Source organism: Balearica regulorum, chromosome 2, assembly GCF_011004875.1.
Source record: "Balearica regulorum gibbericeps isolate bBalReg1 chromosome 2, bBalReg1.pri, whole genome shotgun sequence".
NCBI classification, from domain to species: Eukaryota; Metazoa; Chordata; class Aves; order Gruiformes; family Gruidae; genus Balearica; species Balearica regulorum.
In genome coordinates, this window is record NC_046185.1 from 44,098,506 (window position 1) to 44,170,594 (window position 72,089).

The window sequence follows — 72,089 nt, forward strand, 5'->3', positions numbered from 1 at the left end:
ACTTGTTTTCTTTGTCTCTTCTGTTTCACATTCTATCCTTTCTTTTCAATTCTCTTCTCCTTTTGAAAGGAGTGAAAGAATGAAATGGTGTTGGTCTTAGTTTCTCTGAGCTCGGGAGACTCTATGAATAACTTTTAAGTTTTTGTGTATTTTATCGTGTGTTATTTATGCGAACATAAATTTAATTTACTTTTTCCTTTCTGAGATGACAGTATCAGAATACATACAGGGTGTAAGTAAACCAAAGATTTGTAGGTGGCAGAATGGTAATTTCTGCTCTATAGATTTCTTCTCTATTCTTTTCCTACATTTTTCTAACAATTGGTTTGGGTTTTCTCTGACTGCTTCTGTGCTCTGAATTGCAGTTTCATGAAGCCACTATTCACAGCTCCAGCATCTTACTCCTGAGTGCTAATTGTCAGCTTAGAGCTCAATTTTATCAGCTAGAATTATTTTTCCCCAGGCAAGTCATCATCCATTTTTTTACATTGAACTTCATCTGCTATTTTGTCATCCAGTCACGTGGCCCTTCTGCAGTTCTTCACAGTTAGCCCTCATCTTTGCCATCTTAGATAACTTGGTATCAGTTCACGAGATTTCCAGCTCACTTAAAACAGAAGTAATAACGTTGCTTCTCTTTCTAAGAAGAAATGCGAATGTGGTGATAATGGGGGCAGAAGCAATGTTAAAGTTTCCCACACAACACACATGCCAGTTGACCAACACTAGCTGTGTTCTACATATTCACAGCAGCTGCCATTTGCAGGCTGCCTTGGGGCTCTAACCTCACTCAGCCATACTTCACGGTAAGTGGGCATCTTCTGTGGTGTTGTCTTTAAGGTGGTGATGTGGGACTTTGGAGACCTTGGATCAGTTTCTATTGCTCCTAGGGGCATAAGTGAACAAGACATTTCATCTTTTTGTACCTCAGTGTCTCATCTGTAAAGCAGAGATTGCAAAACTTCCACCTTTTTTGTCTGTCTTGTCAATTTATATAGAGAATCCCTTTGGGCGAGATTTTGTTACCTACGAAAGTGTCTAGTACAAAAGAGCTCCAGCCTCACATAGGGAGTTCTTAATGCTACTAGAAAAAAAATATTAATCCTTACTGGAAAACACAGTTTTCTTGTATATGAATGCATTCACTGAATCAGGGAAAGTGCGAACATTCAAACCTTTCAACAAAAACGAACCAGGCATATTTTGCTTTCTATAATATCTTTGGCTTCCAGATGACCATGTGAGTGCAAATGCTGAAATAGCAGGAGCAGGTGTTTTGGTGATATTTCTGATCTGAATAAAAACCCCACTCTATCAGCTGATGCATTACTGAGCCACATAGAGAAAATTGCCATCCAAGTGTTGGTAATAATGCAGTAGCAGCTTGGTAGGCGAGAAACGCCCATTCATCCCTACTGTGAGCTGTCTTAAAACCCGAACATGTTCCCATCCTAAGACACTGTAACCAAAATCATTAAATAGTTGCCCTCACATATTTACTCGTCCATGTTAATCAGTGCACTGCAGCTGAGATGTGGACAGTCTAGTCCTTTTGCAACTAGGGAAAATGTCCCTAAATCGAATTCAGTCAGTTGTACTAGAAATGAAGTGGAAATTCAAGTTGGTACTTGCAGTACTATAGGGAGACATCCTTTTTGTGTTTCCATAAGGCTCTGAAATGGATCTGCAGCCATCACTTGTTCCTCTAGGAAGTTAGGAGCTTAGTTCAAGGCTGGAAAGAGGATATTTCTTTCTTATCCTGTTCATACCTATGGCTGTAGTTAGGAAAACCTTCATGCAACCCAAATGATGGTGGGAGAGAAGAGAGGGAATGAAAGGAGAAAATTACTTAATGGCTTAGGAAGTTTTTAGGAAAAGGGAGGAGCAGACTCAGCTTCTGTTCCTGTGAATTTTCAGCTATACAGATTGGAGCAGCTGGAAAATTTCAAAACTTTTTACAGCCTGGAGTTAGGGCATTCTCTTCAGAGGTGTGATCTGAACAGTTCTCAAGTAGAAAATGGAGTTAGCCTTGATTTTCTCCAATCCAGGTAAATTTGTAGCCATTGTACTAATGAGTAAAAAATGTGCTGCTACTGTCGCTTCACTTTTGGGGTGTGCGTGTGTGCAGATACTGTTCTGCGAGTTGCCTCAGCAAGGGAAGTCTTCATTTGTTAATCTTGCTGGAGCTTTGGTACAGTGCTGATGCCTGGCTGATCATCAAATATTTAGAAGACTCTATGGAAACAGAAGTGCCTTCAGACTACAGATGGAACCATGATTAGGTGACAGATAAGTGTGGTATTTTGAGGATCTACAGTTTGGACTTAGGTATTTAAGGCAGAAGTTAAATGTCTAAGTCCTTTAATGGATCTATTTGTCAATTCAAAGACTCCTGAAGACTTGAGAAATGGTGGTTTGGAAGGGTCCATTTTCCTTTAAAACAGTGAAAAGTAAATAACTGACAGTGGCCATGGAAGGCACAGCTGTCAGCGTTTAGATTTGAGCTGAAGTCACCTTGTGTCTCAGCAAGCTGTGCAAGCGCTGGCAGAGAAAATTTTGAATGTGTTGCATATTTCACCATTTGCATATTCAGACCCTTCAAGGAGCTGGCTGATCTTTGTGAGGAGTGAACACGAATGTTTGCGTGTTCTGAGTCACTCAAGAAAATACATCCACACTGCTGAAAGCTGTGGAGGAGTCAAGGCCAGTAAGTAGCATCTGGATCAGAAGAAGACTAACAGCAACTTGGTAAAGATTGGCTTTTCTCTTCTGTTGCTTTCATGCTGATGGCACAGCACTCCCAGATGATTTCTCTTTTTCTCACAGGAAGTGAAAGGAGAAATTTTGAATCTGTCTCATATACCAGCTGAGGAGATTCTTTGCATCACCAGTGACACAAAACCATTTATCAGGCAATTTGCTATTCTCATCCCTCAAAGCTTATTGTCCATCAAGTCTGCTTTTGAGTGTACCTTTCCAAAGAGAGCGGTGGCTGCCTGCTGAGTCACCCTTGGTAGCTGCCCATTAAGCATGAAAGACACGTCGGAAAGCAGAAAGGGAAGGCTGGAGAGGAGAGATGCCTCCAAATCATGTAATATATGATAGCAAAGGAAGTACACCCATCCGCTTGCCTCCTGGGGAGGGATGAATATCTTACTGGGAAGGCTTCAGTCCAGTAGGCTGATACCAGGACATGGAACTGGTTTCAAAGTAGGCATCAAAAGAGGTTTCCTTAATCCAAGGACTACCTGATACTAGAACATACGAAAGTATGGTAATTTTCTGGTTAAAAGCACAAGAATAATAACAATAACTACAGGATTTACAGAAGGATCTGCCTGAATACCTATCCATCTCCTGACACCTGACTTTTGTTCCACAATTTTTACTCCTGCAGGAAACTGAGTGATCACTGCCATCTATTGGCAACAAATAAGCTAACATTACTGTCCCACTAAGATAATGCACTAAAAATTACATAATTTACCTGACATTGAACATGCTACACTGTTAAAGATGATGATATATGTTCTCAGCCTACTGAGTCTCATGATGGTTGGGGGGTTTTTTTGTTTTGTTTTGTTTTGTTTTTAAATGAAAATATTACACCACATGAAATGTGCACCATTTGCTGTAGCTTTTCTTTATATTACTTAAATGTTTTTGTCTGTTAAAACACAGCTCTTCATTTGTATGATTCATATGAGACTGCGCTCATGTTTTCAACAGAAAACACCTGGCTCGGAGAGCTCCAGGGGATTAACAAATTGGAATTCCCAAGTATGAGATAGCTTGGTTGCTTGAGGGAGAAATTCCTTGCTCACGGCACAAATCTTGTGAGAAGAAGTACCGTGAGATCTTCTCAATGAAAGGCACTGATTGCCACATTTTTGTTTATCATTATCACATTGGCCTTGATAGAAAAAAAAAGGAAACACTTGCTGCATGAGAGTTTTACCCACTTAAACATGTAAAGGAGAATTGTCCATACCAGCACGTATGAAGTTAATCAAAGGGAAAGCAAAACAAGTGACTAACCTCTTATTAATATCTAAAACATTTGCCTCCAATGTCTGAATAGCTTTTAATGAGGGTACTAAGTGTAAAGAACTAACAAATGCAATAATGAACTAAGTGGTTTTCTTCAACATCTTTATTTTGATTGTTCAGCGTTCAGAAGATCTGCATATCTACAAATAAATAATTCAAAACTAATTTCAAGCACATCTTCAATGGCTCAATGTCACTAACTTTATTAGAAGTTGTAGCTATTTATGCTAGAATGATGATAGCATAAATTTACCATGAGTGATGCCATAATTGCAGCTGTGTTATAACTAACACAAAAATAAAGTTTTTTGCTGTGTGCAGGTTTATACTTCAATTACATTATTTGGACTCTAGATTAGGGAATTAGGCATAATAAATTTGGAAGAAATAATTTATCTTTTTTTTTCATTTGTTTAGTAAATGGCTTAGAAACCTTCCTAAACGTGTTGAGAGAAGTTAGGTCTTCTTACAAATCAACTGATGTATTTTTTTCAGAAGCCTCAAATTTCATCCATGATATTTGTGTTGCCAATTATAGATTGGGATTTGAATTACTTCAACTGAAATGTTTTTTCTATAAATAATCACTGTATAATCTAGATTCACCAAGCTCCTGCTCCAACCCTGGGAACCACGGTCAGCCTGGGGATGGGACCAGGACCACTTGTTAGAGCTACAGGCTGAGTGGGGCTTGCGCATCCACAGTGGCAAAACAAGTGCAGGAGGTGATGTCAGGTTCGCAGTTAAACAGAGGAAAAGATTTTGGCATCATCTCACAACTGGCTTCAATGTTCCCCGGGAACTGCTACTTACTCGCATCAGGAAACCCCTCGGCACAGATCAAGGATTTCAGTTGTGCGCTGTGGAAGTACAAGGCAAGCAAAGCTGCCTGACAAGCTTTATGAATGTTTGTTTGAGTTTTGTAAGAGAATATTTTCATAAAGTTGTAATCCTTTTATCTCAAAATGATTGCTGCTTAAATTACTGTTAACAAAATCAAGAGTGGGAGGCAACAGAAGCCTGCCAGTATTAAGAAGATCAAAGCATGCTGGCATGTATAGCTGTATTTATGTTGCAGGTTTACAGTATTAATTATTTATGTACTTTAGAAGACAAGAAACATTTCACTATCAATACAAGAAATATTACATTGCTAACTTTAGTTTAAAATTATTTCTGTTTTTCAGGAGAGTGTCTTTAATTTGCCATTATCTAATAAATAAGATTTGAAAAATTATTTCTTTAAAAGAAAACAAAATACTATGTTTTTCTGTACTTGTTTAAGGCGTAGGGGAATGAGTGGTTTCCACATCCAAGACAACCAAACCTTAAAATGAGGAGGCTTCCTGCTCCTTTTGTACTTCACTTCTTTCTTGTTATAATTTCTCCTTGTCATACATCCAAGAGGAAGAAACCGGTTTTTACAAAGTGTTAACTGTGGCTGTGTATTGCTTGTCCTTCTGGTCATTCAGCTGTGCTTTCAAGACACCCACCTGTGTGTCTCTGTTTCAGCCTTCCCTCTCTCCCCTACTCAGTACATTGGCCAGACAAAATGAGAAGGTTGGTCCAGCCAGCCAGGACTGCATCCCTCAAAACACTACTAGAGCTTTTGACCAGCTGAAAGCAACATCCTCAGCAGATTCATGTGGCTCCATCAACCACCTCTTTCCGCAGCTGCCAAGACAGAGTTTGCTCCTCTCTAAAGCAGTGATGCCCATACTAGACACAGACCACAGTGTTTCCTGCCTTTGCTAGTCTTTTCTTTAATCTTTCTCTTCATTTGCCCTTTGGTTTAAAGACCAAGGATCAGAAAGTTCTCAGAAAGAGCACAAGATCATGTTTTATCTTTTTTCTGAAGACTACCAAACTGAGGATTTTTTTTTTTTTCTTACAAAGAATAAGAGCAGGAGAAATGTGAGAACAAACGTTGCTGACACAGAAGCTCTACTTCACATACCTATATATTTCTAAATACAAATATATTGCTCATATTTATTTCCTCTTGCCTTCCTATTTTCTTCATATTTAATGAAGCTTTAAAAAACATTTAGTGATGATTGTTTAATGCAGGACTAAAAAAGCTACACTCTCTCAGTTTAACCTCATCCCCAGGCTCATATTTGATTGTAACAATGTGCAGTGACAATGTCGTAGCATTTCCTTTAATCAGCTGGGCTTCCTGAAATTAGCTTCCCTAATTTTGGCCTCTAGTTGCCTATTACAAACTTCATAGCAGGGGATAGAAACAATTCATTACAGCCAGCTGGAAGAAGGATTTTGTTTCTCACAAGAAATATAATTTTAAAATAGGTGTAGATATACATATGCATACATATATATTAGCTATTTTTTTACATATACATAGACACAAGCACGTGTGCCTATCTTTCCTCCTGGATCAGGATGAAAAGTCAGAAACTTGACAATTTTCATAGGAATGAGATTCCTCTAATGTCTCTTGATTTGCCAGCTGCCAAACTCCTTTGCTTCCCACCTCTCTGATTGCTTTCCTGGATGCTCAGCTGCCCAGCTGCCGTGCTGGCTTGTTGGCTGCCCGAGCAGCCAGCTGCTTTGTCAGGCAAGTGGAGGACCCCGGGCAGCCGGCAACCTGCCCACCCTGCTGCCAGCCAACTGGCTAGTGTCTTGTCAAGGCAGGCTGCCTGGAAACCTGTATTATTTCTGTTGAAAATTTTGATGGACTCCTGCAGGATCCATATGTCCTGTTTAATCAGTACTCTCTGATGGAGCAGTATTCCTTCAGGGACAAAAACTAACGACCTTCAGTGTTTCTGTGGTATGTAGAAGTGCTCTTCTCAAATGTATCCTTTAGATATGACTGCACTAATGCACGCTCAACACACTTTCAAGATGTACATATGTATCAGAGCAGCATTCAAATAGGGCTCAAGAAAAATTAAGAGAGAACCACGGAGATACTGGAATATGATGTCGGTGAAAGGCACTCAAGTATTACAAAAAAGGAGCAAGCAGGGCATTTCAGAAGGATAGCAATGATCTAAGAGAATGGGGGGAATTTTTTAGGAATTCTGATGAGCCAATGTCTTTAGCTTTTAGACATTAGAAAGCTATGAATGTGTCATGCTCCAGAAATGCCCAGAGTCAATTTATAAAAGCTCAGGATTGTTGCATGAGTAGATAATAGCTAAAGAACATCATCTGTGGTTATGCAACAGCATAGCCAAGTTCACCGTCTTTCACGTATCTCAGTAGCAAGCCAAATGCCAATACAACGCCCTATGCCAGAGAAAATATTTTGCTTTGGGATTTTTTCAGCTAGTAAATAGTATAAAATCCAAGTAATATACCAAACAAAATCTATTTAAGACAATTCATGTTTGAGAAGAGTGTATGAAATGTATCTGACTTATCTGTATGTGTTGCAGGTAGGTATTTGGTGATATTTGGATGATGGTCTTTCTCCATAAATTATTATATTTAAAGCAGTATTTCTCTTGTGCATGACCCTCCCTCAGTTTATAAGTTTGGGGATTTTTTTTACTTCCCTTTTCTGTTGTTCAACTCCAACTTAACTCTTCCTGTGGAAAGACCTCTTCATTTTCTAGGAAAATAAGGTGAATATAATATTTAGACCAATACCTATATCCCCCAGCTTCTTCCCCTCCATATATCAAGCATATTTTTTACTTTTTCTAATTTCCTCTGCTACACCAGCTCACTATCCGTTTCTTCTTTTCCACTTAGCCTATTCCAATTCTTTAATTTCTTGTCAATTTGCTTCAGTTTCTTCCCATTATAGAAACGGTGTGGAGTACAACTTCCTTCCTTCAGCCTATTCAGGATTTTCTTTATCTTTCTATTTCTTTCTCCTTGCCCTTCTGATTTCACTGTAACAAAATTCTTCCTTCCTTTTAACATTCAACTTTTTGATTTCTTCTTAATCACCTCCTCCTACTCTGCATTGACTCACACTTTCTTTTCCTCCTCTCTTAACCCTTCCGTGCCTTCCATCTTTCCTCCTCCCTGCATCACTGCTTCTGCACTCACTCAACAGTCCTTTCAGCAATTTTTCTACCTCCTCCACTCAGCTTGTTATCTTTCCTACTTAAATTTTCTTCTTGACTCATTTGGTGATATTATTGTGAATAATAATAGTAGAAAAGAAGCTTTCCACAAAGAGCAAAAGAGAAAGTCTCTGCCAATGATGAACTTGACAATATAAAAAGAGATTATAGAGACAAAGGCGAGGTGAATAGGACTGAAAAAGGCAATGGCACCTAATGGGACAATGAAGTCCTTGTTGTTTAGTTCTCCATCATTTTGTTGTTTAAGTAATCTGCTACTAGAGGAAAACTGAGCTAGGGATTAAAGTACCTGTGAAGCTCATTTTAGATAGGCAGCTGCTTCAGATAACTGAGTGGGAGTGCTTCGACTGTGTCACTGGAGCCATTTGTCAGAGACATTTATATTCTTTGTTCTTTTCCAGCATTGTCTGCAGTATTTATTCTTCTGCCCTACAGAGCTGACACTGTGTCATACAGAAGAAAAAGGGAAGGGGAGTGTGTGGGTTATTTTGTTTGTTTGTTTTTAATCTGAATTACTCTCCAAATATTTAGTAGGGCTTACATCCAAATAAGTTAAACCTGCTCAAGTCAGATTTAGTAAAGGTCCATATGTTGCAGGCAGGCAGTGTGAGAGGCTATCCCTACTCTTAGTATTCCTTCTCAAACAGCTAAAGGTTTTTGTCTGGGCCAAGACGATCTGCTTATCTTAGATCCACTAGCTTTAGTAATGCATTTCTCCACAGTGTTTTATAGACCTTCTAAAGCATCATGTCTGGCAGCTGAAATTTATTTTATAGTCTTTTCTTTAGAAGGAGAGGGAAGAAAGGGCTTGGGAAATATAGCCTTTGCCTAGCCTTCAGTTAGGTTTTGCATGACTGTGGTCTTGGTGCTACCTAACAGGTGAGTGGTAGCACACCTGTTGCAGGAGCCTTGTGCAGTTTTCTCAGCAACATATTCAAATTCCTGAGATGAAAATGAAATGAGAATTGTGGAGGAGAGAAAACAGGTGATGAGACAGGAGATATGGAGGAGTAATGAACACAGCAATGGGCTCACCTACTGCTAAGTCAATTCTCTCTTGACTTCCTGGGAAGGATAGAAGAGCAGGGCATCCCTCATAAAGATTTTTAGTTACTTTCACACTCCACGCACTAATGAATTGCTCCTTCTGCTTTTGGCTTTTATGTTCATAGAAATATGAGGGTATCTTTATCTATTATTACCCCTCTGTCAACATGGTTGAAATGGCCAGTGCACTCAAAGGCTGTTAGGATGGGCAGAGGGCATCACCGTCTTGTCTGCAGCCACAGATTTGTGCACACCGTGAATCCGCGTTGCTTCTGGAAGAGGCAGTTCCTGCCTCTCCCTTGCTACCAGCTCTTCATTGATACCTCCATGGTATCTGCTTTTTCACATCTACAAGAGGAGATGTGAGCTATATATTGGGCTGCATGAGGAAACTAGATATTGGGAAACAATTTTAGCTTGAATAAGTACCCTGACCCAGCTCAGCAACCAAATACCTGAACTGTTGTGCCAGCATAAAGGAGGCAGCAGCTCAAGGGCAGAAATTTGGTGGCCAGAGGCATGCAGCGTATAGCATTGATCTTTTTGGCAGCCATTCCAGATTATATTGGTTTAAATTGTGCATGAAGCTACAGACAAATAGTGTAATTGGGTGAGAATTCACTGCCTCAGGAAAACCAGCCAAACAAAGAAAGATTTTAACAAGGTATAATAAATGTTCGTGTTACTTTCCAGTTATGAAGAGTGGAATAGTGTCGAGAGGCAAAACTGAGCAGTGGGTAAATCACTGCAGGTGCACTTTGTAGGCTGTCCTCTCTTGTCCTTCAGGTCAGGCACATAACTGCCATGGACATTCTGGTAAAAAAAACTCTCCACATATAGGCATTTATGATCCAAAAAGCAGTCAACAACCAAAACCAATAAATACCCTTCCTCAATGCCTGGAGATGTTCCCTTAGACAGGGCAAGCCTCCCCTATCTATGTGCCTTTGATTCATCATCTGGGAATCAGATGCCCTGGCCACTTGCCAGCGCCCGCATTTTGCCGTCTGTCAGAGCAGAGTCAGCAGCTTCCCCGGGTCTGGGAAGGGGCCCTGCGCAGGTCACGCTGCTTCTGAGCAGCCAAGCAAGCACCTTCACAGCTGTCTTAATCTCTAACGCAGCATCGTGGTGTGCCTCATCTTAATCCTGCCAGTGATTGGGAAGAGTTGATACATCTTTGGGTTTTTTTCTGCTCCGTTTGGCCCTTTCTGCACCAGCAGAATTCCCTTTTTGTTACAGGATCCCCAGTTTTAAAAGAGAGATGACACTGATGTAAAGCGGGTTATCTGAATTGAGCAACCTCTTCAGTGGTACACAGATCCAGTGGAAGCTACTAGATATAGGCAAAACTTAGCTCCCATGGAGTCATGCCACTGGGATTTGTGGTAAACGATGCAATAATTCAGAACAAGGAACGTACAACCTCAGCACAACTTCCAGATTTAATACTGGTTTCAACTAAATTGAAAATAATCTCCAACAACAATACACCATGTAATTAACACAGCTTGATTTTCTGTCAGTCAGTCTTTATTCCCTTAAAAATGTCCAAGTCAATTTTGAAAAAGAACCCTGCAGAAAAAAGAAAAAACATCACCACCAAAATTAATTAATTAATTAATTAATTAAAATTAAAACAATAAAAATATAAAAAGTGTTTCTTATCTTGTTTATTAAATTATCATAGTTCAGGTACCAAGAAACAAATGTTTAGCAGAAATTTTGTGTGTGTGTTTAGTATGGTTTCTTCTTCTTTCTCTTGGTAACAAAGAACTTAGTAAATGGCTTTCTGTTTGTTAAAAATACAAGGGATGAGTAAAAAACTGCATGAATGAACACATTTAATATTTCAGCTGTAGTGTCGTGTGTCATTTTAAACGAAAAGAAAAAGAACAGCGTGGGGGATGGATGGCTGAAAAGAGGAAGGCAGGATCAACCAGTGTCTACCAAGGAGAAACTGAGGCAGTTGAAGGAATAGGTAAGGTGAATATTTCAGACGTAGAAATACCATGACAGAAAGGGATTTAGAAAAGAGGATAAAAAGAGATACAATTGCAAAGAGTTAGGAAGATCTAGGTCTTTTTTTTTTTTTTATTTGATTTTGGAGCTGGGTTCTGCAATGATCCAATCACGCAATACAAGAGAAGGGAAAACAAAATTAAATGCTTGTTCTTTTCAAACTTATCAGAAAAAGGAAATGGTTACATAATGAGTAATTTATTAGTGCCACTCATGATCATCAAAAGTTTCAGTTGGGACCAAGATTACAGCAAGGTCTTTAAAAGGATTTCAAACCTGATATTAACAAATTAAACAGTTTTTTTCTTTTGTTTGTAAGACCCAAAGACATCGATACAATTTGTTATAATGTGATTTTCCCTGTCATTGGCTATAGACTTCTACAAATTAACTTTTATTAAAGGATGGACATCTTAAAAATAGACAAAATATACTATCAAATATTCCTCCAAACTGTCATTTAATTTTGGAGAACTAATAAGAAAGCTGTGGGAGGGGTGTATGTGAAGATAAAGCCAATGGTCCCATTGCCTGTATTAACAGAACCATGCTGCACCAAGAAGTAGTCTGTTAAAAATAGCCAGCGGCTATATCTAAGTGAATTTGGAAATTATAGGATCACTTCTCACCTATTCCCTTTCCATTGCTTTAACCTCATGTTTTCACTAGCCACCTGATGAAAATAGATACTATTCCTTAGGCATCCCTTCGATGCCTCGTTTGCTTCAGGAGGGGGAGAGGAGGAAAGCATTGGTGTTTTTCCTTTCCTTTGAGTCACTGGAGACTTTCACAGATGGAGACAGTATGTCAAAAAGAGCCATTGGTAATTCATTAAATTCTCAGCTGCTTGGCTAGTGTATCATAATCACAGGCTCAGATACAAATCAGTCACCAGGGCTGGAGTCATCATGAATTTTTTCCTCTAGGTCAGATAGGCAGAAGCATTCTGACATTCATAGCAAGGGGATGACCTGCTTCCTTGGGTCGGTTTATTTAAAAAATTCCCCATTGCAAGGCCTTAAGGCTTTGGCATTGTTCTTGATTTTTTCCCTTATGTTCCTTCAGACATTATAGATTTGTCTTTTGGCCTGTTACAGGCATTTTAAATTTGCTCTAGACTATTTAAAAATATTGTGTCATCTGAAGTCTGTGAGGGCATGTGGAGTGCATGTTCTATACTCTGTTTGAAGTAGGTCTCTATTGCACTCTTACTGGTAATTTCAGGTTTATAGACTGCATGATCATGATGGTCTTTTCCAAATTCATGTTCCTAAATTAAAGAGTTCCCTAACTCTAAATCAAATTTCTGTTTTCTGAGTAGATATTTTTAAGCTAAGCTCAAGGTTCTCTCTGACAAGCTTGAGTCTTTTTCTTTAACTTTTTTTTTCCAAACTTAAAAGCATATTCCTTATTGGTCTCCAGTTTTCATTATTTTTTCTGCAGTGTGAATTGGTGATTCAAATACAAGATTTGAGCAGCAGTCTCATCAGTAAGAAACAAATTAGTTGAGATTCTTTTTTCTTGACATCAAGAGCAACTGTTTTTCAGGTAGGAATTCACATTCAGATGGCTTCACTCCTTACATCTGGCTGTGTCCTGTTTGATTGTGCCTTTTTGGTCCCAGCACCCATATTGGCCTGCAACAGTGACCAGGTTTTTTTATCACTTGCCAGTCTAAAAATTGATCCCTTCTGAAGATCTCTTCCCAATCAACATTAATGTGCCTGATATTCAACTAAATAAGGATACCCCGCTAACATTTTTATTACCAAGCTTCTCAGTGAACCAGTTGTTAATCCACTGAATTCAGGCCATGTTAACTTCTGAAGTTCTTGATTAAACTGTCATGTGATGCAAAGTCAAAAGCTTTTTAGAAATCTCTTGCATTGACACCATCAGTGTGCAGCAGATCTAGAAACTTTGCCAGAGTACTGAGAAATCAGAGATCATCGACAAGAAACCATTGTGGAAATCTATCCTTGATGCAATACATCATCAGAAAACATCTTCGCTGTAGGGAGTGAAATCAAATGTCTAAACTTCTGCTCTGGAGGTGGCATGAACCTGAGCTGGCTTTCTCATTTGGAGTGGTCCTTACAGTTCATTTTTTCTAAAACTTTTCAACACTGACAGAACATTTCCATCAAAATTTTCTTTCTTTTAAAGATGATTACCTCAGCAGAGGGGGTCAGTGAGCTCTAGACTCAGGCCACTCTGATGCAGCACACCTGCAATGACTCTCCACCTGTGGTGAAAGCTGCCATTGAACCTTTCCCTCCAAAAATCCCTAGGTCTGGGTTCCCTTGATTGAAGGCTCTCATTGTGAGAGGAAATTAAACATATTTTTCTGAATCAAAGACTCACATATTTCAATGTTAGGTCTTGTGCTTGCTATTGCCCTATCTGCCAAGCCCTGAGAATGCCACTCAGTTTTTGGTTTTGTTGAAAGGTCCTCATGCTGGCCAGACAGAGCTCTTCAAGGAATCCATGTCACGCGCACAGTTATTCTGGTCACCAGTCAGCTTTTTGGTGGTGTCAGTAAGTTTCTGTCTTCTGGCATGAAAGGGACATGGTGAAGATGTCTTCCGTGTCAGGCAAGACGTTTATTTTTGACTCACTGCATCTGTAAATTACTTTTAACAGATATAATGACAGGTACAATTACCTTAGAAACAGGACTTTGTGTTCCGTGGTACATCCGGCACAGCTGACTCCAGGATTGGGTTCAAAAGAGAAAAACTCAAACCAGTGGGAAGATTTGGTAACTAATTTTGATTTGATGATGAGGTAAGACAACAGCAGGTGCCTGCTGCAGGACTCTAGGGGAGGTCTGCTACTTCCTTCCTAAAGGTAATTCTGGCCAAAATCAGAAGCTGACAGTAAACTAAGCAACTATTGGAGATTTTCTAAGATAAACTGTCCATCTTCAGAGTCATGGTAATCCAAATAATTGCTTTCTAATCATCCATGTCACAATGTTTGTGAAGGGCTGCAAGCAGTGCAAAAGTGTCCTTTGGTCAGACTGGTTATTGTGTGGTCCTGAGGATCTGTTCTCCTCGGTACATCACTCTTGGGTCATGCAAAATCTGTCAGGGTTTTAAAGTCTTTCCATTTTTCTTTGGAAAGTTTGCAGAACATCTTGTCCAGGGAAAAATTTAAAAAGCAAGCAATGTTCATTTCTTGCTATTAAGTTCTGAATATCAATTGGCCTAAGAGAGAAACTATTTGGATTATATCCTTGTGAAATAACATCTATAGACCCAGACTACTTTTGAATGAGATAGTTTCTCCTATCTGCCTTCTTCAGCTGAATAGTCCCAGCTGCAGATAGTCAGTGAGATGGTGCAGGAACAAAAACTTCACAACTGAAACTGTTTCAGGAAAAATAAAAGGAGGAAGAAGGACTTATTTCACAATTATTTCTCCTGCTGAACAACTTGCAGGTTGGGGTTTCTTTTTGTTTTTGTTGAAATATCTCAATCAGAATGTGCTTCATGTTTCCAGCTGACCCTTCCAAAGCACAAGAGCCTCCAAAAATTAGAATCATAAATCATAGAATCATAGAATGTTTTGAGTTGGAAGCAACCTCAAAGATCATCTAGTTCCAACCCCCCTGCTGCAGGCAGGGACACCCTCCACTAGACCACGTTGCCCAAAGCCCCATCCAACCTGGCCTTGAACACTTCCAGGGAGGGGGCATCCACAGCTTCTCTGGGCAACCTGTTCCAGTACCTCATCACTCTCACAGTAAAGAATTTCTTTCTAACATCTAATCTAAATTGACCCTCCTTCAGCTTAAACCCATTACCCCTTGTCCTGTCACTACACTCCCTGATAAACAGTCCCCCACCATCTTTCCTGTAGGCCCCTTCAGAAACTGGTAAGCCGCAATTAGATCTCCCTGGAGCCACCCTTTTCTCCAGGCTGAACATTCCCAACTCTCTCAGTCTGATTACTCGTTATGTCTTAGTTGCAGCTGCAAAATGCCTCCAGAACCCAAATGGGGGTCACTTCAGGGTAGAATTTCTGAATTATAAAGCCAGTAAAGGTCATTATATCTCTGTAGTAAAAAATATTTAGATATGTTACAAAGGCAAGTGTAGGGTCCTGCACCTAGGGGGGAATAACCCCAAGCACCAGTACAGGTTAGGGGTTGACCTGCTCGGAAGCAGCTCTGCAGAGAAGGACCTGGGAGTCCTGGTGGACAACAATTTACCCATGAGCCAACAATGTGCCCTCATGGCCAAGAAGGCCAATGGTATCCTGGGGTGCATTCAGAAGAGTGTGGCCAGCAGATCGAGGAAGGTTATCCTCCCCCTCTACTCTGCTCTGGTGAGGCCACATCTGGAGTTCTGTGTCCAGTTCTGGGCTCCCCAGGTCAAGACAGACAGGGAACTACTGGAGAGAGTCCAGTGGAGGGCTGCGATGACGATGAGAGGATTGGAGCATCTCTTGTATGAGGACAGGCTGAGACAACTGGATCTGTTTAGCCTGGAGAAGAGAAGACTGAGAGGGGATCTCATCAATGCTTATAAATATGTAAAGGGTGGATGTCAAGAGGAGGGGGCCAGACTCTTCTCAGTGGTGCCCAGTAACAAGGGGCAACAGGCATGAACTGGAACACAGGAAATTCCATCTGAACATGAGGAAAAACTTCTTCACTTTGAGGGTGACCGACCACTGGCACAGGCTGCCCAGAGAGGTTGTGGACTCTCCTTCTCTGGAGATATTTGAAACCTGCCTGGACGTGATCCTGTGCAACCTGCTCTGGGTGATCCTGCTTGAGCAGGGGGTTGGACTAGACGATCTCCAGAGGTCCCTTGCAACCCCTACCATTCTGTGATTCTGTGATTCTGTGATATGCTTGTAATCATAAAACTAATCTGCTATATCTTAATTGGAAAGATGATGATCTTTATTTTATGGAATAAATATTTGAAGCTGCTACCGAAAATTCAGTTAAGAACACCCCACAATTCTCTGCTGTGCTATTTCTACAAAAAAAAATGCTGAAAAAATAACATTGAGTTATGAGATGCAGTAAGTTTTAAGTCATGATATACATATGGTACACGGATTGTCACATCTCTTTAAGTAACACTGTTTTAAGACTGTACAGCCTTCCACTGTCAGTCAGTTCATTAGTGTGTCTTGTGCCTTAAAATGTGCTTGCAAAAAAATCTATAGATTCATAGAAAGAAAGGACTGCAAAAGGTATTCAGGAGATCATCTGATCAAGTCCTCTGCACTGAGGCAGGATCCAGCCTCAACAGGAATATATACATATATGGTTGCTCAAAAACTGATTTAAAGAGAATAGTGTGGTCTGAAAACCAGCTGGAATCCTCTATTACTTATCAGAAATTACATCAACCATCTATAAATTACTGCCTTGGCTAATACATTTATATTTTTGAGGTCATTTTTCATTTCCTCACCCCTTCTTTAGTAACAACCCTGCATTAAATCCCCGCTCGACAAAGTCAACAGGAAAATTCCCATGGACTTCAACAGAACCAGTTTTTCCCTCTGTTTTTCTTCTTGATTTAGCTGAGTGGCCATGGGAATCTTTGGCTGACAGATTTATTTAGAAACAGTGAGACATCTAAATTTTAAATCTTTGCTTTAGCCTGTCTGTTATTTGAGTGTGTGCTTTGGGAATACATTTAGATAATTTTTATATTTCAGTGTAAATCCCAAGGTAAAATGTCACTACTAAACCAACATTTACCAACTGTTCACTTAATGGATTTGGATTGAGGTGTTGAGCTTGACGGGAAAAAATAAAAGTTAGGTTTCTTACTGAGCCCTGATCACAGAGGTACAGTTGGCTCTGCCTTGGGCAATGGAAAGCATTAGATCATCCCTCCAAGTCCCTGTCAGCCCTGTGATACTTTGATTTAACTAGTTTGGTTTTAACTTCAATCAAACATAGACTTGTGGCTAAGACAGATCAGAAAATAAAAAGAACATGCCACAGGAAAAAAATGTGATGTACTTGTTTAAATCCATTGGCTACAAGAAGCAAATAACCAGACTTATTTAGGCTCACTATGAACAGGGTTTCCATTCCTGAATAAGATACTGAGTGCAGTCTTAAGATGCTCTCTTTGATGTAAATCTCCTGCTGAGGTTCTTTCTCCATATAATGGTGAGGAGGCACACTATACCTACTAACAAAAGGGCCAATGTGACTGTGACCTGAGAATGGGTTTTCAACCTGCCAGAATTGCCTGGGATTAGTAAAGCAGTCATCTTCCTCTGGTTGCTCTCTGGTTGTCATTCCTTCAACCGCTCTCTGAAGAATTCAATTATCAAAACAATTTAAAAAGAGACAAGGCTTTGTGCAATAATAGAAAACAAATCTTTTTTGTGTTTTGTTTTGTTTTTAAATAAGTCTTTAAAGCTCTTGGGCATAGAAAGAACATGAAAAAGCTACTTAAAGCTTGTGATTTAGATGTGCTGTGGCTCTAATTGGTTCTTTTAATTTTAGGGCTTGCTCCAGCTCCCACAGCAATGAATGGGAATCATTGCAGTAACATCAGGGCCTGATAGATCTGCCTCTCAAGCTACTCTGCAGGGACACCCACTCTTATTTCCTTGATTTCTTGTTTATTCTTTTGAGAATATAGAAAGGATAACATTAAAAAAAAAAAAAAAAGAAAGAAAAAAAATCCAGGTAACAAATGAAGCCACCAACCTCTCAATTTGGTTTAATTCAAAACAGTAATTAAAAAACAGTTTACTGCCCTCTGGATGGGTATAATGTGAATCCAAGGAAAGAAGGATGCTGCTCTTCTGAAGGAGCGAAGCAAGTGAGACCGGAAATAAAGAAGGGTACAACTGGTTGGACCACAATGGTAAAGGGCCTAGCTGGGTTCTGATACAGACCTAAATCCCTAAATCCTCAACATGTAAGTTAAAGAACAAAATATAGTGGCCTTACACTAACTATATTTGTATCTTAGAAACCCACTGAATGTGGGTAAAATATTTGACAATCTTTGCTCAAGGAGTCATCAACATCCCCAAACTAGCGGCTCCAGGATTTTGTCCATAGTCAGCTATAGCAGTTTGCAGACCTCTTAGAACTTTTTTGGGGTTGTGCAGGAGACAAGAGGGGCTATTTGCTTGCCTTTTGCAATATTGCTTTTAATTATTATGAGTATTCTGCTACCTGTCTTGAACAGACATCCAATAAAGACTTTGATATTTTTATGAGCAGAAAAATTCTTCTGTCTTAACAGTGCCACATAGATTTCCTTCCTGTGTGACCTGGTCCCAGGGCTAGAAGATGTAAACCTAATCCATGACTAGTTATGGAGATGGGCAGAAGAGATCGAGCCAAGGCAACAGTTTGGTCATTTCTAAAGGAGAATTCAGTCCCATTCTGGGGTGGCAATATGTGTCTCTGAGGACAAAATAAAGTGAACAAAAAGCAAATGGAGAGAAACCTTGAGATTTATTTTGGAGCTGGTAGTTTAACATGCTGCTTTATTTCTCAGCTTATCACTGCTCTCCCTTTTCCTCTTTGCTCAACCTAACCATCGGCTTGACCAAGGAAAACTCCTTATATGCCCCCAATAAAGAGGGAGAAACTGGAAATCATGTAGTGAGAAAGACATGGACACTTCCCTTCTGTTACCCTGGGAATCCACAGGTCACACCAGTTTATCTGGTGCTAGTACACTGACTCTAAAAAAATTTGTGTGATAAACCCCTTTGGAATGTTTCATTAATTAAATTTGGATTGATCCTCGATCTCTGTGGCATCACCCCCCCCCCCCAAAGGTGAGTGAGGATGGCAGAAGAGTAGGAGGATGTGGGGAAGAAGCTGGCTTCCCATCACCAGTGATGACATAGAGCCCTGAGTGTGCTCTGCCTGAGACAGCCAGAGAAGGGTACGAATGACAGAGTTTTGAGAAAGAGAGAGAGTTTGTAGGGAAATGTCATATGTCAGACAGATGCAGAATAGTTTAAATCTGTTTCAAATCTAAATTCCCCATTTTCATATTTTCAAGGATATCTCAAATCCTTTTTCTTTTTCTCCCACTTTTATTAAGTATCTCAGTGGTGCCTTCTGACAAAGAGTTATACTAGCAAATTCTGCCTTAATGTGAAATATTGTCTAGTATAATTTTAAAAAATTGTATTGCTTTTCATTCTACACCCAGATCACTTGTATGCACTGCTCCCTGAAAGTTGAGGTCTCATTCACTCATTATTTGCTTACACATTTACGGCTCTTGGAGGCCAGTTTTTTAACCTGTGGGTTTAATGGTTTCATTAGGTCAGTACCTTTTTTTGCTACCTTTTCATTAAGTTTCATTGTCAAAAATTAAAAAAGCTGTTTTGGAGAAACAAACTTTTACAAGGTCCTAGTTTGTGAATTCACCTGCCGAAGACAGTCTACCACTTTGCCATCAAACAAATTTATACGCACTTCAGAGTTCGCTCATGGCTTCTTTGTTCGATAAGAAAAGGAGGGGGAAATCGTTCTTTTGCTGTATTCCCAAGGGAATCCCGCTAAGTTAAAGCACATTTTAATCTCTTGAGCCGGCAGCTTTATTAGTAAGCGTTTCCCAATCTTCAGGGAAATCTAATTTCACAAATAGATCAGAGCCACTTCAAACGCAGCTTTCAGTTGCCATCCACCGGGGGACAAACGGGGAGGAGGAAGTTTGTCAGAAAAGACCTCTGAGCCCAAGAGTGATTACCAGAGGTGTCTCCATCGACTGCCACCCACCTAAAGTCGATAGTACTCAAATGAGTACGCCGGTGCGGACTATATAAGAGAAGCGCATGGCTCTGGAGGGCGCATCCCCCCTCTCCGGGCACAGCACCGACCGCCCCGCTCCGCGCCCGGCGGAGCCTCCGCGGGGACACGGGCTCTCCGGCGACGGCAGAGGACGGCTCTCCCCCGCCAGCACGCCCTCAGCGAGACTTGCCTCCGCTTGAAGGTAAGCAGTCGCCCGCCGGCTCTCCGGAGGGGGCTTTTGGCACGGAGCGAGGTGGGGGGGGGGGGTCGCTGCCCGTGCAGCGAAGCCCGGGTCGTTCCCCGGTTACTCCCCGCGTTTGCCGTGCGCCCTGGCGGCGGCGGCGGACGGAGGGAGAGCCCGGAGCCGTCGGGGAGAGCCGGCTGCCTAGCGGCTCTGATTAACTCTTTCGCCCAAGAGGATTTGCAAGGGAGGCCAAGTATAAAACAGTTTGTAAATAACAGAATTCCCCCCCCTCCCCCTTAATCCTAACCCTTTGCTATAATTAGAATAGCTTACTTAGGGGCATTAAGCACTGCTCTCGAAGCTTCAGCCTGTTGTAATTGTTTTTGCCCTTTACACCCTGATTTGCAGCAGTTCCCTATGTAACCCCTAACTGAACTCCGTCCAGTTGCCCGTCCGTACGCTCTCGCCCAAAAACCGCCGTGCGGCAGTGCCCGGGCGGATGGCGGGCGGGCGGGCTGACCCGCGGGGGCTCCCCCGCCGCCCCGCTCCGCCGGCCGAGGGAGGCAGCAACCGCAAGCGCGGGAACGCCGGGGGCAAAGGGAGCCGAGCGAATCCCCCGCAAAGCCCTAGACCGCAAATACGTGCGGCGGGGTTAATACCCTTCTCCTAATTCCTGTCTATCAATGCACCCTCCGGGGCTGCTCGGGGGCTGGCGGGGAGGCGCGGCGGGGCCAGCCGGTGGCGGCCCGTCGGGTCTGCGCACTGCGCCGCCTTCGCCTGCTCTTCGCGGGGTTGCGCCCGGCCCGGCCGTGCGGGAGCGGCGTGCGGGAGCGCACCGCCTCCGCGCCCGCGGGGGTGCCCCCGGGCCATGGGGGGCGGGCGGGCGGGGTGCGGGCCGGGCCCGGCGCTGACCGTCTTCGCTCTCTGCCTCCTCCCAGCGCCGCAGAGATGCGAGGGGCGAAGAAACGCCAGGCGCTGCCCGCCATCGTGCTCCTGCTGCTGGCCTCGGCCCCGCCGCCGCCGGGCGCCGAGGGCAGGGACGTGCCCGCCACCGGATCCGAGCGGGGGGCGCTCCTCGACCTCCTCCTCCAAGCCCTGGGAGACGGCGGCCGCCCGCTGCCGCCGCGCCCGCCGCGGCGGGACCGGGTGATCTCCCGGCGGTACAGCGGCGGCGGTCCCCCGCCGCCCGACCCCCGCGCCATCGCCTCCGCCGCCGCCCCCCGGCCGCCCCCGGCCATCGCCGCCGCCCCGCCGCCGCCCCGGCTCTTCGCCGCTGCCCGCCACGGAGGTAAGAGCCACCGCGCTGTCCCGCGCAGGGAGCCCGGGGACGGAGCCCTCTCCGGGTCCCGTCCCTGCCGCCTCCTCCGGCGAACAAGCCCGACGGCGCATCCGCCGGGGCAGCCTGCTGCAGGCCGGAGGGGGCGAAGGGAAAGCGGAGCGCGGGGTGCTCTCCCCACCTCCGAGGCGACAGCCCCCGGGGAGGTTTCTGCCTTTGCTTGGGTCGAGCCCCGCTGAGGGCAGCGCAGCCTATCCCCGCTCCCGTGTGGGACCCAGCATCACGGGGGACGTGGAGGGGGAGCAGCGCGATGCCCCGGCCCTGCTCTCCGGCAGGAGTTCGGCCATGGGAGGTATCCGGGACGGAAGGGAGGAGAGGGTCACTCGGGCTTCAGCACCTTCTGCTGGGAGGTCAGTCATGGCCGCAGTTGATCGACAGCCCCTCTGAGCAAGCCTCCCAACTTCCCTGTGTTACAGTGCAACCAGCTCTGAGGAAGCCCCATTTCCCCCCAGACTTAGGGCTGCTCCTCTGATTTGCACAAGGAGGAGAAATGACTGATCTGAGAGACATATGTCTGGACTTACTCCCATAAACTTTCTCTTCAACTTGACTCGTTGCTGTTTGATGCATTTTTCCAGGTTTGCAGGGGCAGGTGCGGGAGATCCAGCCTGTGCTGGGCATGGGGGCTTGTTTCACATTCTGGAGGGTGCTCGGGCTGGGGCAGGGAGCCATCTCTCTGGCTCTGGCACAGGTCAGGCATGGTCGTGACAAACAGGGGCAGTTCAGGATCAAGCACAGCTGCCTGGTGATGTTCACAGACTGTGCTTGACCAGGAGACCGATCAGTGGGTCACCTCTGCTGCAGCTAGTTTTGATGCAGAGCCATGCAAAACATTTCCTGCTGGAGTGGAGCTGCCAGACGTGTTTGTGTGAGTTAGGATGGTGCAGTTCAGCAAGAAAGAGATTATAGTGACTATCTCTTGGCTGTAGCCCACTAACCTTTTTCTCCTATTGCCTGCCAGAGACCCTACTGGAGAGAAACCAAGGTGAGGGAAACTAGGGAAGTTTGGTTTCTTAGGGATTGGTGTCCCTGGAGAGCGCCCTTGTGGCTGATGGCTGGTAATAGGTGAAAGCGCGATGCAGCCCTCCCCAAGTCGCACTGGAAAGGTTGCTCTTCTCTGTCCATTGGTCTGTTTTAAAGGAAATTAAACCACATTTCAGAAAAACTTGGACTTAGATGACAAATTCAGAAGTTAATAGAAGTTAATAGGTGAGTAACAGATTGGTAGGACAGGAACTTGCACAGTGAGATCGCTGCACAGTCTAAGGAAACTAGACTGAAAAAAAAAGACAAATCAAGCAAAGAGTAGTTAATGTTCTGGCCTTGGAAGCTTCTGCTGAGTGTGATCTGCCCCAAGTACTGAATATCATCAGTAAGAGGTTGTAGTGTCCCAGTGAACTTCCAGCTATTCTTGCTTTTTCAGAGCATTAAGTCTCTGGTAGTTAAGGGGAAGCCAGCCCAAACCAGATTGCCACAGTTTTGTTTGCTGACAGGAAAAGATGCTGCTGGTTATCAACATGACTGGTCACGAATGATTATTTACTGTGGCTTGAATTCTTTATGTGCTGTAAGCAAACCCTCAGTGTGCACTTTTCCAGGAAAAAAATGTAAAAGGGTCTTTTTAAGGCAGAATAAAGAAAATTGAGCAGCCCGATTGATTCTTTTATTTGAAACAAAAACCATCTAGAACAGTTCCAGATACAGAACAGAGCATGCAAGAAGCATAATTTCTGTGTTTTTTCTCTTTTTTTGTTTTCTTTTCTGAGGATGCTACTTTGTGTTATCAATGAGCTGACTAGCAGGAGGGCTGAAATGTGCTTCCCTTCCTGCTCCTCTCTCTTTCCCTCACTCTCAGGACTGGTTCCAGCCGTAGTCTAACCACATGATGAGCTAATTCAACTCACTGAGCAGCACCTCCACACACCATTTTATTTTATTTTAATTTATTTTATTTTATTTGGTGGCCTAGTTAGCTGTTTGCGTAGTGAGGAGAGCTGGCCTGGAGTGCCACTGGTTGAATTTTAGGAGCAGCATAAGGCAAGTGGCTGGAGCACATGACCAGGGGTGAGGTTTGAGAGGGCGTGGGGCCTCCTCCTTACTGCGATGGAGACCTGCTCATTTAGCTCAGGCCATAACAGAAAAGCGCAGCATCATAGTGTTTCTTCAATGAGGCTGAAAAAAGAAAGGTGAGATACTAACTGTCAGACATCCTCCATGTACCACTCAGTTATAGATATGTAAATAAGATGTGAAAGCAAGAATGGTTGGTCTGTGATGCCCCTCTGAATGTGGCTTGCAGGAGATTCAAGGGCAGGTCCTGGGCTAGAGCTATGTCATGGGAATAACAGCTGTGCTCTACTTCACGCGGGGTCGTTGGGGGCAAAGGGGCACAACAGCACTGAAGTAGGATGGACACTCAAACCTCCTCTGCCGTGTTGGGGCAGTGAGCTGCTGTGACCTGCCTGGAAATGACTCTTTAGGGGTTTTTTCCCCTTAATAATCATCAGGGATATATCCTGTGGCGTGTGCTTTTTGGTCATATGAAGATTTGTATCACATATTTTGTAGGACCCAGAAGAACACCCACATATACAATAAAGATACCAGTTTGACCATCATTTTAGCTGTCTTAACTTCTTATCTCTTTTATCTCTACATGGTCAAAAGTCTTGTCTTACACAGATCTGTCCCTGTTTTTCTTGGTGACCTGATTAATGAGAGTAAGCGTTTACTCTGAAGAGTATATTCAGAAGAAATAATGTATTCCAACTAACCAAAAAGCAATCTTCATCTTTTGCTAGGATTTCTGGTAGGATGTCACTAAAAATACAAGTTGTTCCTTTGAATTATTATATCTAGTGGGATTAAATTTTCTGTCACAACATCCTTTACTTGCCTCTTTTCCATGAAGTTCTATGGTTGAGTATGGGGTTTTAAAGTTTTTAAGCTTAGTTGTGAAAGCTCCTCAATGGGCAATCTTTTTCATAACCATCCTATTTCTGATGTGTAGCTGGTCTTTTTTTTTTTTTTTTTTTTTTTTTTTATGAAGAACCCAAATATGTATTTTCACAAAGAGAAGATTCAGCATAAGGTTATTTTTGAATGTCACATTGGGGGAACTAGAATAGTCATCATTCTTCTCAGATTTTCTTTGTTACTTTTATCCAAACACTTTCTGCGGAACTGAAATAGCTTCCATGTAATTAGATTTAAAGAAGTCCTGGGAAATAAAGAAGTCTGCATTAACTGTTCTTTCCTTACGTATTCCCCAAGACAGTGGAGAAATGAGTTCTCTCAACTTACAAGGGGTAGAGGGCTGAAATTTGTCTTTGTGCTGGGAGACCAGCAAGACATTTTAAACCATTTTGATTAGTTATTTTTCAGGCATGAAGGAATGAAGATAAATATTGCTCTCAATTTACCAGTATGTTCAAATTAGCCTCCTGAGCATATCTACTTCAGATTTAGAATAACATATCAGAGAAGAGAATTTGGCCCTCAAACTATTTAAACTTTGTGGTTAAACTTAAGAGTTCAGTTTTATGCCAAAATTTCTTACACATCAGCAGAAGAAAACTGCAAGTTGTCCCATGACATGGTGCTAATTTAACCATTATTCATAATGAGTTAGATTTGAAAGATATATTTGAGGTTTGTTTTAGTTTATGGTTGAATCAAAACCATGTAACTTTATGTAAAGCATAAGAAAAGTTTTTGTTCTTTTTACTAATCTCCCGTACGTGTAGTGATAGAAGTCACTAATTCTGCAAGACCTGCTGTGCCTAATACAAAACTACTTCAGTGAATGTAATTACAGATCTGGAACAAAAAAATAAGAGACCACTGAGGAAGGTAAACCTCGTCTCTAGGAAATTAAAATGTATGGTATGCATATGATGGAGTTCTTTGTAATGGAGTTCTTTGTCTTGTCCAATTATTATTTCTATTAATAACATAGCTTCTTTTTATTTTTTTAATTTTAAAATTTTTTTTAGTATATTGTATTAATAGGAATTGTTGGGCATTCAGGAGGCTTAAAAGAAGATGAGAGTTAATAAAAATGACATTCTCCAAAATCATATGTTTACCAAAACACACATTACCTCAGAAATTAGCAAAATAGTGGATGAAATTGATTTAAAAGAAGAATAACTGTTACATTAAAAAATCAAAATAAATTTTGTTGGCTTACAGTAATTATTCCTGATTCCACATCCAAATTTTTTGAATGAATTAATTTTAAAGTGAAGTTGGTGGGTAGGCTTTTCTGGAACAGAACCAGGCAAATATATTCTGCTTTCAGAGGCTTAATATAATCCGTATTCCAAATGGTTAAGGGACTTATTTTTCTTTATAACTCTGCATATTCAAGATTAAAATGTATTCTCATAAATTAACAAGCTTAATGAATCATAAGATATTATTCCTCTCAGCAGAACATCTACATGGCAGTCTCTATGGGAGAATGCAACTGGCTTGGGTACTGGGAGCAGTAAAGATGCCATAGGACAATACGGTGCCCAGGCCAATGGTTACTGAGGCAGGATCGGAGGGGCTGCGAGGATCTCATCACACCATGATTCAGAAATATGTACAGTCCCAATGAGTTCAGTGGAAATAACTATTATTTCTGCTTGTACCAAGACTAGGTGTCAGTTCTACCCCAAAAGTACAAGTAGGCAAGGTAGGTTTTTGTTGCATGGTGTTTCATTTGGGTGAGGAGAAAGAATTACTTTTCATTAAATATATTGATAGTATTTTGATCTCAAAGCCATCCTCAAATTTTCCTTGATAAATTCTCCTAAACAAGTTGATATTGGCCACTTTTAAATGAGCTATTACTTACTGTTTCCTGTAGTAAATACATAGTTCCACACACCGATAGGTTTAATTCTGACAAGTGCATATTTGCATCTGTATTTGTATTAATAAGCATACTTTACTTTTTCCACCATTTTTGCTATTTTTAATGGAATGAGCCTTGATTTTACTGCCTTTTATTGAGGTCAGCTGTTATTTATCACCAGCATTTCCTTCCAGAAAGTGTTACCTTTGTACTGGTTCCCTAAACTGCAAGATGTCTGTGATCTCAATGCCTCTAGTTTCCGTGCTATCTTTCTTAGTTTCTAATTTAAGTAAGCCCCAAATGCTGCAGAGAGTGTATATTCCTTCAGCCTTCAGTTCTGCTCGAGTGCTTGGATCTATTGTTGTGTCCATCCAGCTCCTTCATGGTTATGATGCCTGTACGACCTGTAGCCCTGCTGCTACATTTCTTGCCTTGACTGCTTGGGTTTTTAGGTGTATTGTGCAATATTTCTTGTAATAGCAATATTGTGTGTTTGGCAAACGCGACTGCCAGGCAGGAGAGCTAGGCCACTGAACAGAAGGCATCTGAAATCTAGGATAAGCCAGAAATTTTCCATGTCATGGTGGCGAATGTCAAGCCCATGAACCAACCTTGACAGCTGATCAGAGTGTGAGCAAAGACAAAACAGAGTCGTTACGTACATTGAGATTTAAAATATAATGGAGTCTATCAAAGTAGTCCTTCAAATGAAATGATGACACTGGTTCTCCAAGGGGCTCTGCTCTGACTTCCATTAATCACAGTGCAAACCAAGGGTGCTCGATACCTTGCGCTGTTGACCTGACCTTGCACGCTCTCCTGGCACGTGAACGGAGAAACCTTGTGGAACTGCAGTACGCCAGGCAGCAAACATTTCAGATGGCAGTATACCGTGCCAGGAGCAAGATAGGATGTCAGCATATGGAAAAGCTTTTTTTGTTGAGCTAATGCATACAAAAAGTCAGCGACTTTTTCTTTATTTAAGATGAGGAGATCTGGGTTTTGTTTTAGTTCTATTTCATATTTTTATAAAAATTTTATTTAGCATGACAGGAGATACAATTACTAATGTGTAAAGTTCTAGCCCCAGAAAAGTGAATGTGAGAATTTTCAGTGAATTAACCAGGACTGGGCCTGAAGTACCCCAGGGAATATGCAGGGAAGGGAATAACAAAACAGAAGCTTCACTTCAAAGTAGATCCGAGTGCATAACTGTAACTCAGGAAATATAGCATGCATTTTGAATTAGTCTAGCTTGGCACTGAGCCTTTGAGCAAACTGAAGAGTCGATATATTTTGTATTTTTTTCCTTTACTGCAGACACAATTTGATTGTTCAATCAAGAAAGAATAGCAGGTCTCTATGTTTTACTGGTTTGTTATTTCAGGTGTTAATCTACTAGGGAAAGCCTCTGAGAGGTGGAAGAATGGTTGTACACAGGTGTAAGGCTTTGCAGTACATTTATTGTTCGGTTGATAAGCTTTAGCCTTGAAAATACAGGAGATTATTTTGATTTTTAAATATGCATGTATACAGGGAGAAAGATTTAAAAAGATGAGAAGTGTAACTATACATATATACATACAGGCAGGCACATACACTCATCTTTTAATTAATGGGGTCTGAGGGCAATTTGAGGGAGAATGATGCGGTGTTTTGGACCTACACGTGATTTGAAAGTCAAAAAGGTGGCTTCTAAATGTTGACTGTATTATCCAAAGTGCTTAAAACAGCATAAAAATCATTGCATAGTAGTAGTCACTGTGCAAAGCTAGAAGCAAACCCTCATAATCAGTGAGGGACCCAAGGAAGATGCACCGTCTAGGAAAACAGAAGGCTGCAGAGAGAGGGAGGCTGGTTCCATGTCTGAAATATATGCAGTGCCACTGTCTGCTTTGGGATCATTTTATTCGTATAGAAGATCTCTCCAAGTGACCTGAAAGTAGTTTGTAGGCGGCAGGGGGAAACATCCCCTTTATTAACACTTACCTGTTTTCTAGAGAACTAAAATTTTCAGTGGTGTTTATCTAGTACTTTTCACTAAAGTAAAAAATTTACTTAAGGGTGAGCAAATCTTATGTTAGTGTTTTGTAAGACTTGTTTTTAAACATACCAAGTAAGTGCACTTTAATAGCTATAGTAAATATCTTCTTTTTCAGTAAAAGCATTCAGCTTTGACAATTTGTTGCTTACATTTGGTTTTGATGATGAGGGAGAATATTAAAGCAGGCTGTTAGGAAAGAATGTAATGGTTTGTGAATACATGCACACATGAGCAGTGTTACACAGAGCGAGATAATTTTTTTTTTTTGTTGGAAAAAAGTGTGTTCTCTGGGACATTTTTTGTTTGTTTTGACACTTAAGCTATTGTATATACTCCCTGCGAAGGAGACCACGACGGAAACTTAACTCTGGTGAAGAAAATATGTCAAAATGAAACTTGTAAAATGACTAGAAAACAGCAGAAGATATATGATGGAAAGCATTTTGCTAGAAAAAGTGCAGCTGATCTCCTCAGTTGATGGTTAGGCTTTTCTATTCAATTTAAGAGTGAATGCTTCATTTTGTCACTTGTGAATTAGAGGTTACTACTTTAGTGGAAGTCCTGCAGGCTATTCATTGGTGGTTTGGGCATTTTTAATGTCGGTCAATTGGAAAACAGTTGCTCCAGTGAGGGAATTGATTGACTATTGATTATATACCGAGGGTGCAATTCTTTGTCTCTAGGGTATAAACAAGATTTAACACATGAAGGATCTAAGCACTTGATTGATTAATGGCCTTTTTTATATTATCCTGTGTTTTATTATGTCTGCTGGGCAAAAAATAATTGATGTGAAATGCTCCACTGATTTCACTAAAACAGTGCATAAAAATGTGTTTAATACAGATTTTAACAACAATAGAAAATATTGTTTGGAGTTGCAAGTTTTGGCTACCTTTTAATCCAAAATATCCAGGCAAATTTCAGGCTTTCAGAAAAGGGATCAGTACAAAATAAATCAGTTGTGTGGATTGGACCTGCACAGGTACAGCAAATTTCACACCCAGCTTACCAGAGAGGGTAACTCTACATCACCTGCATGGTGGAGACACTCAGTGTGTATGTATGTCATTCAGCTGCATGGGTCTGTAGAGGATCCTTCATCTAAGCTATAGTCAGGGCTTTCAAAATCCTTAAAACAGATCCAAACTGCACATTTATACTGAAGTCCGCTGACCCAGAACTGAGCAGCACCTCCAGAAAAGCCTTACTTCTCCTTCTTTACTTTTGTCTGGGATAGCTTTTTCTTTCCTGTCAGAGCAAGGAGTGAAACGAGGAGTCGATCTGGAGATTAAATAATATTAACAAGATAAATGTTATCTTAGATTAGATAGAAAACCTCTTGAATATTGAGGGTAACGGTTCCTTTTCTCTGCAGTTACACTCTCCATCTCAGAGTACCAGAATAGCGAGAGCAGTATTATAAAACAGAGAGACCTTGAACTTGCTCAGTCCCAGGATATGGAAAGTGTTTTCTGGTTTTTATTTAAGAACAATGCTTTCTGCTCAGCACATTTGGGCCCACTGCAATGTATGGTTTGCATGTATTTTACACCTGCTTATGATCCTCGAAGATAAGACCTCCAATATCAGTATGTCTAAATAGCTCACTACGTTTGATGCATTTATATGTAGCACTCCAAATAAAACATTTTGATCCCATTTATCATTTCTAAGATGTCTCCTTATGTAACTGTGATAGGGTAAAATGACATTTCCCTGAGTATAAACATGGCACATGTTCACTGGAAGCACATTTAAGATAGCATTTTAGAATAAAGTACTTATAAGGGAGAAAACGTGTATTATTAGTCTATTATGATAGTTCTGAATCTGTTCTAATTCAGAAAGAAATAGAAACATTTCTAAAATAAGCACAGGAAATGTAAAGTACAGTTCAACATTACCATTTGCACAGCAATCAACCTGGAGCCTATTCATATTTCAAAAAGAGCAGGGTCTAATTAAGCTCTGGCAAACTCAGTTCTATTTCCTTTCAGTCCGATAGAGTTTGCCTGTTTGTCAGTGCTGAGTTTGGCTTGTATGCAGTTAAGCACATGTCATCAGCTTTCATTCAGATGATTCAACTAGTTCATATATTGCTTTTGATGTATTGCAGCTGTTCTTGTGTTTAATTTATGCAAATATTCTAGAATCTACATTTATTAGCAGCCATGATAGTTAAAATACTTGCATAGAGTGCTGCAGAATTGCAAGAAGTGAATTTCCTCTTCATATTTATCAATGTGTAGTCTCTATATCTCATTCTAAGAGTGGTTCTGCCTTCAGTCAAATGCTCTCCAATAACTTTCTAGGCATAATTTGGAGTCTCTGGATTCAGCTGAAATATCTGCCTTGATAGTTTAGTGATTTAAAATAGATGATAGATGAGTGAATGGAAATTGTTATCTGTTACAGAAAAAAAAATGAATAGGAAAAGACAGCTTCAGTAAATCAATGTGTTTAATAGTTAGACCAGTCTTACTGATATGTCTCATTTTCAGTGAATTATCCTTTTATAGTTTAATGAACAGTTAGTATTGTAATACATCTTTCCTCTTGGAAAGAGTGAATACATATTCACAGCTTAGTATTCAAAATAGCGAGGGTTTCATACATTTCATACAATTTCCCATTTGAATTGCTTGAGGGACATCCTAACCTGTTTATTAGAATCTCTGAGAAGAGAGAGCTCCTTCGCATAAACTTATACATCAGGTCTGTAAGTGTTTTGAGATTTTATCTTTTACTTTTCAAAATGTATATGTTTCAGTGTTTTCTATGTTCACATCTATGACAGAAGAGAAAAGAAGAAAAAGGGTGCTTTTGAATTATGCACATAATGCTTATCTGTATGTGTGTGGTGCTGTTCAAGAGGCTTGCAATGCAAAATATAGTTACTAAATTCTTTTTTTTTAATTTCTTTTTCAAATGTAAAACTTGTCAGAATATGTTAATCTAGACGTATATCCATTCCAATTCTAACAGTTTTCTAGAGTGATCACTAATAGTAATAGCAGAAAAGTAATTGTATATACTACTTTTGGTTTATTTCTTGATCCCACGGCATTTTCTGATGAAAACAGGGATTTACAGAGAGGAGAACAAAAAAAATCCATGCTTCTTAATGTTCTTTTGCCAAACAAATATAAAGGTCTCCACAGGCAAGGATTAACTAATACAAATATGCTTTCTGAGCAGCTATTGAAGAATTACTAATAAACATCATTATAGCTGAGTTCAAGATATTCAACCTTGTAAATATATCCTGTTATAATTTCATTATGGTTGGCCGATGCCCTAGGAGAAGCCAATGTTTCAACCTCTTTGTTCAAGTCTTAATGAATTATTGGAAAGTGGCTGATTAGAAAGCATTGAATCAGAAGGGGCTGCTGCATTCTGAATATTACTCTCTTTGATGTTGTTTACCTCCCAAGTCGACTCATTTCCTTGGCCAAAAATCTTGGTACACGAAGCTGTGAGCCTGTTTCGCTGCGCCATTATATCCGAGTGCATGTCTGGAAGTCAAATCTGGTAGGCAGCTACTTAGTGAACGTTCTGAGTGCTCCTTGAAGCTCACAGCTTAGGATTGGATTCTGCCCAGAAGTGGGGCATGACTATACTGTAGCTAAAGGAGACACAACAAAAGAAGTGGGATGCCGAAGTAGAAGTTTAGTGTCTTCTTAAACTAGAAACACTTTCCATACTTACTTACCTACTTTTTTTTCTATTTGGTGGATCTGCTTGCTTCCTGCTTCCAGTTGCTTCTGAACTCAATGCCTATTCAGCTGTCCAAGGCAGAGGCTACACTGTAATATGAAAATATCTGTTTGTGACACTAAGCCCACTGCACGCTGCTGGGTAAGAGCTTGGGCCTATGCTATGTATCAGCATATACTTGAGCTTTCTCTTCTGGAGAGCTCCAAATTTTGGGTAAAGAAACATGAGCACAGGCATAAGGAATTAGGATGTGAGTGCATCTCATCTTCAGACTGGAGTCAGATCCTTGATTAATTCCTTGACAATCTAAAAATATTCAAAGAGGTGCATGAAGTTAGAGTAATTGGTGGTGTCTTCACAGTGGCTTAGCGTTGTTCTGCTGCTTCCCACAGCATACTGACACGACAGTCCCTCTGTGAAGATTCACATTTCCCAGCAGATCAGTTCCACGCTGAGATGTTGCCTAAAGTAAACTCAAATAAGAGCAGCAATAAACTATATCCTGATTTTTTCATCTCCATTAAACTAGTCTAATTTAAAGACCATTTCATTGAGTATGTCACCTAAAATAAAAGGAGCAGCCATTAACCGTAAGGTTCCCCACTCAGGCAATGGTCAACAAACACTCTAATCAAAGTGTGTGGTTTTGTCAGTTGAACCTGTCTTTGAGGTACCCCTTAACACAGCCTCTGTTCTCTTGGGGTGGAGAGAGGGGTTTAAAAAGTTGGCTGGCTTGGATTGTGGGTCTTTTCTTTAAGGATGACCTCGAAATTCTTAAACATGACCTTCACAAATAGGAGTGACCTATAGTTTAAGGGTTCAGAGCTTTTGAGATGTCTCATTGGTAATGTGCCTTGGACAGGATCCTCAATTGTATCTTTTCTGAAATACTGGAAAAGGACCATCACAGCGGACTATATTTTCACTTTAGTTACGATAGCCTCTAGATTATTTAAAACTATCTGGATAGCTTTAATGTGAAGAAGCAAGTATGCAGGTTAAGAATGTTTGAAGCCTGGTAATGAGTGCTGTAGTCAGCCCTCTTTCTCAAAGAAGATGGAGAAGGTTCAGAGAGTGCAAAGGACGAGGAAATAACATGAAAGCTGGTTTTACCAGATAGGTAAAGACTTATTCATGCTGGGAGAATCTCCAGCTGGGAAAATCCACGGTTGTTATAGCCTTTGTGCCACCAGAATAGAAAAAAGGGTTGGCTCAGAGAAGAGAATCTGGCTCAAAGAACTTAAAATAAATATCAGATGTCAGAGCTGTGACTTAATTGTTTAGCTAAGTAGATCATGTGAATTACACACAGATTGAGGACCTGTTTTTGCTTCTATTGAAATCAAGGAGAACAGAATCAGGCCATACTCTCCTTCCAGTGTCTTTCATCCCTCAAAAATGTGTTATTTGAGAGTACAACAGATCCTAGAATCATTTCTTGTACCAGTCGGGAATCCAGAGAGCTGCTAGTACACAACTACTTTGTGTTTTATTATTGTAGACATAAGCTAAGAGTCTAAACAGGATGTATTTCCTTAGTTGCTGTTGTTTTTTATTTCAAAATTTGACATTCAAAGAATGGCTTCCGTGACTCTAACCATGGAAATTGGAATTCCAGGTTCAGACATTGGTTTCTGACAGTAGCTGATTTCAAAGAGATACATTGAGATGTACATATATTTTCCTCCTTTTAATGCAGTTTCAGAATTAGACCTATGCCTCAACTCAAAGACACGAGCTTATAAATATTGCCTTGAGAAACTGTAGTTCTGAAAGCCTTATAACTTTATAGCAAAAATGTATTTTTTTCTTCCTTAATGAATGTATGAGATGTTTGTTACCTTTATGAATAGAATAGAACATTTTTTCTCTATTGTTATACAATTGCATATTTCCTTTAGCATTTTAAAATTCTCTATTAAATTAAAAAACAAACCAAAACGAAACATGAAGGCTTTGTAGGAGGGAGGAAACTATCAGAAGAAAGACAGTGGCAGCTGAAAACTTGAAAAAGTTTATTTATAACCAAAATTAAATTACCTGGAGTTGACTGACAATCTTACACTCAGGAAGAAGGGAAAGATTTTGGGAGGCAGCTTCACATGTGCAATTGAAAGGACATTTCCATTACCTGGCTAAGAGCCTTCACATAGTTCTACTGACAGAATGAAATACTGGCAGACAGGTGACAGAAAGAAAAATGTTTGGAAAGATCTACAGCCAATTTGCAGACTGACATGCATTTCTACAAATTCTGGCTGGATGATGAATGACTGTTGGTACAGCATGTAACTGATGACATTATAAATGAACGGAGCATGGAGAAATTACTTAGTATCATATTTCTGGACATACTTGGAAGATACTGTGGGAAATATTCTGATTTAGATAGGGCAGTTTTTAGGTGCTGGTTTCTGCATTCACACCACAGAGCATCCCTGTCCCCTGGCCAGCCAGGGTTCAGCCTCTCCAAGCTCATGATGATGATAATACCATTACTATAGTCTTTTAAGCAGCAACAAGGTGTGATTTCTTTTTCTGAGAAACGAAAGTAGTGTCTGAGCAATTAGCGAGCAATTACTTTCCCTTCACAAATGATGAGTTAAGCAAAGAAAAAGTTTGAGAGGGAGAGGAGGAACATAATATTACCAGTGCTGAGAAACCTGAATAGTTCATGGCAGGGAAAACTGTCCTCCCCATCCCCTGTCCGCCTATCCTGACACTTCAGACGTGATTAAATGCTTCTTCTGTAGCTCGAGTAAGTTAACTCCCTCCAGCCTCAGGTTATGTCCTTCCCACAGCCCAGTGCCCAGGCTCAGAGGAGCCAACTCTAGGGATAATCTGTTGCCCTTAAGAGGGGGTTGAACTGGAGGCTGGCAACCCATTTCAGGCTGTAAATAGTCATTGCTCTGCTGAGGTAGGAAGGCCTCCCTGGAATTACTGTTCGTGCTGTTAGTTTTCTTCATAGCAACGATTGCTGTTAACTATTCCTGTCACTCCCTGTTCCCGCTCGCAGCTCAGCAGCCAAGGCGAGGAGGCCAAGCGGAGCGCAAGGGAGGGGAGAAGGCAAAGTGCAGTGGCTGGGCAAGAGTAGGGCGTGGGCAGGGATGAGTGGGGTCAGCAGCTGGTGGGGTCCTTCCCGTGCATGGGAACACATTTTTTTATCACCCTCCCATGATTGCAAGTCAACCTTTTCTGCTGCGAAGACTCCTGGAGGGACTTTGTTAGAACTAGTTTTCCTCCATAGCTTCTGAAGCTTCTGAATTCACCTAGGTATAAGTGAAGGTAGGAATGATAAGTAGGTGTCCTTCTCCTGTGTCTTGTATCCTATGTAAGTGCTCCAAGTGAAACAAGATGAACACCAAATGCTTCTATGCTTGTTTTTCCTACTTTTGTTCTCTAACTTCTGGATGTGTTTTCTATCCTCCTTCCTCATACTGTCGCAGGTGCTTTCACTTTGTATGATATGGTAATGTACATCACAGGGAGTGCGAAACTGAGACAACATGAGCAGTTGTGGTGTCTCAAAGATGGTCCTGTAAGTTCAAGTCAGAAAGTTGAGTTATAAAGGAAAGAACTTTTGTATCCTTCCCAAGTAGCAGCATAATAAAATGTAAAAGAGCAAACTCAAGTGAAATTAGCGTTTGCTTTGTTTGCTGTTACTGTTTTGATTTTGTGAAAGTTTCTGTTGAAGAACCAATTTTACCTGTAGCATAAAAAAACCTAGACACAAAAGTTTGTCTCAGAGGACTTGTGTGACGTCACCTCCCCTCACTTGCATGGAAGAAGGCAGGTCTCCCACAGATTGTGCTTGAGAGGGATTGTGTTGGCAAGAATGCAATGATACTAGCTGTAATAGCACGGGAGCTTTGACCTGGGCACTCTGCTTTCATTACGTCCTGAGACATCCAGTAGAGAGGCAGAAGGATTATGGGACTAAAGGTCTTGCTTTCTTAAAAAAGAGGACAAACTTCACTTTCATTCACTTTCTACCACAGATGAATGGAGAGAAAACTGCAGCAGTGAAGAAAATTTAGATACAAATTTAGAATACAAATGAGCACATAATACCTTCTGAGGCAACATTACAATTGTGGTTCTGGCATTTTGGAAAGAGAAACCTGAAAAAAGCAAACTGTTTTAAAAGTTATCTGTCTCATGATGCACACCAAAGTTTAATTACTTTTCATGAAAACAGCAGTGTTTTATGATCTGAAACATCCAAAAAGGAGCTAGAGAGTAGACATTCTTTTCACAGATTTACCCTGTGCTAGAAATGTGGCAAGGAGCTTGAGACACTTAATTTCTAATCCCATGTACTCCTTTGTAATGTAGTAATAAATAAATATAATTAATTCAGAAACTAACTCCATTGAATGATTTTCAGTAAACTAAGAATGAAGGAGTTAGCAATAAAACACTGTAACAAACAAATGTATTTCTTCTCACTGTAAAAGGGCATGTTTTGCATGGCTCATATTGTCATATATTTACAAGCTTGTATAATCTTCAGGTAAGACATAGCATTGAATCAAAAGAACTCTATAGGGGCAGGAGTAGTAGGGATTCCAGGAGAAACTCCTCCCTCTTAGTTGCTCATAGGCCATGACCCAATAGAACATAACTGAGGTAGATATTTGTTGAATTAAAGCTAGTATTTCACACTTAGAATCATATGGCATAAACCTATTGGATTTATTAAATCCAGCCATTTGCTATTTCAGGCAACACATCCTAGAACCTTGTTCATAACCTTTTCAAAGAACTAGAATGTGCCTAGCTAACGTAAGACTAGTCTTGCCTATTTATCAGCAGAGATAAATAAATATCCCTTTCTTCTTGAAGAGAGGTCCAAGTCACATTGGGCTTGCTTTTTTGTGTTACTATTTATATTATGTTATAGTATGTACAGAATCTTCCATACTATTTATAACAGTGTTGCTAAAGCTTAGTACTCCATCACTCAAATAAAGGCTATACATCCAACTGAAATCAAGTGTCTAAAGTTAGTCATCTGTTTTCTTGGTACCCACCTGAATGTCTCTGTAATAACAATACAGCTGAAAAATGTTTGGGTCCAAAAACCTTTCCATAATTCCTTTGCAATTAGATTAATGGGGTGTTGACAGGGGAGGGGGACTACACAGCCATCAGTGCAAATGGAATTTGACCTTGATCACTATAAAAAGGCAGCACGTCAAACTATTTCAAGACTATTTTTAGAAATCTTTAAAAATAAATAAATAAATGTTCCATTAAAAAAAAAAAGGGTGAAGAACTAGAAATTTCAGATACTTCAGATCAACTCCAAACTGTAGTCCACATATGTCAATCCATCAAACAAATGTTTTGAGAACATATAAACATATAGTTCTACAAACAAAAACAAGGCATGCTGAATTAGGAAAGCAGTATGCCTTTGCTCTTTATAGGTTTTTTAATGTGTTCGTCTTCTCACTTTCTTTGGTTTGTAGAAGGTTTCCTTGTCTGTTTTTATCATCAGCTTTAGGAGTCTCTTTGTGCAATACTTTGGGCACTTTTAAAAATGTTCAGTACTTGCAATACTGGAATTTTGGTAGAACCAAATAGTTTGCAGTGACTCTCCTATGAATACTCTGTGAATATTAATCCCTGTGGGTTTAAGGGAGCAACTGATGTAGATAAGGCTTACAAGGGTGAGCAAGAGATATGACATAGGTGAGTAGGGACTCTGGGATAAGAATGAATGGTTGGCACTACATATAATATGTTGGTAGAGGGAAGAGAGGAAAAAATAGAAATTGTGACTAAATGCCAGATTGAGATTTTAGAAGCTGGTGGTTCCTTTTACGTACACGTTTAGCACAGTGAAGAATTACACTGATTTTTTTTTTTAATGTGGTGCTCTTGCCAATGGTGACTGACATGGTGAACATTATTAGCCATAATGAAAGCAAACCTTGTTAGGCTTTCTCTTTGAGTTCATACTATTGTGTTTCTAAACTGACTGATGTCACAGCCCACTTTATTGCTCAAGTTCCTGATGAAAGTTACGGAATGAAGACTTTTAATTTTATACATGTAACACCAGATATTGTATTCATAACTAAAGCTGGAGAATTTGAGAACATACTAATTACTCAGCATTTAAAAGGAGTATTATTTGCCATGCTCACATCAGAAAAATATTACTGAAATGAGTATCAGGAAAAGTAAATGTTCAGTCACTAGTTTAAGTATCCTTAGAAGCACTGTTTCAAACCTGGACAAGTAAATAAGCATGGAAGCATTTATCTGACATGGGAGCAGAACTAGTATTTTAGGACTTGAGTAATGAGGTACAATCATATCGCAACGTGTATTACAAATCATAGAATCACGGAATGGTTTGGGTTGGAAGGGACCTTAAAGATCATCTAGTTCCAACCCCCCCCTCTGCAGGCAGGGACAGGGACAAATATTCTCTATAAGTAAAGTTGAAATATTGAACAAAGATTTTATGGACAGCAAATAAATCCAGAGATTAGAATACTGTTTATGTCTACTCTTGAAGAAGCAGAAGATAAATTGACCAAGTCATTCATTATGAATTATTAATTGCACTCTATTTGTCACCCTTAAGCTCTAGAGTACACTTTGTATTGCAAGAACTGAAAGGGCTCCTGTTGGAGTGAATGGGAAGCCTAGTAAACTACACTCTCAGAGTAGAAAGGTATGCATGAGTACATTCAGCATATTCTACATTCAGTAGATGGCAGTGGTATGCAGTTGTAGATTAATTCAGGGTTTTCTCTTGAGCAGACGCTCTCATCTCTCTGAATCCAAGCAGTGTTGATTTGGGTGTTTATTTGAGGCTTTTTTTTTTTTTTTTCTTCCCAGAAAATACTGAGATACTAGATAATTTCTCACCTGCTAGAGTAGACAGTGATAGAAAATGCAAAAAAATTTTGCTAATTTATTGTAATGTTCGTTACAGAGCACTTGGAAGAATCTGGCAAGTTTTGAATTTCAAACAATATTACATACAGAAAGGAATGCATCTGTCTGGAGCATTGACTCATTTGCCATCTATGCCCCGTGGAACTTAGTATGTACACATCAAAGTCTCAAAATAAAAGTATTCCATAAGTGGGAACTGTGTGTGTTACTTAACAGAAGTAGTAACACAGTGACGTCTCGGAATACTGCACATGGAAATAGATATTTCCCCTTGTCTAAAGGAATGAATTGCAGATATTTTGGGGGAAAATTGTGTGTGTAAATGCAAAAAAATTACTAAGAAAATTAGAAACTATAGAAATTATTATAAAGCTTTTAATTATGGAAAACTGGAAAAAAAAAGAACATATCAAAAGCAGAAATACAGTTTATGTGGTAGAAGCCACAGAAGAAGAGGCTGAGAGATTAAATTACATCATTTAAGTAGATATTTTCTCATATGGCAGTTATTTCTAACATAAATAATAGAAAATATTCAATGATTTATGATTGTTAATGATGGAAGAAGTCACGCTCTGTTGCACAAAGTTGTGGTTTTTCTTGCCTCCCTATGGGAAACTGCAATAGAAAATGCATTAAATATATCAGCCTGTAAACTGAGTTGTAACACAACCACAAATTTGTCTAAGGATTTTGAGCACTCTTGGACAGACGCCAGAATCAATTGGTGGTCCCTGACTAGGGAATACAAATGTCACACATTTTCAACAAAGAACTGCATACTCTCTTTCTCTGCTGTATCAGATGGCACATGAGGATCCAGAGAAATATTTCAATCTATATTAATATGGCTATTGTTTGGAGGACAAAAAGTAATGCCATTCTGATAGCAATGGAATAGCAGAATAAAAATAAAATAGCATTTCCAACATAGTCAAAGCTGCTGGAAATCCTCAGTTTTGCCGGTAAGAATTTTGTCCAGCCGTGGGCTCAGAAGTAAGAGTTTTGTGCAACCTGATCACAGACAAAGTATAATAATGAAAGTAGGAAATTAAGATCTTTTAACTGGTGAGGGTACTGAAGAAAGAAGTATATGTTAATTCATTCAACTCTGCTTAATGTCACCTGCTGCTGAGGGCTGTTAGGAGCTGTTGTCCCGAGCACTGTGAAACCACGGTGTGGCAAATGCCCTGGCCAGAGTGGGATTGACTCCCAGGGACATCTGCCCACAGTGGTGACCATGTATTTCTGTCCACGTCTAGCAGAAATACCCGAATCAGGTCTCTAGATGCATGCTTCATGATCCATTTATTCACACAGGGTATTTTACCATCTGATTCCTAGGTGTGACACTGTAGTCAAACACCTACACTTAACATCACACCATCTTACCAAAATGAACATTAACATTTTTTTCTCCACTGGGATGCTTTATCTTTGCACTGTTTTCTATGCTAATTGTTGATTTTGAGCAAAACTTTTTTTTTTTTTTTTTTTTTTTAAACTGAGGATCTATGTCTCTTATCATTTATGGAAATCATTACATCTGTAAATTGAGGCATACAGAGGAAGGATGGTTTGGGTCATTAAGGTTTCTGAATATAGATATGTATATATTTTAGAGCACTGACTTTGTAAAGATTTCAGATATTTTTAAGACAATCATGCTGAGGATACTTTCATCCTGGCATTGCAATGTCATTCCATTCACTCATATTTCTAGTATATCGCTTTACTTGGGTATTTTTCTCTCCTCCCTGTCTATTTTCATCTCTGTGCTTAAGTACTTCTGACACCTTATTTTTTTTTTTAATGAATTTACATTTGAAAGATTTTACTATCACTTTTATCACCATACATCTTATCTTTCTGTAAAATAAATCCATCTTGACATTGCTGAATATATGCAAACCTACTGCTACTGGTATTTCACCTTGCAGTATTGTCACAGTAGACAAGGGTTGCCATCTTTAGGCACTGTGGGGAGTTTCTAGGAAAGAAAAGCTCCATCCAAATAGATGGGACTTCTCTATTTTAAGAATTACTTGAGACAGTTTTGCTGACAGTGTTCCAATATTTGTAGAAGCATGATATTTCAACTACTGCAAGATTTATTCCTCTACTGTGAACAAATACAGCCTTTCTTTAAGTTGAAGCTTTGAAGACTCTTGTCCTTCTAAATGTCAACTTTAATTAAAACTTTATTAAAATATAGTGTGTTGTAAGCAGGTTCATAACATGAAATGATCTTTAACAAAAAATAAAATAATCACATGCTATTTTCATGCCAAAGCAACATTTTTAGAAGCCTGCATCTGGGTTTATAATAGAAGAGTCAGCTGCATCTCCCTGCTGACAGTTTTCTTCTGCCATTTTACAGACAGAAAGAAGAAAATGCACGATAAAACATTTATTTTCTAAATGCCATAGTTATAAAATTACTTTAAGTAAAATATATGGGAATTAAGTTTTTCATGAGATTGTATGTGTGACGGTTGTGCAAAATCTACATTAATCTATATTAGTCTAGGAAAAAAATATTATAAGGTTGGTAATGCAAGACCTTCTAAAACGTATTGCTTTGTATTAAAATAAATTTGGCTTGAAAAGGATTATAAAGTCAAAGAAAATATGACTAGGAAAGAAGAATAAAAAGCAAAGAAAGAAGGGTAATTCTAAAGCATTGTCCTTTCTGAAGAACAGACAATTACATTAACTCAAAATGGCTTTACCAGAATTAATAAGAACTAGATCAGGGTCATAGAACCATTATATGATATAATAAGATGTATTACCATTGCTATTGAGTATATCTTGTACTATGTATTATATTGTAAAAAATAATTCTGTGAGGTTATAATCATTTGAACTGTCTAGCTCTATTAAGTAACTTCTTGAAGTACAGAACAACATAAAACCAAGAAACACCTCTTATTCCATCATATGACATATCATTTCAAGGAATGTCGTACAAAATAACAGTGGGCATCCCAAATTAACAATGGATATTCTGGAAAATGGATAATTATTAGACCTGGCTAAAGATGCCAAGCTTTAATTTCTGTAATGGAGAGCACTTTAGCACCTGCATGTAAATCTGACAAATATCATTTAGGTGGCAGACATAGGTATAGTGATAACTAACGTAATTTCTGGTTTTATGTTTGTTTGGATATTCTTATGTTTTTCTGAAACATTTACCTCCTATGGAGAAGTCTTCCATAAATGGTTTAAGGGTTGATTTTTTTCTTTTTTTCTTTTTTTTTTTTTTTCTTTTTAGTAATTGATGAAAAATTGCTTTGGATTTTATTGGGTTTTTTTTTTTTAGATGCCTGGATATTCTTCCAAAAAGAGATTATGATTCTTGATGAAGACTTTTTTCTTATATAGAAAGATTAAGGGACTTGGCCAATGAAGCAGAGCCTGAGCTCTGGTACTTCACATTTTCTGTGCTTGCCTACAGTACAGCCTGCAGTGAGACATCCTAGATCCCCCTGGTGTAGACCTGGACTAGGCCAAGATCTGGAGTAATTTGTGCTGGCTGATTCACATAGCTTCTCTGAATAAGCTGAAAATAAGCAAAGACTGCCTGTTGGGAGCATAAACAAATTGAGATCTCGACTTTTTTCTGCCAAGGTGATATCGCCTGAGGATGTGGAGTTTTCATGCCCCGAGACAGCAAACTGTTGTGTGGATTTGGCTTATTTCAGTCCTGCGAGTGCGAGGTATTTACACTACAGCAGGACATGAATTTTCCAGGCACGATTATGATGACATAGCGCTGGAGATGGTAGTGCAAATACAGGGTAAAAATCAGCACCTGCTGTCACAGCTCTGCAGTCTGAACAGACAAAACACAGAGAGGCCAAAGGCACGGAAAGGTGAAAAGCCTGATCTGAGGTGAAGAAATATGTCTTATATTGCAGGTTAAGCATATGCCCGAGCTCAGGGCTGTGGCTTATTTAGTCTTCTACCTCTCTGTAATTGTGGCCAAATTAGTGAAAAATTAAACATTCATGTCAGCTACAAGGTGCTGAATAACAACTGAAAAGTGTACAGAATAATTTTCTAGGGAATTAGCTTAACAACAGTGATTTAAATCAACTTTGGAAAGTTTACAACAAAATGAAAGAGTGGGGAGCTGGAGCAGCTGTTGCTCACTGCTTCTTAGCTCAGACCTTGCTAGGTCTCCCCGTCATCTCATTGATCCCAGCATGGGATAAAACTCAGGCAGATCCAGTCATCTTTTATTTGAAGCCACAAGACCTTCTGTGAAGTGTCACAACTTGAGAAAAATAAACAGTATGGATGGTTTAGAACCAAATTTGCAGTATGAAATTAACCATTCTGTCTGTGAAGCAGAGCTGGAAAACCCTCTAAATTAGTCTTGTCCCTAGATTTTTTTCCATAAGTATTCTTAATGTTTTAGACAGAAGGTCCAGTAGCAGATCTGTTCTAGCACCATTTAATAGTTGTCCATGGCCATTGCTGTCTGTGGAGGGGGTGTAGCATGGGCAGCATTTTGCCCCAGATGAGTAATTATCTAAGGACACACATAGAGGTCCTAATGTATATAAGAAGTCCTAGTATAAATAAGAAAGAAATCCTTGAACTAAGATTATTTTTGATTATAAACTGAGATTGCACCCAGGATGAACCCAGGGTCAGTATCACCAGTGCCTTTTAACTCAGATGCCCTCTCTCTGGTGAGCGGTGCAGGTTTTGTAAGCCTCGGCACAAGAATGCCACAGTCTGAATATTGTCCCAGCTGACTAAAACCAGTTACTATGTCCTGTGGGATATATACTGGCTGTACTTTACTGGTTTGTGTAACAAGGCAAGAATGGATTGAATAAACTCTGTCCACTCAATATTTCCTGTTCATGTGAGTTTCACACTTAAAACATTTTATTCTTCCATTTCCCTGTTTCTTTTGTGTTTTTGCCCAGTGACTTTCAAGTGTTTTGATTTTAGTAATGCTTTGCCAATCTATCTTATTATTTTAATGTTTCTGCTTTTACTTTGTGAAATTAATATTCCAAAGGAATTTAACTTGCATTGTGAGGATGTGACGGTACATTGTGAGAATGGATATTAAGCTGTCTGTCTTAATAGGTGATAGATGCCACATGAAAAATGACTGGAGTAACTAAGAGCTTGTTAGAAGCCAGGAAAAGCTAGTGAAGTGGTTTTGTCGTGATGATTTTTCACTGCTTTATAAAAGCATCCTGTATGGACTTGAGATCCTGCTTCTGGCTGCGGTGTGATCTAGTCAGGAATCAGCATATTCTATTCAAAAAAGATGTTCATCAGTTTGATTGAAATGCCGAGTCCTTTGAGACCTCAGCCTCACTGTTGTGTACAGATAGGAGGGCTTGGCTATGCTGCTGGAAGATGGAAGAAAATTACTGTGCTTGTGTTGGGCAATTCATAGTTCAGGCAGAGTATTGCCCCTGCCGGGGGACAGAAGTGTTCCAGTAACCTGTGCTGCCCGTGATTTTCATGCAAACGAGCTTAGGTTGCCTTTGTGGAGGGCTGGGGCTCACTGATTGCGTTCTACCGAGTGAATGCACTGTACTATTAAGAAAACGAACTCTTGAAGAAAGCAGAAACGTGGGCACATGTTGAAAAGCAGATTGCTGCCCGGAGGGACGGCAGCCGCAGCAGGGGAGGAGCAGGCACGCAGTCAATACCATTCAGCCACTTTCCAGCACACGACTGACCTAGTTTTCCCGACTGGGACAGGCGTAGCCAGGCTGGTGCGAACCTTGGGTCCGATGTAGGTTACTCGGGGGAAGCAGACCCTGCAGCGTTCCTTCTCAGGCTTACTGACCCAGCTACAGCTGCGGTTTTATGCTTGCAATGCCTAGCTCCTTGCCTGAGCATCAAGTCTGTTATCCTGCTTTACCTTCTGTGCATTTAGGGGTGGGGTTTTGGCTGCATACTGTATTACGGACTTTTCCTAAAGAATTTTGTGGGGCAAAAGGCAGCTACTGTTCCCATAGCAAATTCTATAGACTTTGAAAGGACCTGGGTCTAAATGTTCTTTGTCAGAGCAGAAACTGCCTGTTAGCCCAACCTTCACCAGGCTTTGGGTATTCATCAGTACTGGGCAACTTGAAGCATCTCATTCAAAACTCACACAGATTGTTTCACTATTTTGGCTTTTCATAGGCTTCATTCTGAGTAATCTTAAACTACCTGACATTTCATGTCAGTAAAATTCTCAGTTTAATGGAGAAGGTGTGGTATTTCATTTGCAATAAGGAAACAAGTTAGTTAAAACTGAGGTTTTTGAGGAATCTTAAGTAAATTTGGTCCCCTAACTTTGCTGAGTTGTAGTAAGACTTGAGCATTTCAGCTTAAAATCCCAGCCTAAAAATACACTCATGTGACCTCTGAGAAACTGCCTAAAGTCAGCGGTAAGAATTTATTTTGGCAGATAACCAACATCTTCCTATAGTATGAAAGGGAACTCACTCTCTTCTGAGCTAAATGTTAATTCAGACAAGGAATTGGAAAAAAAAAAAAAAAGTGGGAGAATACAAAGAGTTAAAATGACTTTAGTGGAAAGGAAATATTTTAGTGAATAAATATGTTTAGCTGCAGGTCCTAATGCTGTGAGTTAATCATATTCCTTGTATTAGTGTTAAGAAAGGCATTTCTTTTGAATTTAATGTAACATGAAACTGTTATATACAGTAGTTGTCTGCAATAATAACTGCAGTTACCCAAGAATTTTTTAATACAATATTTCAGTAGAAAATTTATGAGGTTGAGGGGAAATGTACTAGTTCTGAGAATATTTACTTGCATCAAAAGTTTCTGCCGTAAGCCAGAGGCAACATCCCACTGGAAAAAAAAAAAAAAGTAGAGTTTTTGTGTTAGCTCCAGTTTCTGTTCTGCCTGATTCCTTTGGCTGTTCTGAGACTTGTATTTTCTCTTGTACTTTTTGGAAAAAATACCATATACGGAAAGGGATTTTTTTTAAATCCACAGCAATTTTCATAGGAGAGGAGTACTATTTTTTGACTAATAATGCAATGAAAGTATGCATGACCTATGTCTATCTTACATGATCTGTAGGAGGTTTTTCTCTTCAGGTACCTGTTATTTCAAACCCCAAAATATTTAGTATTTAGTTTCTATTTATCTAGGTATTTTACCTGATTTGTTCAGGTACTCAAATACTTGTCATAACATGATAGCTTACATTATTTATATAAATATTCATAAAATTATAGCTCAACTCAGACCTAAGATGTGTAGAAATGATTGTCAGAAAATCTGATAGAGTGTGTTGTAGGACGACCATTTGATATTCATCTGTGAATTACTTGAAACATTTCACATTGTTGTTTACACACACACACACACACACACAACTGTGAAATTTAATTTCGTAGTTAATTTGGGAAGCTATTGGGTGTCTTTACAGCAGACGTCTTGGCATATTATGCTTTTCAGAGCTTTTTTTTTTTATTCCTATATTATATACTTTTTTTTTTTCTTCTCTCCTCAGAAATTTTTCCAAGAGATTCCAGTCTAAAAGACAAATTCATAAAACATTTTACAGGTAAGGCAGCTGCTTGCCCTTAATTTACCTTCATATGCATATTCTAAGTAGCCACAAGTCACACCATTACCTTTCTTGAGGTTCTGAACTAAGGATAACATTTGTGAAGTTAAGTTTGCATTGTTTTTACAGAAGTCTAATTAAATTTGAGTCTCTCTTTGAATAATCTAGCCTAAAATAACTTTTAAAACATGATAAATTAAAATATTCATGATTTAAAACTTATTGTTTCATTTTTATCATCCTGTTGTTGCTTGTTGATTTGGAGCTACACTACAAGTTTAATAGTTGTAGGTACTGAATGAATACATGTCTGTATGCTATAGATACTCTGTCGTATACCTATGTGCAAACAATTGCCAGTACGGTGTTACAAATGTGATATGTGTGAGCACCTATCTGCTATCTCTGGCAAGTAATATTTTAATAAGAGAATTCAGTACATTTTGAATTTTAAATATATGTATTTTTTCCATAATTTTTCTGAGTCCTACCATATTTGTTTTCAATTTTACTGATTTTAAAACTTCTCATTGGACTGCATATACCTTTCAGAAACAGATTTAAGTGTAAGTTTTCACTGTATCAGGGAAACACAGTTTGTCTTCTGTCTCATGATGTATACGTGTGGACGGTTATTTTAACAAGGCAAACAAATAGAACAAGGAAGGATTAAACAGTGTAAATGAATCAGAAAAAATAATTTGCTGTTTCAAATATGAAAGTTTAATATGATTACAGTCAAGTACTTGTACTTGAAAACTAAGATGGAGTTGTATAATTCACTTACCTTTGGGACTCTATCTTGTAACAACTGGAAAAATACTGTACCCTCTGAATATAAGCAAAAAGAGTTGCCAACAGCAAGATGCTTGCACTGATTCTTTACTCTCCAGTTCCAAATGTTCTGTAATTCAGAAAAGTGAAGGTTTCGGAGTATGACACTGCAAATCTGTTGGTGATTTTAAATGTTATTGAGATTAGTGAAACTAAAAACTAGAGAAATACTTGGCAGTTGGAGCAAGAAAAAGAGAATTGGATATAATTATGGATTTCCTCTTTGCTGGAAATTTCAGACAGTCCTTGGCAAGAAAGAAAAGAATTTGTTGTCTCTTTTGCATGAGGGAAGTGTCCTCAAACCTTTAGGATAAGCACTACTTTAAGGATCTTGCTGCCAACTTCTAACTGCAGCGTAAGAGCATCTACGGGAAACGTGCTACACCCAGCTGGCCCTTCGCTCTTACAGTAAACAAGAGGAATTATGAACCTTACCATTTTCAGTCCGTATAAGAAAGAAGTGAAAAGAACATAGACATCCAACTGTGCCATCCTATGTAGAACAGGAATACTGGAAATTATTCTCCTGGGGAGGATAGACAAGAAAGATTTGCTTATATTAATAACTTATACATTTCCTTTTCATTTTTAACTTTGGAAACTGCTCAGCTACCATAAAAAGCTCAGCATAAGAATCTGGGGAAGCTGAATAATGAAGACAGAACAAATTTCATTACTCAGAAACAACAGTGAAAAACAACCATGAGTTTTACAGAAGGTATTTTGAGAACACTAAATCATAGAAAAGAAAAAGAAAGAAAATACTTGAAGGCTTGTTTCTGCAGCCATTCATTAAATTAATAGTGCTTTTCTGCATGAGTAGTTGCCATCAAAATTGCTGAAATTATTTGACTAACATTAGCTGGAGTGAATAAGGAAAGCAAGTTCATTCTGTAATTCTTGAAGTTTATTTCTTTGTTGGCTCAGAAGTTCTGCATATATCTTTTTTCTTTTCTTTTGCTTTTTTCTTTTCTTTTAATTATTCTCTTAATATCTTAAATGATGGGGTTTTCTGCCTGTTTTCCTTCCTTCCTTCCTTCCTTTTCTTTCTTTCTTTTTCTTTTCTTTCTTTCTTTCTTTCTTTCTTTCTTTCTTTCTTTCTTTCTTTCTTTCTTTCTTTCTTTCTTTCTTTCTTTCTTTCTTTCTTCACAGCTTTATTAGGTCCTGTAATCCACAGGTGTTTTCTTAAAACAGCCTAACTTTGTTTTTCTTGCTTCTATTCAAATCATAATCCTTTTTCTATCAAACTTAGTTAAGTAAACTGTTCAGATATATTCCTTACTAGTTTGAGAGTTAGAACATCCTAAACTGCTGAAGTTGTGAAAAAGAGGAGAGAGGAGGAAATCAACATTATCTTTACAGTCCATTATCTTTACAGTTTCAGGGTTAAGAAAATTATTGTACACTTCTAGTATGCCAAGAATAGTAGACACATTTTAAAGCCAAATAAGAACCATATGTAACAGTCCTTGCTTATAGGAAAAATCATAAATAATCTTGTGAGTCATAAAGCTATCTATCAATTCAGCTTGAAAAGCCAGCTGACAGAGAGTGCTCTGTAAGGCACAAATAAAATTAACGGCCTATTTTTGATGGCAAGGAAGAGAGTTAGAAAGCCATATATTATCTGAAGGGATGTAGAATTTATTTAGTGACAAAAGCTGATGTTATATCCATATATCTTGTATAATTTTAATTTACGTACATTCTCTTGAGCCTAATTATTCAGATAAAAAATGACAACAAACTTCCAGTTCGAAGTTGCAAAGGCTGCTTTGTCAGCTTATTGAAAAGCTTATTTGTGGCTGAAAAATCTCATTAAATCTACATATTAATGTAAAAATATATCTAATGTTTGAGTATGTTCACTGTCATAGAGAGGAATCTTTTCTCAAGCTTGTGGTAGTTTGGCTCCATTATCCAGAGAGAATTGGCCTGGTATGTTTTAGCAGGCTGATAAACCACCTTTCAAATTGTGAAATAAGTAAATTTTGCCCAGAAATGCTTACCATCTTCCTCTGACAGGAAAGTTAGTCAAAGCAGTGTGCTTCATATGGATCCTTTTGTAGCACTGCTTGAAACAAGCTATTCATATTCATGATTCCTTTTTGTGCTGAATGTAGAGGATGCAAGTTAAATTGACTCTTGTTCAGTTAGTGTCAATTTATGTCAGTGTTTTCTGTCCCAGTCACAGGAAAGTCATCCTCAGCTGTCAGTGGCAGTATGGCTAAGCAGCTTACATCATGCAAATATTACATTTTTACTCTCCTTTTCAACTTGGATGCCATCAGTAATACCTTCCCGGGGCCATCAGCAATGATGGAAGGGCTCTTTGGCACCTTTTTACCTTTGAGCCATGTTTTGGAGACCAGTACTATACAATCTTATCAAATATTAATGTGGGTAGATGACACTGATATTCAGAGAAGGAAGCACGGACTGGAAGAACAGAGACACAGCACACTACACCCTGGGCACGCAGGAATTTGCCTCACCTGAATGTTGAAACACATACTACCTTCTGAACATCTGCATCCTTTCTTGCTAGGACTACTTGAAAAGGACATCAGGTTCCTAGATGCTATTCAGCTGTCATTTTTTTCCCTTAACACCCACATTGTATATTAAGAACTTCATGAACTATCTATGTGCAAATTAGAAGCATTAGTACATGAAACTATTTCATCTTTGCAGGGCTTAGAAACTCATGTTTGCTTAAAATGTTGCTTTTATTTATCTTTAGGAATAATATCTGCATTCCTTCTACATTATTGCTTCTACATTAGAATACTGATGACTACTGAGCAAACTAAATTCTGTTGTAGTTACACCATTCTATTTTTCATCATATAAAAAATTTTACTGTTAATTTTGAATTACTGGAATTTCAAGGCTAAGCCAGTCCATCATTTCCAAGGGCCATTTTTCTGTGATTTAGATCATGAGCATAATAGCATAGCAAAAGTATTTCTTTCTGTTATTTCAGTAGCATTGTTATACTTGTTATAATTGCTTAAAGTATAGTGAAAAATTAAATGTAAATTTGTCAAAACACATGGAAATTAATTCTATGTGTTGATATCATTCATTGAAGCCGTGAAGCAGTGACACTGAAAGCTTGTGGTTAACTCCTGCTTTCTTTCAAACAGGGCCGGTCACGTTTTCGTCAGAGTGTAGCAAGCACTTTCATCGACTGTATCACAACACAAGGGATTGCTCAACACCAGCCTGTGAGTAGCAATTAAAGTACCTTATAGCACTAGCTGTTATACTTGTTTAAAAACATGTACTTTTCCTGCTAAGGGTTTGATGTGCTGGTCCTTTTGTAACTGTTGCTCTTTAGCTCTATTCTACAAAATATACGCAAGGTTTTCTAACATACAAAGTTCTTCTATTAATGCACTTGCAGTCAGCTGCATATAATGGAGTTCCTTCAAGGTGAAACTAACACAAATGAAATGAAAGCTACACAAGAAAAAGCAGTTGGGCATGCCTATGCAGAGAGCAGATACAAAGCCATGTTCTCCTTCCTGCTCCCTTTACCTCTGCTTATTAACTTGTGCAATAAGGTAACATCTGAACCATTCTCTACCTTCTCTGAACAATCAATAGTATGGTTATTACAAGAACATAAAATCGATTAATTAATCATCTCTGTTATTGATACGTGCTGTTCTTATCAAAAAATATTCCAGTGTGGAATCCACAGAAGTTTTGCTTTAACACAGCCTGAATGTAATTTTGCCAGAAAGACTGAAAAATAAAACTGTCCTAAGATGTCATTTAATGGATAAAACAACCAAACAAACCAACCAAACAAGAAAACCAAACCAAAATGGAAATACCTTAAAAAGAAGTTACTTCAGCATTGTCCAGTGCAATGGACAATTCAAATAAAGTGAGTGGAAAATAAGCAATGCCATTTAATTAGAAAAGATGAATCTTATTAGTGATGTGTAAGCACAAACTATGGACCAGGATGCTTTGGAAATTTTTCAGCATTGAACTGGAAAAAATAATGACACTTCTTTTCTGCATCACTTAGAAAGATGGCAAGCACTTTCTCTGAGCAGCTGAGATGCTCTCTCACCAAAGCTCAGCACCTCAGAGGATCTGGCTTTTTTGAAAAGGGCTGGAGCAGCCCTTGTCTCCATCCGCCCTTACACTGTTCATAAGTTGGAATGTAGAAATGCATGGCTGATCCTCAAAAGATATACATATAGCTTTGTGAGTAGACATATGAGTAGGCTAGACATGTATCTATTACATGCTGCATAAAAAAAATACCACGCATGTTGCATATTGCATACCTAGATCCAGAGTATATGAATATTACTTGGACTCCTCTGTATTGCCTGAGTGCTTCACTTTATTTATGAAGAAACACAGTCATAATATTTCTCTTCTAATTAAATAGCTTTTTTCTAAATTTAAAAACAAGATTGTGGTTAGAACTGCATGAAGAACTGATTTTTAAGTTCAACTATCAAAACAAAATATAAAATAAAAAATTAATTAAAATGAAAGCAGGGCGGGGGTTTTTTTCTCCTTTACATCAACCAAAGCCAAAGCAGACAATGAGTTTCATTCAACCTAAAATGTTCTACTGATCTAAAAAGGAGAGCTAAATCTTCAAAACTGTCTCCACTTTATACAGCACCCAGGGTTTAGAATAGCTGCCAAGACTGATGGTAGCCAGGTTCTTTTCCTATTTCTTTAGAGGGATCTGATATTTTCTTTCAGGGACACCTTAGCCACCATAGGATGTCTGAGGATAAGTTACTTCCTCTCCTGTTGACATGATTATATTCTGTACAAACATTCCCTGAAGAACTGAACCCAGGTTAGCATTCAATCTCTTGCTGTTTGGCACAATTTCTATTCAGATTTATTAAAATACTTATCAAGCAGGAGAAGAAAATTGCACCTAAGTATTTCTTGTTACCAAATAGTTAGAACTTTCCATCAGGAAGAACAACAGTGGCTCAGGAGCCACTTGAAACAAGTGCTCTCTTGAACCAAGGATATCAGAGAGAGAGATAGAAGGTAAGACACTAGTATATCTAGTCTGATGATTAGGAGATGTACTTAGACATGGAAAAGATGGATTTCCGTCAATGTTAATACTAAATGGAACAAGAAAAAAGTTTGCAAGAGCCTGACCTCAAACTACCTCATAGTCTGCTGGTTAGAATAGCCTCACAGTTAATGAAGTAAATTCCCTCAACTAAAGTTGAGTGTTGAACCTGGTCTTCTACATCTTAGGAGGAAACTACTTGGTAGAAAATTAATTTCTACCATCACTCACATTTCCTCTAGAGCCCTGGCTAGGATAAGGTACAATCTAATTTTTCATCTCGCACACATAATTTCATTAGTTTCCATCAGAGAATGGTTTCACTGTGTAGAGTGTCTGAAATTGTAGTACAAGTTATACATTTAATTTTATGCAGATTTTTGAGGGTATCTGGCAACTGAGATTCATTATTGCTGTGGGTAATTTTGTTTTATAGATTATAAAAGGTGTGCAAGGTTGCTAACAAGATTAGCAATGAGCCCTTTGTGTACACAGTCCTAGGATGTTTGCTATGTAAGTATCACTTTTCCCACTCATTTTCTTATTTGTTAAATGGTCTAGTGATTTGCTCCACACTTGTACCTTGTGCATACAGAATGTGATATTAACAGAGTGCATCAACATGCAGCTCTGGCGTTGCTGTTAGGACTTACTGGTTCCTCATGGAAATACATAGAAGCACAGATAGCTCTGATAGGCCCCACTGTAATTTCCTACAAGTCATGTGCGGCACTATATCACATAATTATGCACATAATTAGGCAATGGTGTTAAAACTTTAGGGAGGAGTCTGGTTGGTGAAAGAAAAATGCATGACAACTTCACCAACGCATTTATTTCAGGCCTTTCAGAGGAGGGTTTGTTGTTAATCCATGGAAGAAGCAGAATGTCTTGGTCTCAGGTCTGCCAATGCAATCTTCATAGATACCCTGTCACTTAATGCATCTTTGGGACCCCATTTCATTCCCAGAATGTTTCCTGAGAACTTCTCTAAAGTTAATACCATTTCATGGTGATGAAAGTTAACTGAACATAAAGATGTGAGGAAGCTAAAGGCTTCAAGTAACAGGCTGTGGAAGGAACCAGTCCATTCTTGTTTATAAATAGCGTGTTAAATGTGTTAATTAAACAGCATTGTCACTGGTAAAAGGAACATCATTAGGTGAGCTGTTTTCTCCAGTTGTTTGAATATCAATAAACTTGCAACAGTAATTAGAAAAACTGCACTGGTTATTATTGACCAATAAAATATGTAAAATCAGTGAATTTAATTTATTTAAATTTCTTCAAAGATGGTTTCCTTTCACCACCTCCTACTGAGAAATACTGCAAGCTTGGCGTTTGGGGGAGTTATGTATGTCACTTCTTCCTGCATCAAGACTTCAATTCATACTAATCAAGAATAAGAAAGGAAGAGTAGGATATGAGTCAGTGTTAGCTGATTTCATTTCCAAGTGGAGGTGGGATTCATTTTGGTGGCTGTAAGAAAATGCTGTGAAGAATATGGCGATATTTCAGTGCTGAGAAGAAATGACATCATTTCTTTCTCTTCTTCTTTTCTTAACTATTTTCGGTCTGTTTGGCCTCTTGCCTTCCAGATCTTGCAGATATAATTTTGAAAATATGAGGGGCACTGAACCAGAAATGGGCTAGGGATCCCATTACTTTGCCAGGATCTTCTTTTCATGACTAAGGAAAGGAAGCCTTTTCTGAATACCCTTTTTAACTTTTTTTTTTTTTTTTGAGGTACCTAAATTCCTATTTGTTTGTTAGTGTTCTCTTTCAAATCTGAGTTTTCTAAAACATCCTATCTCTCATTTTCTGCACTTTAACCTATTTAGTCTGTGTTTTCCCCTCATTTGTGTCCCTTTACACCTCTGGTTTCATGGCTCAGGGCTTCCAGAAAGATTTCTGGGTGTTCCAATATTTTTTTTTTCCTTTTCTTTCAAGAGGATGAGTCAAAGATCTGCCTCCATAGCCACAGTACAGAAGCATCTATCTCATCATATTTCCATCATTAAAATACAAAAGGATGAAAAGTTGCTATGATTTTCAAATCCAGGTGTTCTAATTTGCCTGCCAAAAATAACACTCAAAGAGATGACATGTGGGGAAGGGAGAGTTTAAATGGTAAGCAATGTTAGCAGCTCGTGTGCACTGCGTTCACTTAAAGTTTTATCTAGGCTGCCTTTCTCTCTACTTTGTTAAAAATAGAGAAAACATTTTAGAAAAAAGGAGAACTATGATCTGAGTGTTTCCCAGCTGCCTCTGTGCTCCCTCACCCTATTCCTCCACCAAGTAGATAAAGTGGCTAATTTTCACTAGAGGTAAGACAGTCTCAGGTCTTCATGTTTACTCATATCCAGTATCTTTTTGGAATGGAAATATTTTCCTGATCAGAATGAAGAGTCTCAGGAGTCGCTCTCTTTTCGCTCCAAATAGACTGGACAGCACAGGAGTTATATATGTTCATACCTCAATAACACTGCATTTCTAGCCCGGTTCAGTGATTGCTTCTACTCCATCTTTTGGCACAGAGGATCTGTTTTCCTCACCACCCTCACACGAACTTAGAGAGGACAGGGTCATAGTTCCTGTTTATTGTAAGGGAATTTGCCTTTGCTTTAACATCTGAGAGCCTTGGAGTTTCTGGATTGCCTTGAAGAAGGAGGCTCTCCACTTGAAGGATTCACAACTAATTTTAGCCATTTCTCCTGCATGTACTAAAATAGGCTGCATTTTCCTCATAAAAAGATAACTACGGTGCTATTATGCGAATATTTTCCTCCCTCTCCTGTAAATTCCCGGGTGCAAAAAGGAGACGTGGTCTTTTCCCGTTAGAAATGAAGTTTTGCCTGGGAAAAGCCGATCTTCCCGCGGGAGTTGGTAGCGCAAGCTGCAGCGGGAGCTGCAGGGGAGCGGCCGCGGGCTGTTTCAGCACCATGGAGAAGGGCCCCGCGGGAGCTCCGCGCCGCGCCCCGGGCGGCTGCCGGGATGGTCGCAGGGCGCCGGGGCGGCTCCGGGGCTGCTGTGCCGGGCACACGCTGCCTAGCAGTTAGTTACTCGCCGTTACGGCTTCTAGAGAGTTTTTATTTTGTTTTGTTGTGGGGTTTTGTGGGTTTTTTTCTAATTAAGATCTTTGCAAATGAAAGTGAGGCACTTGATGATACCCGGAATCTAGAAATGCGCATGGCTCTGCATGCGACACTTCTTATAAGATGCAGCAGCATGGACCACTATGTGTTAAACCTCTTAGCATCAACGCCGAGGATTTGCCACGGCAAAACTCATTAGTGTTCACAGGAGGGCAAGACCCACTGGCATTCTGGAGTTAATCTTAAGATTTATGCAATCCACAGGAAACTGTGATTTATAAACAGAATTTTACTAAGCAGTCTGACTCTGTGTTTTGAAACTAGTTATAAAATGGCATGTCCTTTTCTCTTGCAGACTTTCTACTAAGGAGAGAATTCTGATTTGCCAAGAAAGTGCCTTGAAATCTTCCAAGACAGAGAAGACATCTTTTACCTTTTTGATTTACAACGTTTTGTTACTAGATGCATTTTATTTTCATATATTTGTCGGACATTCCATATTTGTGTGAAACATTATTTTATTTTAATTTGTAAATCTGTTGCCTATAGTTCAGACAAGCCAATTATTTAAATACATTGTATATAAAGAATACTAATGATATACTGATTAAATGTTATAACCATATGCAGGGAGTTGGTAAAATTTTGCTGTTTCTCTTGTTCCATTGTATTTACATCATTCTGCTCAGGCTCTTACTTTCATTATTTGCACTAACTTGAAATGCAGAAGTCTATGTAACTGAAATCTGAATAAGCTGTAAGTGGGGAAGTTTTACTTGCCATGGAAGATATTTTATATTATGAAGCTTTGTTAATATATACATATATATTATTGCGCATCAGAAAAAAATTGCTCAGAAATGCACCTTGCTTTCAGGAACATTTGTATGACTATTCTGGATTTTCATCAGTTACATTTGTACTGGCACTTATGGAAAGAGTTGCAAATAATGTAAATATAAAGACTGGAAAACTGCAATGCAGTTTTGGTGGAATAAAGAACATAAAAATAAACTTTTTCAGGAGGGGTTATTTAAATTTATTAAGAGGTTACTTCTTTAATATATAAATTTCATTTACCTGGTGAACTTGAAATAATTTTCCACTTAGAACTTCAAACTCGTGGATTTAGTTTTTTACAGCATTTCATTTTCAAGTGGTAAATTTTATTCAGATATTTATTTTTCAACCGAATGGGGTGCAAACAAAAATGCATCATGCACCCACTGTGAACAACAGAAACCTTCTGTGAGGATGAAGAGAGGGTAATAAAATAGCCCAGTAGAAGAGAAAATACTTTGAAGTATACTGTCGTAAAACCAAGGGGTATAATGAATGGATTTGGCTGGTGACACATCAAGCTTAACTATTTGGGAAGAATCCAAAGCACAGTTGCTGCATCTTTCTTATTTAAAATCAAATTGTGATGATAACATTTGCTACCAATTTGTCTCAGCTCTTTTATGGCAAGCTTACATGATTGCTTTACAAAGAACCTAGTATGAAGTGAGGCTTTATGGTCAGGCCTAGACTAATTGACAACACACATTGATTACTGTCCCCCAAATTGCAGTTCTTGTGATTAACTGACCGTTCAGACTAATGCCCTCAGATTAGATGTTGTCTCTATCCTTTCCCTCAATGTGGGCTTCATGTGCCGCTTAACTTCTATGGCCAGCACTTTTTCCTCTACAGAGCAGCAGGGCAGCTCTGCCCTTGGATTCCGTATCAAATAGCAAACAGCTGCCTTATTATCCAAAGGGATTTTGTTTCCTCTTTCTACATTGTTCAGTGTGTTTCAGCACTGAAGTTGCGCAGTGTCCTATGATACACCAGTCAGTCCAGCCCACAGCTTCTGCAGGTACTGTCATGTTCTGTCTGTCTGGGCAAAAATATATTACATCAGCTGTTTCTAACCAACTCCGTAGTCACAACTGTTGAAGTAGTTACTCCATCTGTAGTCCTGACTAGAAGGTTGTCCTGTACTGTTTGTATTTATGCTTAACATGGTTGTTTCTCAAAATTTTTGCCATCACGTTCTTTTGATAAAAGCAGTTTTCAAGCCTCATTCTAATCTAGGTTGGATAAGTATTTGTACTGAAGATACAGTAACATATGGGAAATCCTAGTGGCTGAATGGTGAGATGGATAACCTTGTTTCTCTGTGAGCATCATATTTCATAGGATTATTGGCCAAAACAGAAGCACTGCACCCAGAGGAGAAAGGATGAAGCCCAGAATAGAGATCAGAGGCTCCGAGAAAAGCTTCTGTCTTTAGTCCTGCTTTTGTATTTCTGCTCTGATTTTTTTTCTTCTCATTTTTTTTTTTAGAAGAAGTCCCTCCTTTCTCCTTACGGGATGAAAACAATGAAAGGAGAAGCAGTTTTACTCCAGTTAGCTGATAACCTTTCTCAAATAACTTCATTGCTCCAGATTTCTGACTTTGTAAAGAAAACCACTCTGTAGGCAAATAATATTGTTCCTCCAGCATATTGCAGAGGGATTCACAAGGCCACCAGCTATTTAACCTGGATCTGGGTGAATGGAGACTGTAAAGCAAAGTTCAATTTTCTCTCTTTATTGCTGAGACCATCTTATTTTTTTTATCACAACACTGTAGAAGGGGTCCTAGCCTGTGTTTTGGGTGCTGTGCAAATGCAAGACAAAGACCCTATTCTCATCTCAGAGAGGTTAAAGCCATAGAGTAAAACAGTGTGAGGAAAGTGTATATGGAAACAATGACCTTGTGATGATTGGTGAGGTGGGTAATGGCTTCACTGTGAGCTGTCTAAAGGCATCACTCAAAGAGATGTGACAGCAGACAGCACAACAGGCAGCCAGAGTTTTATAGGGAACTCTTCCCATGATGACGGCTCTGATCAGAGAGGGGATTCTTGGAAGCTTTTCTAAAAAACCAGAAACCCAACTCTAAACCCACATAGGCAATAAGTGATGGTATAAAAACTTTGTAAAGGTCAGAAATTGAACTTTCAACATGGAATGAGACATTAGTTTTAAAAAGAAAATTATAACAATGAAAGACCTTGAAAATGAGGACAAACAAAACATACAGAAAGCAAAAACTTGCAGAATCACCTTGGACTCAGGCACCTGGTCACCTTTTGTCAAGACCAGTAAAAGTGACAATGGAGTAACTGAGATGTAAAATAACAATATGAATATATGCTCAGATCATATCTTAAAAGTTACCTAAATGGCTATAATGTTTATCAGGAGGGGCGGGAAAGGATGATACTGAGGCTTGGTGACCAGATAGATGAATAGAGTGGGCACAGGAGACCCCTAATTATTTCAGCCTGGCCAAAGAAACCAGCACCTCACAGACATCCCTTTGGATCCTACCTGATCTTCCTGCCCTGCCATGGGATCCCTAACTGTTGCTGTTTAACCCCAGCTGGAAACTAAGCACCACACATCCCCAAGGGGATGGGGAAGGAATGGAAAAAAACCCTCTTGGGTTGAAATAAAGAGAGTTTTATAGGATAACAAAGGAAGATGATGATGATGATAATAATAACAATAACAATAATAATATAAACCAAGTGACGCACAAATGCAATTATACAATTGCTCACCACATGTGGAAGGAAAAAAAAAGAACCCTGATGCCCAGTCTGTTTCTGAGCAGTAAATCTGCCTCCCAGCTCGCTTCCCCAGTTCCATAGGGAGCACGATGTTATACAGCAGGGAATATCCCTTTGGCCAGTCTGGGCCAGCTGTCCTGGCTGTGCTCTCCCAGCTTCTGGTGCACCTGGCCGGGCGTGGGAACCTGAAAAGGCCTTGACTTAGTGTAGGGACTACAACTACCTAGCAACAACTAACAACATCAGTGTGTTATCAACATTATTCTCAGACTAAATCCAAAACACAGCACTGTACCAGCTACTAGAAAGAAAATTAAGTCTATCATCTCAGCCAAAACCAGGACAGTAACTCACCAGGGTCAGAAGCTTGCATTGGTCAGCAGGAATGAAGACACTGCTCTCAGACATGCCAGAACAACCCAGCACAAGGTGGTTTAGTGTGAGACTGTGAGCTGTGACATCTGATTGGTGCGGAAGGCTAGGAAGAGTGGCTGCCATGCTGGGAAAGCAAGTATCTGCCTGACATATACTCCACTGTCCTCACCATCCCACGGCCAGGTGCTACCCACGCTGGACCTGAGTGGGGAAAGATTGCTGAGTTAAGAGGAAATGGTGGAGAGGTGCAAATAAAAGGAGTAAGGATAGGCAGCACTTTTTTGCACTGGAGTATGATTGAACTTCCTATGCTAATATTTGCTCCTGGCCTACAGTTCATCTCTTTCCTCTGCCATTACCTGTCTTAACAGCTAAGCTTCCCACCCAGTCTTGGACATTTCATTGTCCCCATGAATATGAAAGCCTTATCACTTGCTCACAGACAGGTGTTCAAAAATCAGATATAAGCTATCATTATTAAAAATCCACTAGGTCAAGACTTATGAGGACATAAAAAAAGATAAATTCAGAGGAAAAACAAGGTGCAAAAATTTTGTGAAGCTTTCATTTAGCTTCACAGTAAGAAAATAATACTTAAATACTTTGTCAGACAAGTTTATACCATTTGATAGCATACATTTTGCTTTGGAAGTGTATTATTTTCAACCATATCAGCATGACTTTACATCCATGTAGAGTGTTATTGATGTAATTATATTAGATAATGTAGTAAGTATAATTAATTTAGCTTTGCTGCTCATTTGTCCTTATCACTCCCATAATTCTATGAGTGCCATAATTCTGCCCTTTGCTTTAGTATCTGATTCATTTGCTTACCTGCAGTATCAGAAAATTTCTGTGCCCTTTTAATAAAGACATTTCTGCTAAGAAGAATGCTATGGTCATTGAAATTGCTGTCCAATTTTACACTGAATATGGTAATTTTTGCATTTTGTACATGACGCAACAAGTTCAAGGAATGATTACTATCTCAGTTACTACAAACAAAACTAGTATCTTTTATTTGAAATGTTCCTTGATGGTCATACACTCTTAATTACAAAGCACATTTTGCAATAGTCTTCTGTTCTCTGCAAAATGCACTCCATTTATCCCATTTGCTTCCCTTAGAATGCATTGTCTAAATATTACCTATATTAAATGTTTCCAATTTATATAATTGATATTCCTTTCCTAGTAACATTCACTTTGGCTATTTAACCACTGCCAAGAAATGAACTTACGTTTTCATGGAAATATTTCACTTCCAGATCTCACCCTCCAGATCTCAGCCTAGCAAATGTTGGCTCAAAGCCCATCATTATATATGTGCATAAAAATGTAATATGACTTCTCTCACGTGCGTTACTTTATGATTATCCACATTGAATTTAATTTTCTAGTCATTGCCCTGTCACTCAGTATCATAAGGTCTGTTGGCAACTTTTAAAGGTCAGCTTTCACCTTTGATATCCAGAGTGACTTCTTATCAGCAACAAAAACATTTACATGGGGGTTTTTGGATCATTTTTTGATCTTGCTTCATAATAGAGGAGTATATTTTGCATTTAGTCATAAGAGAGGCCTAAGAGGAAGAACAAACTGCAGTCTTTATTTCTCCCTTTTGAAGCTTACTTCTCCCAGTAAATATGCCTCTGCCTTATGGTATTCTCCCTGCTCCGACTAGAAGGGATGAAAAGCCATTTAGCTGATGCATTTTCTGCATGGTACCTTGCATGCGTAGATAGAAATATGTGTGAACCTACTCTCCATATTTCCTTTGCAGATTGCTTAGATGAAGGGATAGGGACATAAGTATCGCTTTCTTCCAAGCATGCTTTCAGTTACCTAAGACAAGCTGATGTTGGCTCACCTAATTTTTTGAAACTAATAGGTCCAGCACCCAAGCTGCCACATTTGCCGTTCGCCTTCATTCCATGCACAGATGGGACTGTACCAATGCCTAAAAACTGGAGTGTGAAGTTAAGCTGTGACAAGTGCGTGCAGCTGACTGCATAGGGAACTCAACAGGACGAACACCAGCTCTGCCTACACTGCTGATAGTGCTCCTTTGTGCCACCTGCCTCAGTGCTACAGCATTCCCTCTGTCAGGGGCTCTGGGGTAACGTTCCTGGTACCTGGAGTGAGACAGTCCAAGGACAAAGGTAACAGCGCGCCGAAATGGAAGCTGTCTCTTTGATCCTTTAGGACCTATGGAAATCAGGAACTGGCAAGGTTTAATGTGAAAGAAGGTGGAGAGTCATCACTTTGGGATGCCTGGATTTTTATCCTGAAGGTTGCAATGCAGGAATTCAGACAAAGTATAGAATAGGTACTTTTTCTGGAAAATATATGATTTCAACTGTTTTAAATTATTTAAGTCCATAAGTGAATGATTTTGAAACAGTCTGTCATACTCTGTTATACAAATATGCATTAATTTATGTCACTGAAGAGGTCAGCTTGGCCCTTACAAATGCAAGAGTATCTATCTGAACTAAACCTGAATAATGCACTGTGGTAAGGATAAAACTGAAATATCCCTCACGAGTAATTCTGCCATATCACTCTAACAGTAGGCTCTTGTGTCTGTCCGTTGCATCACATACTGTAAGGAGAATAATTGGTCCAGCAGAAGAATGTACATCCTTGTTATGCTTTACAGGGTTCCTACAGTGATCCTTTTTTCACATCTTATCGTTCTTCATTTAAATTATCCACTGCTATTTGCATAGTTAAGAGTTTATGTTCCTTTGGGTTTAAACACTTCAAGTTGCAAGTTCTCGAGAGCTGGCCCTGGAAACTCATAAGCAAGCTGGTACATGTGTCCAGTGGAACTTTTTACCGTGGCAGTGCCTAATAGCAAAGTTTAATTTATCGTTTTGTTTTTTTTCATTGGAGAATCGAAACATTTTATTGAATGCTTGTGGTGCAAAAGAAACAAAAGATTTGAAGCAGACAAATGTGGGGGTAAAACTTTTACTGGACCTCATAAGGCTGGGCTGACTGCCATTTTGTGGCTCTGTCAGTTATATATAGCCATTGCAAATCTAAAGCTGCAAAAATTTTCTGGAAGTTAACACTCTTTCAGAGCTTCTGTATGTTATATAGAGATAGACATAGCTATGCCTCTATCTGGATCCATCAGCAATACTTCACAGTCAAGAATATTTCCAGTCACAGTAAAACAAAAGCTATCCCCAATCCTATATTTTATTGTTTCCATCCAAACCGTGCTTTAGCAGCAAAATTGGCAATATCTGTTTTATAGCACTTTAATTAAAAAATGAGACAGCTTATTTCAGGGATTTCTTTTTTAGTCTGTTAGCTGTCTGCTTTTCCCAAATAGCTGTGCTAAGTACAGCTGAATACCTTGTTTCCAAATACTGAAGGGAAATACTTGCAGAAGTGCATTGGAGAGCTTTCACAGGGAGAGAATTTCTCTGCACTTCAAAATCCCCACTGAACAAATAGGGTTATATGAGCTGAATCAGTCTTGAGGGTAGTGTATACTTAGGAATATTTTCGAATCAAAGTGTCTTCATCCTTCTTGCCATCTACTACATCTATAAACTTTTACTAAACAACCTGCTGGCTCATATATATGTACCTTATAACTTATTCTGTTGATCTATTCAATGTATAACTTTTACCTTTATCTTTTCAATCAATGTACTGATGTAATTATTGTCTCTTACTTTGTAAATTCATTCTAAGGTTTTATTAGACATTGTTTTCTGACCAGCAGTCAGTATTGTTTTCTCTTTCATGATCCCCTTATTTTTCATTGGACACAATAAACTTATGTTATAGTGCTGTCACGAAAGCAGTTTGAGCAGATTGGTTTTTGTCTCTCCTTATGTTAGTGGACGATGCAAGTTAATGTGCTATATGAAAATGCCGCTTAAAGTTTTTGTATCTCTAAAATTCTGTGAACTTGAGCTATTTAGCACCTTCTATAGGAATGATAATTTGTTGTACTTCCTGACAAATGAACTCATGGTGAAGGGCAAGGAGAATGGGTATTTCTTATACTCAAATATTTGATGTAGGCACATCAAGCAGGATGACTGTGTATTTACAGGTGAAAACCAGGCACAAAGCATGAAAATATTGATTCTGAACACTGGAGGTTTGAACAGGCCCAATCACACACAAACCCAGGGTACATAGCAGACTGGCACAGTGTTTAAGTCACAGGCTTGTATTTGGTTGCCACCTGAATAACAGGAATGGGCTTTTAAGTTTACATGGGGCTGAACTGTTCTTGGTGAGACTGGAATCTTTCACTTTATGGAGTTATACTACATTTTCCCAAGCAAAATCAGTGTAAGCAAGTGATATTGCTTGAATTCTTGCAGTTAATCCATACACACAGGCTCATGGCTGAAGAGTGACACCAAACTGAGTGCCAGACTTCTGAGGGAACTGTCTTGTTCTCCACTGTCTGATATCCTCAGGCCAGGAGGGACTGCAGTTCTTCAGGCTCAGTGCAAACTTAATGGAGAATGGCAGAATCATTGTCACTGCTTGCTCAAAGAAGGCTTTGAATTGGAAGATTTTTCTAGTAATTTTTCATTAAGACTTGAAGGCATCACTAATAGTAACAATCTGAGAGAATTTGCTTTTCAATTTCAATTATCATCCACTTTGAATAATAATAAGAAGCACTGATTGAGTCACACTATCTTTTCATCACAATACTGATTTTTGGAGAAGAAGCAAGGAACTCGGAGTCTTATTAGCATGAACCGAAGCAGTGTATTTCATGCATGGCTTCTAGTTTATTAGACTGGAACTGAGCTAGAATCTGCCTGGACTCAAGAGATCCTGTAGACCTCACAGTATAGTGAAGACTATGTGCTTTGAAAGACAAGTAAGCATTGTTTTCATATGAGTAAAATATTATTGGAAAGAATAGTGTCGAATGATTTATGTTTGAAAGAAGGGAAAGATGCTTAAAACTCCCAAAATTAAATTATATGCCTTTAAATTTGTAAACAGAAATGAAATGCAGATGCCAATGGAAGAACTTCTCTGAATAAGTCAGGGATGAGGAAAGAAGCCTATATTCTTGACAGAAAAAGTGATCATGGAAAAGCTCCTGAAGATGATTACAGTGTAAAATCTAAATAGAAGCCATCCTAGAGCTCAGGAGGGAGAAATATAGGGCAAATTATATTAAAACAAAAAGAAGGGAGTTCAAGATGGCATGAATGAGTGACAAAATGCATCATGAAGTATGCAGATGCAAAATTTAGAGCATACTTATCTCTTTCCTATTAAAAAAAAAAAAAAAAGAAAGAAAGAAAATAAACAGGACTGTAAAAGCTTTTCCAAGGCAAGTCCACATGGGAGCTGTCAGAAACCTGCTGTCTCAGGTGTAAGCTCAGTAACATGCATCCTCTTTCAGTCAATAAACAATTGATTTTGATCATTTTGATTTGTTTTAATTTTAACTTTTCCAGGATAAAATAGTGGACTACATTATTATTTAACATTGTTAATACATGTAGTGGGAGAACAGGGAAGAGCAGAGGAATAGGTATGTGATGTTTTCAGTAGACTCTCTGGTGGACTAGGGAGTGCATATTCCAAGGCATCTTTCCAGTTGGGGCTCTGCCCAGAATAGAAAACCCTAAACCAGAACCACAATATGTGAAGCTAGTCCAATAAATCTGGCTTACACAAGTGTTTAAGTTTATTAAGACTTCACTGCCTGAAAGCTACTTGGAATTATTGCTACAGCTGGATTATAACATTCTCTCACTGGTCCAGTATTCTTTCTTCCATGGAAATCTCATAACTTATGTCTACTCCATCATGATGATTGCTAGCTTTGAGCCAGAGGAGGCACACATACGATAATATTTTTGTCATGTGGAATTTTTATTTTTAAATCAACATAAGGTCTAATAATAGCTTGCAACATGATATTTGCAAAATATCTCAAGGAAGATGAGATCTAGTCAAGACTTCCACTAGAAGAAGCTGTCTGTATGCTAAATCTGTCATTCCTAAATAGAATTCCTGTCACTTGTTAACTACAGAAAATACAACAGTAACAAAAAGACTTGGAGGTGACCTTGAGACTTGACTCACTCTCTACAAGAGTTAGCACTCTCCCTCATTGATAAAAGTTAGATTAATTTATTTTAAGGGACCTGGAGAATGGGGAGAAAATTATGCGACTTGCCTAGGCACAACAAAATCAGTAACATGACAGCTTGTAACCAAGATATTCCAACCCTACCACATGTCTTAGAAAGTGCATTCTAGTATCAAGCTGCACCGTGTTTCTGTGGCTGCAGTCTTTGATAAAAAAATATATGCTCTCTACCTTTTTACTGTCTCCCAGTGCAAACTTGGGTGTGTGAATAAGGAGAGAAGTGCAGATTGTTTTAAAAGGCTGCCAGACTGGAAAAACAGAAGATTAGAAGCGAGAGGAGAACATGTCTATTCACTTCATTGCCTCACAGGCTATGAGATCCTAACTGACAATGACTATATTAAGGGCACAACACAAAGTAAGGACTCTTACAGGTTTGGTGTGGGGTTTTTTTGGTTGTTTGTGACTGATTTATAAGACAGGCCTGTTTTAATATTGCTTTAATATTAGCAAAACTAAGGCTGCACATCTAGAAATATGGAATACAGACCATATATACAGAATGAAGGATTACATCCTGAAAACTCTGAGAACAGTTCTAGGTTCATGTTAGGTGTGCTAAGAAGCTTTTTACTGAGAGACAAAAGTAACGCTACCTTTGTAATATGTTTATCTGTACACTTATCACAGTGTTTATCTTATCTATACAGCTCCAAGGTATGTAGATTGGTTGCATAAGTGGAGACAGAGCAGGGGAGGAATACAAATGTCTGGGAGTTGGAAAGTATATGTTAGAATGACAGAATTAAAGGGCTCAGTCTGCCTAGTGGATTTTTAAAGGCTACTGAGTAATGAATAGATTTACATGTTTAATTACTTTCCCAAGGGAAAGGCACAAAGGGACTTCATAAATTTGTATGGAGAGGTAAAATAAAGACCAAAAGTTGGAAGCTGGTGCTATGCAGATTCAAATTTGGAATGGCCCTAAATCACTAATCATCTGTTCAAAAAGTTAATCTATCGAGGTATACTGGGTTCTCTGGAAACATCAGAAAATAATTTAAGATGGAGGTTTTTCTAAAAAATGTATTAGGTAAATTCATAAATTATTAGGCTTAGTAAGTAGCTAAATGTATTGGGATGTCTTGGCCTGCAACACATAAAAAGTTGGATAATCTAATGATCCTTTCTGGCCTTAAATCCTATGCTTTTCACTCTGCCTGTTTCTTTCTAAATAGGACTTCAGGAGGAGACTGGCAACGACTATACTCTATAATTAGGTAGTCCTGTAAACCACGATAGGCCTGCCCTTTTCCACAATAAAATGCAGTTTTATTGATACTGTACTTATACCACACAAATAATGTTGATGTATCTGAAATTTCAGATGCAAAGAAACTTGTATCGGAAACCACTTTGATATTCGAGGGTAAAGAATAAAAACTATTTTGATTGACACTTCTCCTCCCCTATTCCCTAAACTATTAGAATTAAGGCTCTTTCTTGACAGCTTTGTTCTAGGTACAGAACAGACATGAACAAGCCAAATATCCCTGTTATGTGACTGAGTTAATAGGTAATGACGCATCTTATAGTTTTGACTTTCCCTCTTAGTGGCTGCATATGTGACGGGAGGTCAGATAGAGGAAACAACTGTTCTGTGTAACTTAACTTTTTCTAAAGCTGACAGAACACAGTGAATGTTTCTTTTTTATTTAAAAATATTTAAAACACTTCCATGCTTTCCCAACATTATTCTAATGCTGTACTTGATATGTGTGTTTTGTGGCTGACTATGAGCAGCTATGTGAGCCCTGTGCAATTACTATGGAGAGAGAAATGGAAAAGGTAAAGTCTCTCCGGAGTGATCCAAACTACAAAACACCCAGGAATTCTTGCTGTACTGTGACATTAAACTGTCTGAGGATGAAAACCAGGCTATGATTAAAAATGCCAATGCAATAATTTTGTAAAAATTAAAGTCTTTTGGTATTTTAAAAGAGTTTTCAGGGTTTTTTTTCTCTGCCTGCCTTCCCCTAATGTGACATACCTAAAAAAGAAATATATAACAATCTTTGGTCTAACTGGCCACTACAGGAGAGGATCACTGGCAACATTAAAGCATTGCTAATGGGTAGCAAGGTGGTATTTTATGCACTAAATTTATATATGTCACCATCACATGGGCAAATGTTTCTGATGTCTAGTTCAAAAACAGAGAAATAAGGGAGTCCTGCTAGCACTGTTTACTTTGGCTGTCACGGAATAGGCTATACATCTTCTTCCATGCTGAACTTCTTCTACATAAAGGTCTGAGAGTCTAGAACAGTTCCCACAGTCTTGGCTTGTGATGAAAGTGACCTTCTCTCCATGTCCTGCATGGCCTGCTTCCCATTTGGCCAAATCTGAGTCCCTGCATTCCAGAGATCTGCGCCATATATCCTTTGTATATCTGAATCATGACAAGAATCAGCTGATATAAAACATGAGGAGAGTCATGAAGGCCATGTTTGCAAGAGCGTTGTGACTGCAGGAAGCAGATTTGCACTAATTCACATCAGTGGTGTGTGTCTTCAAAGAAAGTGAAGCTACGGTTACGTGCAGACAAAGAATATCACATTAGCATTACGTTTATGCCATCTGGCACTCAGCAGCACTTGTCTACAACGTCCACTGTGCCAGACCTATTCTGCAATAGCAATATGTATATCTTGACCCTTTGATCTTAATTATATAGATCATCACTTAGGAAAATGCTCTATTCTGTAGCAGAGATGTGATTTGAAAAACGATTACTCCAGTTACATAGATTATTCCAGTGCTCTGGAACATCAGGGTTGACTGCATTGCCTTATGAAGGATATTCTGACAGGTCAGAAAAATGCAAGAACAAGTGGACAGTCTAAAAACAATAGCACAGTGTGGATTTTAGCATATCATTAAACAACATATGTGAGTAGTTCCATACACCTCTTTTGGTAAACCGCACAGAAATTTGTGCTTTTCTGTTGTACTTGTGTCTTCTTGTGTGCCATTGTCAACCAGAACTGTCTGAGCACACCGCACAGTGATACTCTCATGTAAGGACCACCACCAGCTTTTTGCTACTGACCATTCATGTGATAAAAATTGCTTACTTCCTCAGAATAGATCAATGAAATGCTAGTGAGCTGCTAGAAAGAATATATAGTGCATAAATTGAAGTCCTGTGTTTGCTTAGTAATTCCCCCTTATTTTTATAGGAAAGATCTTCTTCTTCTAGTGTGACCAAGCAATGCTAAATGTTCTAGCTGCTGTTTGCAAACAAAATTCTGTTGTCAGGCACCACCTGCCTTTCAAAGTAGTCTGGATTTATCTGGTCAGCTCAGAGTACTTACCTGCTATATCTTAGCAGAGATGGAAAGATTAGAGTCTACTTTTAAAATGGTAAGGAAGTTTAGGAAATAAATTATTGCCGGTGTAGTCCATGTTGTGGAAGCTCAAAAGGAAGTAGATCACTTTGTGACTGATTTTCTGGAAAATCCTTTGTATTCTTGTGAAAAAGAAGTGGTAGCATTTGTTTCTTGTCTTTATACTACTCTGTATCCTTTATTTTATCTGTTTAATAGTTCTCTAGCTATAGACAATATTTGAAATCACCTTATTTTTTCTGTGCTGTGGGCTACAGAAAAAAAAAGCATATGCAATTTGAGTGCTTTTTCTTGTTCTCTTACATGTTACTTGTTGAATAATTCATGATGATTTGTTAGACAGCAAAATTACTGTTTCCGAAGGCCCTAAATGGTTTAAGTTAAACTTCCAGTAATGTCACCTAACTTGTTGCCCATCTTGAGAAAGCCGTAAATTCTGACAGCACTTTTAGTTACTTTTGTCACTGGCTGCTTTGAACAAAATCAATTAGGCTGGAAAAATAATTTGGGCAGTGCTTCTTTTGTTTTTATTTCTATCCTCAAAAGCAATGCTTCAAATTCTATACACTGAGATACACATAAACATTTTCTTAGTAGCAGTATTGCTGCAGTTGTTGACTTTACTCCTGGGGTTTGATCATGAGTTTAGGGCTGAATGCATCCCATCTAAATTAAGAGTAAATTTGTCTGATTTCCTTACATAGTAAAAGATGGGAGAGAGGTGGAGACATTCCATGAGTTCACATAAAATCAAAATCTACAATCTGACTCTTAACTGGAGGAGCTTGTTCTTTCCACTGATATGTAGGGAGTGAAAACATTATTCTCTCAAACTGATAAAGCTGGATAGATAAATCCTGGCGTTGATGTGTAAAAAGAGATGAGAAATTACTGGTATCATGAGGAAGATAAAAAAGGAGGAGGAAGGAGGACAGAGGATTTTGTGTGAGCACTGTGAAAGTGCTCCCTCCTAAGTGAAGGAAACAGGGCACAATATCAAATGCTGTAAAATATGGAGCAATGCAGCAAATTGTTTCCATTTGTAAGGAGAAGGTCATGTTAATGCTGTCATTTGATACAGTGGATGTACAAGTAAGGCATATTCCATTTCAGTATTCATGGGTTGTTTTTTTCGTTTGTTCGTTTGTCTGTTTTTTCCTGAGTAGAACAGCAGCTTTCAAGCGGGTGAGGACGGGACGAACGTGTTGACACAGCACCTTGCCAGCAGGGCGGGAGATGGGGCGACCAGGAACTGTTCAGGACAGGAAAGAGACTAGGGCATAGTGCAAGGAGAGGGAAAGAGGAGCAGAGGACCATGGCCATGGAACTTGCTGAACCCACCTGGGAGGCCAGCCTGTAAGACAGACAATAGTTTATTTATGGTAAAGAGGCACTCTCAATGTATACTTTTGTGTGAACAAGTCAGAAAAGGAATCACGAGCTGTGCCCAGGCAAAACTCTTAACTGCTAAGTGAAAAAATCATGGCTGAGACATAATGATATTGGCAAAATACAACACTTTGCTAGATTAGAGTTGGCACTAAAAGAATCAATGTGTTCCAGGTCAATTGGTAAAATGAAAATAAATAATAGTGGATGGCTTCTGTGGCTAAGTGGGTAAGCAAAGATCACAGAATTACACAGAGTTTGATGTTTCTAGCAGCCAAGCAAAGTTTCATGGTGTGTCTTCATGCCATTTTAGCCTGGAATCTCCAAGCCCATCTGGTCTGAGTAAGTGTACCCAAGCCACAAAGTAAATTATTCCTTAAGGATGGAGTAGTTAAAAAATAAATAGTCTTTGTGGTTTTTATTCATATTTTTACCACCAGAAGATGTAAATGTCATTCTTGTGGCTGTCTGAAATTTAATATTTATTTCTGTCATAGTATTCATTAGTGTCTATCTTTTTTTATATAACTTAATTTAAAAAATATATATACATAAAATCTGAGGTTTGGTTTTGGCTTCCTCAACCAAACAATTGACTTTACTGTCTCCTGAAGGCAAGCACCTGGGTCTTCCAGCTTTCATGAGCTTGAAGTGAGGACACTGAAGACAACCTCAGCCACGTTTGGTCTAATTGAAATTGTAAACAATCTGCGGTGGCTGGTTCATGTGAAAGTTTCTGGGATCTCTTCCAACTAGCACGTCACTCATCACTACAGCCTCTTTCAAACTGCTGTATTGGTGCTTCAGGGCAGTGGCTAGATTGCTAGAAGCAAAGCCAGTTGAACAGGACATGTTGATGAAGGGGTAATGTGAGAGACAGCTGAACCTACAGACAAAGCAAGGGGAGCGCTGGGGACCTGCTGGTGACAGCAGCTGGCAAAGCCACCAGCAGCCCATCCTGTCCCACCACCCCAGCCCATCTCAGCTTACGATGAGGCTGCAGAAATGTCCACCCACAGCACTGAGGGATGTTCCCCCTCGCTGGGTCAGTACGTTATCCGAGTGGGAGCTGCATGGGAAATAGCTGAAAAAACAGTCACACTATCTCACTGCAGCAAGAGCATTGCAGATTACCTGGGCCTACAGGTTCACTTTGTATCCTTAGCATCCCTCATATCCTACTGCTTTCTCCTCTACTTCTTTCTGCCTACTTATCCATCAGTAATCTTGCAGATATACGTACAAATGTATATGCATATTTATACACATTTCTATGGTCTAGATTTGACCACTATATTTACAGACTTGATTTAGTGTTTGCCATAACCCAGCTCTGAGAGATTGGACTATACCTACAGAAGCTCCTTCTGGCTAACATTTCTGTGATTTTTACATTGTCATATGTATATCACTATACTCACATTTCATCTTGCAGGTATCACTTTGCACAGTATTTCCTGGCAGAAAATCCAGCTACTCACACAGAAATGCAGTTAATATTTTTCATGTGAACAATCCAACTTTCTTACTCAGGGCGCTTCTTATTCATTACAAATCAAGTTAAATGGAGAAGACAAAACTGAATCTATTTGCAGTACATTGAAACATTTATTTTTTACTGTGGCATCTG

General features: G+C 39.3%; 1 protein-coding gene across 2 annotated transcripts; it reads left to right on the forward strand.

Moving 5' to 3' along the window:
• Window positions 1-19,727: 19,727 nt before the first annotated feature.
• ALKAL1 (ALK and LTK ligand 1) lies at window positions 19,728-56,585 on the forward strand. Of its 2 annotated transcripts, XR_012833820.1 has the most exons (7): window positions 19,728-20,140; window positions 21,061-21,410; window positions 46,509-46,562; window positions 50,549-50,629; window positions 52,913-52,989; window positions 54,427-54,606; window positions 55,927-56,585. XR_012833820.1 is itself a non-coding variant. In XM_075744094.1 (6 exons), exons 2-5 carry the CDS (start codon window positions 21,071-21,073, stop codon window positions 52,975-52,977), a joined length of 540 nt encoding a protein of 179 aa, XP_075600209.1. In that variant the 5' UTR covers window positions 19,773-20,140; window positions 21,061-21,070; the 3' UTR covers window positions 52,978-52,989; window positions 55,927-56,585. The 2 variants fall into 2 exon arrangements, 1 of the variants encoding a protein (XP_075600209.1); XM_075744094.1 differs by lacking the exon at window positions 54,427-54,606 and having other exon boundaries at window positions 19,773-20,140.
• Window positions 56,586-72,089: the final 15,504 nt, after the last annotated feature.

What these genes read in the sequence shown, in the direction of transcription:
- ALKAL1 (XM_075744094.1), top strand. Translation starts at nt 21,071, where the DNA reads ATGCGAGGGGCGAAGAAACGCCAGGCGCTGCCCGCCATCGTGCTCCTG. An exon ending in ATTCATAAAACATTTTACAG is followed by an intron (nt 46,563 to 50,548) that starts GTAAGGCAGCTG and finishes TCTTTCAAACAG; the next exon opens with GGCCGGTCACGTTTTCGTCA. An exon ending in GGATTGCTCAACACCAGCCT is followed by an intron (nt 50,630 to 52,912) that starts GTGAGTAGCAAT and finishes TTTGTTTTATAG; the next exon opens with ATTATAAAAGGTGTGCAAGG.